General features: G+C 40.2%; 2 protein-coding genes and 1 pseudogene across 8 annotated transcripts in view; 2 read left to right on the top strand and 1 right to left on the bottom strand.

Moving 5' to 3' along the window:
- The window catches only part of mapk11 (mitogen-activated protein kinase 11), a 20,061-nt gene extending 6,672 nt beyond the window's left edge, over window positions 1-13,389 (top strand). The window contains exons 2-12 of one of the 2 annotated variants that reach the window (XM_066705523.1): window positions 2,544-2,673; window positions 2,974-3,032; window positions 3,125-3,236; window positions 6,416-6,445; window positions 6,749-6,796; window positions 8,374-8,515; window positions 10,111-10,182; window positions 10,371-10,450; window positions 10,671-10,749; window positions 11,807-11,980; window positions 12,314-13,389. In XM_066705523.1, the coding sequence (XP_066561620.1) occupies window positions 2,544-2,673; window positions 2,974-3,032; window positions 3,125-3,236; window positions 6,416-6,445; window positions 6,749-6,796; window positions 8,374-8,515; window positions 10,111-10,182; window positions 10,371-10,450; window positions 10,671-10,749; window positions 11,807-11,980; window positions 12,314-12,387 (1,000 nt within the window). In that variant the 3' untranslated portion in view covers window positions 12,388-13,389. The remainder of the gene's footprint in view (window positions 1-2,543; window positions 2,674-2,973; window positions 3,033-3,124; window positions 3,237-6,415; window positions 6,446-6,748; window positions 6,797-8,373; window positions 8,516-10,110; window positions 10,183-10,370; window positions 10,451-10,670; window positions 10,750-11,806; window positions 11,981-12,313) is intronic. The other variant, XM_066705524.1, reaches the window with a different exon arrangement.
- The window catches only part of LOC136749050 (putative nuclease HARBI1), a 470,787-nt pseudogene extending 456,155 nt beyond the window's left edge, over window positions 1-14,632 (bottom strand).
- Window positions 14,633-27,919: 13,287 nt separating this feature from the next.
- mapk12b (mitogen-activated protein kinase 12b) lies at window positions 27,920-38,115 on the top strand. Of its 6 annotated transcripts, none has more exons than XM_066705516.1 (13): window positions 27,920-28,222; window positions 33,661-33,790; window positions 34,124-34,182; window positions 34,307-34,418; window positions 34,511-34,540; window positions 34,663-34,710; window positions 34,796-34,910; window positions 35,175-35,246; window positions 35,381-35,460; window positions 35,700-35,778; window positions 36,286-36,327; window positions 36,925-37,133; window positions 37,265-38,115. In XM_066705516.1, the coding sequence occupies exons 1-13, from the start codon at window positions 28,104-28,106 to the stop codon at window positions 37,304-37,306; spliced, it is 1,137 nt and encodes a 378-aa protein (XP_066561613.1). In that variant the 5' UTR covers window positions 27,920-28,103; the 3' UTR covers window positions 37,307-38,115. The 6 variants fall into 6 exon arrangements, with proteins under 6 accessions (XP_066561613.1, XP_066561614.1, XP_066561615.1 ...); XM_066705517.1 differs by having other exon boundaries at window positions 27,921-28,222; window positions 36,925-37,098; XM_066705521.1 differs by lacking the exon at window positions 27,920-28,222 and adding an exon at window positions 28,446-28,550.
- Window positions 38,116-72,089: the final 33,974 nt, after the last annotated feature.

A 72,089-nucleotide genomic window follows, 5' to 3' on the forward strand; every position in this document is an offset into this window, starting at 1 on the left:
TAGGAAAAAGAGGCTTCAATTTGCACAAGCTCACCAAAATTGGACAGTTGAAGACTGGAAAAATGTTGCCTGGTCTGATGAGTCTCGATTTCTGTTGAGACATTCAGATGGTAGAGTCAGAATTTGGCGTAAACAGAATGAGAACATGGATCCATCATGCCTTGTTACCACTGTGCAGGCTGGTGGTGGTGGTGTAATGGTGTGGGGGATGTTTTCTTGGCACACTTTAGGCCCCTTAGTGCCAATTGGGCATCGTTTAAATGCCACAGCCTACCTGAGCATTGTTTCTGACCATGTCCATCCCTTTATGACCACCATGTACCCATCCTCTGATGGCTACTTCCAGCAGGATAATGCACCATGTCACAAAGGTCGAATCATTTCAAATTGGTTTCTTGAACATGACAATGAGTTCACTGTACTAAACTGGCCCCCACAGTCACCAGATCTCAACCCAATAGAGCATCTTTGGGATGTGGTGGAACGGGAGCTTCGTGCCCTGGATGTGCATCCCACAAATCTCCATCAACTGCAAGATGCTATCCTATCAATATGGGCCAACATTTCTAAAGAATGCTTTCAGCACCTTGTTGAATCAATGCCACGTAGAATTAAGGCAGTTCTGAAGGCGAAAGGGGGTCAAACACAGTATTAGTATGGTGTTCCTAATAATCCTTTAGGTGAGTGTATATCAGTTATCAGCATGCTCGGTGAAAGGCTAGGAGGAGCTTTATCTTGTGTTTACACACATTCAGTCTCAAACCACCCAATACAGGATAATATCAAACTGTACAATATAGTATAATAATTGCAATGTGATTTAAATCAATAGAGTACCCTTCACTGCTGAGTGACAGTGATGTATGGATGGAAGGGTGTGCGTGTGTGTGAGGTGGTGGTTGGATGTAGAGGTCTGCGCTGTACTGTTTTTTTCATCCTGCTTCCGCCCGCTGCCGCCCGCTCTGTGCTATGATTTTCTTCCCGACCCGACCGATCCCGCTAAATTTAGATCTTGTTTTCCAATAATCTCACATTTAAATTTGAAATGTAGGCTATAAAATAATTGTATTTGTTATTTTTATTTGTCTTATCAAGATACAGCATTCTTTTAACATATTTTACTGTCAACACAATAGAAAAATGTCAGAGAAAAATAAATGAAATACGACATCTGTCACTCAAAATTATAAGCCAAAACATACGAACAAACGAAAACAGTTGGCTTATTAGCTATAGTGCAAAATCAAATTATTATTTTTTTACCGAACAATTTAAAACATCCATGCAATAACGCAATTTCGCTGACTAACGACGGTTTCAGTACCGAACGTCTCTCCTCCAAAATCCGACCACAAAGGCTGAATGCTCTCTCTGAAGGTGCACTCGTGGCCGGGATGCAAAGAACATATCTTGCCAGGTTGCTCAGGGCAAGGAACTGGAACTGGAACTGTGTGAATAGCCCGCTCCCGACATCCTTTGACAACAGCATATAAGCAATATCTACAACTGTCTAGCTAGCATTATAATACATTTATATGCACCCACCGCTGCCATATTTTCCCAATTGACTTGTCTCCGCCTTTAACGCAGAGTTCTGGGACTTCAGCGCTAAAACACTTCCGCATAAATGTACTCTTTTGTACACTCCGCCAAAGGGAGCATTGAAGGGCACAAAAAGCTCGATTGTAGTAATCCGCCCCACAAGGGAAGGGAACGAGGGAGGAAGTATGCGATTTGGACACACTTGTTCCCTAGTTCCCTTCCCTTGCGAGGCGGAAGTACTACGATGGTTATCTTAAGTGCTGTCCCAAACCCTTAGGGAACGAGTGAAGGAGCCTAATCGAGCCGTTGATGCCCTTCCATGCTCCCTTCAGCGTAGTGTACAAAAGAGCGCACTTATGCGGAAGTGTTTAGCACTGAAGTCCCAGAACTCTTTGCGTTAACGGCGGAGACAAGTCAACTGGGAAAATATAGCAGCGGCGGGTGCATATAAACGTAATGTTAACTAGACAGTTGTAGAAATTGTTGAATTATGTATCAAGGAAATAATACATAGATTGATCAAATAAAATGGTTATATAATCATGATTTAAATATACGATTAGAAAGTTAAACCAAAAATTGTTTTGGAAACTATCATTTAATTAATTACTGAAGTAGTATCCTATAAAACTAGGAGGTGCTATTAACGAACAGTGTATTTCAAATTATTATTATTATTATTATTATTATTATTATTATTATTATTACAATTTTAATTAAATACAAGAACATACTTCGTATGTACTTTTTCAGACAAAGGCAAACGCTGACGCTGAAGTGTGTCCCATTGAGCGTTTTTAGCTTCACCCTACACCCTCCTCACTCAAGTGCACACTCTGTGACGTCAGCACAACGTCACGCAAAGTGTACACTTGTCGAAGGGTGTAGGGAGCAAGTGTGCGATTTGGGACGCAGCCAGGGTTGTCTCCAGGTGGCAGTATTCCTCCTGACACTTTCTATCCCACATTATTTTTTTTACCCTCTCTTTCTCCCTCTCTCAGCTCAGCATATGATGTGCGTCTGCGTCAGAAGGTGGCAGTGAAGAAGCTGTCCCGGCCATTCCAGTCTCTGATTCATAGCCGTCGCTCCTATAGAGAACTCCGCCTGCTCAAACACATAAAGCACGAAAACGTGGGTCTGATGTACCACACACACACACACACACACACACACTGTAAACATTCCATACCTGTTCTGCACATACACAGACAAAGAAAAAATGTTTACACAGTCTATACACATACTGAAAACACAGTTTCAGTACCTGTATGTATCCTGTAGACATACTGTTTATGCACAATATGTGCACTAAACACACACTGCTCACCCAATTTACAGACTGTATTCACACACTATACACCCATGCATTTTACTCACACTGTTAATAAACTCTCTCTCTCTCTCTCTCTCTCTCTCTCTCTCTCTCTCTAGGTGATTGGTTTATTGGATGTGTTCTCTCCAGCCACGTCTCTGGAGGATTTCAATGAAGTGTGAGTATCTAAGAACACTGCCATGAACTGCGTCTCAGTGTGTGTGTGCAGTGTCAGTGCACACCGTAGTGACCTGACTCTCTCTCTCTCAGTTACCTGGTGACTAACTTGATGGGCGCTGATCTGAACAACATTGTGAAGTTCCAGCGTTTGACTGACGAACATGTACAGTTCCTCATCTACCAGCTGCTCCGTGGCCTCAAGGTTTCGCACTGCATTGTACTGCACCACACTGCACTATATTGTACTTTACTGCACCACACACCGCACACACTACATTGTACTGTAAGATGCCGCACTGACAGTGCCCTGTCCTGTACTGCATTATACTGTTCTACACTGCACTGCCCTATATTGCATTATACAGTTCTGCACAGCATTATGCTGTACTGTACTGCATGCACTGCACTGTACTGACCACACTGCATTGCATTGTATTGTACTGCACCACACTGTACTGTTCCTCAATGCACTGATCTGAACTGCATTAAATTGTTCTACATTGCATTAGGGCTGTTACAATAGTTATAACATAAATTATCATGACCAAATCAATACATTAACCTGCCTGCTATTAAATACTGTATTATTACAGGCAATAATTAAATGCAACAAAGCACAATTTAAGTTTATACGTTCTAAATGTATAAATGTTTAAAGTTAAATGTCAATCACATTTTACAAGATTCACTAACACAATAAATTAACTAGAATAATAACAACAACAACAAAAACAAAATCAATCATAGTAATAAACAATCATAGTGAATACAACAACCCTAACAATGTAGGTAAATAATATCTGGCACTAGATTAATGGCGCTAGAAAACTTGTATTTAATTTTTAAAATAAAATGTAAAGAAATAGACTTTGCTTTTAGATGCAATTAAACACATACAAGTTTACTGAATTATTTCAAATACTAGTTTACATTTCACTATAATGATTAATATGCCAGTTATATTAAATTGTGCTAGTCATGTTTTGGTTGATCCTCCATTATTGTTAGTAAATTATTAGCTTGCATAGCTTGCATTCCACCTTTTATGAATCTTCTGTACATTTAACAACAAAATCCCAAAGACGATTTGAGATAAATTTTCCTTTTTAAAGTTGACATATACACTACCGTTCAAATGTTTGGAGTCACTTAGCAATGTCTTTGTTTTCCATGAAAATATACATGAAATGAGTTTGAATAGAAAATATAGCAAAATGAATAGGAAATATGTCATTGACAAAATTAGAAATAATGATTTTTAATTGAAATAATAATTGTGTCCTTCAAACTTTGCTTTTGTCAAAGAATCCTCCATTTGCAGCAATTACAGCCTTGCAGACCTTTGGCATTCTAGTTGAGGTTATCTGAAGAGATTTCACCCCATGCTTCCTGAAGCACCTCCCACAAGTTGGATTGGCTTGATGGGCACTTCTTATGTACCATACGGTCAAGCTGCTCCCTCAACAGCTCAATAGGATTGAGATCCGGTGACTGTGCTGGCCACTCCATTATAGACAGAATACCAGCTGACTGCTTCTTCCCTAAATAGTTCTACATAGTTTGGAGCTGTGCTTTGGGTCTTTGTCCTGTTGTAGGAGGAAATTGGCTGCAATCAAGGGCCATCCACAGGGTATGGCATGGCGTTGCAAAATGGAGTGATAACATTCCTTCTTCAAGATCCCTTTTACGCTGTACAAATCTCCCACTTTACCACCACCAAAGCACCCCCAGACCATCACATTGCCTCCACCATGCTTGACAGATGGCATCAAGCACTCCTCCAGCATCTTTTAATTTGGTCTGAGTCAAAGTGTTCTTCTTTGTGATCCGAACACCTCAGACTTAGATTCGTCTGTCCATAACACTTTTCTCCAATCAGTGTCTGTGTTCTTTTGCCCATCTTAATCTTTTCTTTATATTGGCCAGGCTGAGATATAGCTTTTTCTTTGTAACTCCGCCTAGAAGGCCAGCATCCCGGAGTCGCCTCTTCACTGTTGACGTTGAGACTGGTGTTTTTTGCGTGTACTATTTAATGAAGCTGCCAGTTGAGGACCTGTGAGGCGTCTGTTTCTTAAACTAGACACTAATGTATTTGTCCTCTTGCTCAGTTGTGCACCGGGGCCTCCCTCTCCTCTTTCTATTCTGGTTAGAGCCAGTAGTACACCGCGTTGTACGAGATCTTCAGTTTCTTGGCAATTTCTCACATGGAATAGCCTTAATTTCTCAGAACAAGAATAGACTGCGTAGTTTCAGAAGGAAGTTCTTTGTTTCTGGCCATTTTGAGCCTGTAATCGAACCCACAATTGCTGATGCTCCAGATGCTCAACTAGTCTAAAGACAGTTTTCAGCTGTGCTAACATAATTGCAAAAGGGTTTTCTAATGATCAATTAGCCTTTTAAAATGGTACACTTGTATTAGCAAACACAATGTGCCATTGGAACACAGGACTGATGGCTGCTGATAATGGGCCTAGATATTCCATTACAAATCAGCTGTTTACTGCTACAATAGTCATTTACAACATTAACAATGTCTACACTGTATTTCTGATCAATTTGATGTTATTTTAATGGACAAAAAAAAAGATTTTCTTTTGAAAACAAGGACATTTCTTAGTGACCCCAAATTTTTGAACGGTAGTGTACGTGTACAACACTTCTAAAAAGTATTCACCCCCCTTGGACATCTGCATTTCATTGTTTTACAACATGAAATCAGAATGGATTTAATCTGATCAACATAGAAAATGTTCATAATGTCAAAGTGCAAAATGAATTACAAATACAAAACAGAAAATAATTTAATGCATAAGTAATCACCCCTTCAGTCAACAATTAATAGAAGGCACCATTGGCAGCAATTACAGCTGTCTATGTGGATAAGTCTCTACCAGCTTTGCACATCTGGACACAGCAATTTTTGCCCATTCTTCTTTGCACAATTGCTCAAGCTCCATCAAGTTGGATGGGGACCTTTGGTGAACAGCAATTTTCAACTCTTTCCACATATTCTCAGTTGGATTGAGGTCTGGGCTTTGACTGGGTCACTTCAGGACATTTACTTTTTTTTAGTTTTTAAGCCACTCCATTGTGGCTTTGGCTGTATGTTTGGGGTCATTGTCCTGCTGGAATTCTGATTTTCCCATATGACTGACATCCCATGGTTTAACCAAACAAAAATAAAAAATAAAACACAGTGAACATCACGTGATGGACCTTCAGAGGTTTTAAAAAACCTTCCAAAAAGTCTGAGAAAATAACAAACCTTTGAACCTTTACCATCCGCTCTACAATGCACTGCAGTATATTGTACTGCACTGTTTAACATTGCACTGTACTGCATTGTACTGTCCCTCACTGATCTAACTCTCCCCTTCTTAGTATATCCACTCAGCTGGACTGATCCACAGGGTAAGATATTTTATTTCAAGATAACATTTTACTTAAGTCTGTTAATGGAGCAGTGCAACTATATGAGGGTGTACTCTGAATGCCTCTGCCTTACTGTTTCTCTGTATTCTTTATTATGTGTATCTCTGTGTATGTATGTTGTGTTCTGCAATTAAGATTACTGTTCCAGGGCAGAACCATTTGATTAATTCCAGCTGTAGCCACTACTGACACTAGAAATTGCAGTTCTCTGTACAACCTAGAGAGAATCACACTGTTTTTCTGATGAAGTCTCCTGTATCTTAACCCTGTCTGTCCCCACAGGACCTGAAGCCCAGCAACGTGGCTGTAAATGAAGACTGTGAGCTGAGGGTAGGTCAGAGAGATCGATACCCAGAGTCATCTTGACTGACAGAAAACTGCATGTTCCCTTTAGTAAAGATGTTCCTACAGAAGTTGTTGACATTGTGGTCCAGGTACAAAAAATGTCCGTCACTGCTGTCACAGTGAGAAAAAAATAAAAATAAAAAACTAAATTCTTTTGTGACATTTTTCAGATAAAATTGTATTTTATTAATTTGTAAGCTAGTGATCACTTTGAATGCAGTGAATATGGATATTTATCCATTGACCCTGGCAGTCAAAAACAAGACGATAATACTTATGTACTAAGGTTCATACATTATGGGTATATGGGGATATATAAATTTTGCAGGGTGCAAGCAGGAGGGAAAACACATGAGTGGCAACCTGACTCTGTTGAGTACAAAAAATGTGAATAAAACCCAAACAGACATATATAGGACCCAATAAATTGTACAACCTGAAGTAAAATCTTACTGCCCCACACAAACTGTATTAAAATATGAATAGTACTTATTTAATTACATATGAATTAAACATAAAATAGCATGGTTATTAGTACACAAGCAAACATTATGTATTATAAGTGTTAAGTACTATTATTCCTGCAAAAAGATCCAGTATGACACAGATTCTGAAAATGATACAGAATATTTGCCATAATTCCACATCCCTACACAAAGGTATATACTTGCGGTGAACAATTATATTTATATAAAGTAAATCGCTATACAGAACGAACTCCTAAGCTATGTATGATCAGATCTGATCATCCTCAAAAGACAAATACTGAATTTGTTTATTATTTTTAAATGGATATAAAGTAAAGTCAACGATTTTAGAATGACAGGCATAAGACTTTATATACAAACCAATTACATTAATTATCTTTGACGTATATTTAAGAATTGAAAAAGGTGCAGCTCCCCACTGTGACTCTTTTGTTAAAAATGCATGCAGCCAAACAAAGGTTCAGGGTTAATGAGTTGTAACACAAGTAACTAAGGCAATGATAATCAATTGTTTTTTAAAGCATTTATGGGTAAAAAATAATAATAGGTTAATGTACAGAGCTCCAAATAATGTTACAACATATAATAAGTGTCTAGTATATCTACATTGACAACAGCATTTTTCAGTTTGTTGTTTCAGTATTACGGTCATCTAAGTTATTAATGCACTTGTTCATAGTGCTGCCACCTACTGTATTTTTCAGGAAACAGTTGTTGTACTACAGAAGATTTAACACTTGGTACAGATATTTATTTATAAAAAAAAAGGATGACACCAGGAATTGTTTTATTTTACACTGTTATTCTAGTTGTGAACAAGAGTAATATAACTGTACTCTGTATTTGTACTGGTTGGTATGTTTATTTAATTCAAACTACTCAATTTTACCTGTCCTTTACGATACTGATATAAATACACTGTCTCATTGACCCATTAACACACTGATTCATAAACCGTGACCAGCACTGAATGACTGACGTTATGAAATCTCTCCTTCTCACCTCTTTCCCTATTCTGCTTACCTTTCTCTCTATACTTGACACTGAGAGGGTCTTTGTTCCCTCTGTGTTCAGCTGTATGGCTGTCTTTCTGTCCCTCAGATCCTGGATTTTGGGCTGGCCAGACAGACTGATGATGAGATGACCGGTTATGTGGCGACTCGCTGGTACAGAGCGCCAGAGATCATGCTCAACTGGATGCACTACACACAGACAGGTAACACTCCCACATAATCATGTAATACATCTCCAGAAACTGGAAGGTAATGCACATGTGTAACTACCTTGCAGCAGCCTGTAATTATCAGTTTTGATTTAAGATAGTTGCAGGACTGAATTGTCATGGGACAACAGGGCATAACATATTTTGCCATTCAGTATATATTATTATTATCTTGTTATTACTTGGATTCTTAATTATTTTTCTCCTTATTAATGTTATTATTATTATTATTATTATTATTATTATTATTATTATTATCGTTTCTGACCGTTTTGAAAACGCATCTTCTACAGTTCTACTATTCCTTACCAAACTGTGAAAAATGCTATGCACAACGTCCCAAATGATATGCTATTACTTTTGGTATAGGTCTGTGGTCTACCTTCAGACCTCCATGCCGCTTCCTGTAAAAGTGAAAGTAGTTTATAAATCTCTACCGGTTGAAAATACAGTCATGGTACTTAGTTAACACCTATAGGAAACATGGTGCTTTATCTGACCATGCCCTTTTTCTTGACCTTTGACCTTCCTGGAGCCAGATACTGTTCTTTTACTCTGATTCAAGGTGCTCTCAAATATTGAACATCTCTTATATTGTGCTAAATAATGTAGATAGGCTAATGATTGCTATAGAACTCAGATAGGAACTCATATGTAGTCTGTTCAAAAATGTCCTCCATTGTGACCTTTGACCTCTCCTTCAGGTCAAGCTGAGAACTGTCTCATAACTCCTTACAGAGTGCAATAAGGCTCATACTTGCTATGGAACACATATAGGAAGCCATGTATGATCTATCTGAAAATGCCCTATACAATAACCTTTGACCTTATTGTTAGGTCAAATGAAATACCCTGTTATAACCATTATACCCTATTATTACAACCATGTGTATAGGTGGTCCCCCAAATTTTAAAGGTTCAAAAGTATTTGGACAAACTAACATCATCATGAATTAAATTGTGAGTTTCAATACTTGGTTGCAAATCCTTTGCAGTCAATGACTGCCTGAAGTCTGGAACCCATAAACATCACCAGATGCTGGGTTTCTTCCCTGGTGATGTCCTGCCTGGCCTGTACTGCAGCTGTCTTTAGTTCCTGCTTGCTCTTGGGGCGTTTTGCCTGCAGTTTTGCCTTAGAAATCAAAACAAGTATTGAAACTCACAATTTAATTCATGATGATGTTAGTTTGTCCAAATACTTTTGAGCCCCTGAAATAGGAGGGACCATATATAAAAATGGGTGTAATTCCTACACTGTTCACCCAATTTGGATGTAACTACCCTTAAATTAAAGATGAAAGCCTACACTCAAAGCTCATTTTGATTGTTTCCTTTCAAATCCATTGTGGTGGTGTACAGAGCCAAAATGATGACAATTGTGTCACTGTCCAAATATTTATGAACCTAACTGTTTATATATGTGTCTATATATATATATATATATATATATATATATATATATATATATACCAAACATTTAAAGACAGTTTAATCTTTTATTTTATAGGTAAATCTTAATAAATACTGAGCCTATGAAGAATAATAGTATAGTGCAGTATGGAGGGTGAGTAAGTCTCTGTGTTTTGCAGTGGATATCTGGTCGGTGGGATGCATCATGGGAGAGCTCATCAAAGGGAAGGTCCTGTTTCCTGGCAATGACTGTATCCTTCACTGGGGGATAGTCTTCCCTGTCTGTGCTGTGTGTCTCTGTACAGCTGTGTGCGTTTGTGCATCAAGTACCTGTGCTATGTGTCTGAATTTGAGTGCTCTATGCAGTGTGTCTGTGTGTTAACCAAGCTCTGTGTTGTGTATGAGTGCTCTGTGCTGTGTGTCCTTCACTTCCCCTCAGACATCGACCAGCTGAAGAGAATCATGGAGGTGGTGGGAACGCCCAGCCAAGAGCTGCTGAAGAAAATCTCCTCTGAACATGTGAGGGAGGGTGAGGGTTGAAAAGGATGGGGGAAGGGAGGAGTGATAGAGTAAGCTCAGGGTTTGAGTGAAGATCAAGGGGCAGTGAGACAGAATGACTTGTGAGGCCTGTGTCGTTTGTTTGTATTTTCCATCATACAACTCCCTCATAGTGATACTGCAATGATTGGAGTATGTTCATGAGCTAGCATAATAAACGAATGTCTTCTGTGCCCTGCAGGCACAAAAATACATCCAGTCTCTGCCCTACATGCCCCAGCAGGACCTGGAGAAGATATTTCGTGGAGCCAACCCGCTGGGTGAGAGAGGGAGGGGGGAGTGAGGTGAAGATAAATATGAGGAAAGGATGGGGTGGGAAAGAGGAAAGAATAAAACATATGAGAGAGATAGAGCTGAAAATGTTTTCAGTACTCATTTACATTGTATTATGTGGACGCTTCAAGCTTGATAGGGATTGGAGTGAGGCAAAAAGTTTAAATAGGCAGAGGACTAACAAGTGAAATCAAACTGGAGGAACTAATTTCAGTAATTTAATAATTCAATAAAAACAGTATTTTTAGCCCAAAATGAAAATATTTACTTACACAATATAAATATTAATTGTTAGCAATATTCAAATTGGTATCCTAAGTAATACTGCTGCTTCTATCCACAACCCTAAAACAGGGCTGCAGTTTATATTGCTAGCCTGAGGAACCTCACCACAACTACGTCACACCTATGTGTCCATATGAAATGTATGTATATATTGTATATTATTTTATTAAGTAAACAGAGCTAAAGCCAAAACCTCTTTATGAGCTATGGAAACATCTATTATCAAAAGTAACAGGAAACAATAAAAGCCCATTAAGAAAATATCCAAAGAACAGTGTAGCCCTTCATGCTCCTGCTGTATTACCCCCAGACTGTGTGTTTACTCCCCAGGCACTGAATGACTGGGCAACACGGAAACTGTAAATCGGATGTGTTTGAGAATTAAATGCTGGTAGCCAAGAGAATAAGCTTTCAAACAATGTGTGCATTGTAGGAATACAGTGTAACTTCTATGCACAGGAGCTGCCAAATAATGCTTAAGAGGGTGTAGTAACAAAGTATATATCACTCTCCTCTGTCCAGCACACTGCCTTAATTCATCCACCTTCAGAGTCCTGTTCCTTTAGGTCCATAGCTTATTAATATATGGTAATGTATTATGTACTCGGTAATTGGAAACATGAGATGCAAATGTATTCCGGACTGACATTAAACATGTCATGTTTTTCATCACACAGTGCCAGCAAATGTTTGTACTTGTGTGTGTCCTACTCCCTCTTTCTTTTCCTCTCTCTCCTTCTAACCTTTTACCCCTTCCAGCGGTGGACCTGTTGAAGCGGATGCTGCTCCTAGACTGTGACAGTCGTGTGACAGCAGCAGAGGCCCTGGCTCACCCCTACTTCTCACAGTACCATGATCCTGAGGATGAGCCTGAGGCCCCACCCTATGACCAGACCCCTGAGAGCAAGGACCGCACACTAGAGGAGTGGAAGGGTGAGGGAGAAAAGGAGAAGATGAGGGGATGATTGGGGTAGAAGGATTATGAAAATGGGGGATAAGTAACCTGACTTGTAACCTATCTCGTGTTTTCCACAGACATTGCTGTCTTTCACCCCCCCCCCCGATTAGTGCTTGTTAAAAGCAGCTCTTTGTGTGTCACAATGTATACACTTCAGTCCAACATTGTACACACTGCAGCCTAGCATTCAGCTTCTCTAAGTTTTTACATCATCTTCTCTCTTTCTTTCTTCTTCTGTGTCTCCCCCCTTTCTCTCCTCTGTCTGGCATTCTCTTTTACTTCTTCTCTTTTTCTCTCTCTCTGTCCAGAGTTGGTGTTTGAGGAGATGAACAGCTTCAAGCCTCCCAGCAGTAAGAAAGAGAGTCTGCAGGTGGAACAGTGAGACCCCCCCCCCATGTGTCCATTAGTCAATCTTTCCCCAAGGGGCCACCCGCTGTCTGTCTGTCTGTTGGGGTAACAAAGAAAAGACTTCCAGAGACTTCCTCTCTGTCAATCTGTCTGTGTATCTGTCCACCTACCATGAGGCATGACCCCCTAGTCTGTCTGTCCATCTGCCTCTCCTGCTCCTAGTGCCTTGCTTGCTTACCTCGATCAGGCTGTCAATCCATCTGTCAATCTCAATGGCTGAATAGTGACAGTCAACAATGATCGTGGTGAACTGTGGTTGACACTATCTATGTCTCTGCCTACATATACACTATATACTGAAACATGGACTCTGTTAAGGGCCACTGTCTCAGTCTGGATATCTGCAAGTGTCTCCACAGTTCAAAGATCCAGTTGGGGGGTTAGATGAGGGGAGGGTCTGGGATTCAAACCCTTGCTCTTATGCTGCCCTTGTGCAGCAGCACCTCACTGAAGACTCAGGTGCATATTCTATGCTTTTCTTCACCGGTGTTCCTGGTTCCTCCTCAGAAGGGACACAGTAATCAACTCTCCTCCCCTGACAGCAGCACATTCTGGTAACCCAGGGGATCCCCCCCCACAGTCTGACAGTGACCCCAACAGTGAGACTCACACTGACATATGCGTGTGCGCGCACACACATACACACACACACAATCTCACTGACAGATGCACATACTGACACACACTAATGTGCCTGCTTCTCCCCACTCACCAGTAGCCAGTGCTACAGAAGACAAGACACTTGTTTCTTTGTTACTTTGACTGGATGAACTATTTTGGCACTGACACTGGACCCCACTGTCACTCTATCCTCCTCTCTCTCCCTCTTACTCTCCTGCTCTGTGTGTTTACACTTGTGTTTTTGCATGTGTTCAATAAGCAGTGCTGGTTCCTGTAGGTGACTCCCTGTTTTACAGCCCAGGGACCCTGTGTGCATGGCCCAGAATCACATTGATAAATAAACCTTGAGACAGTCCTGCCTGTTTTTTGTTTCCATCTGTCTGATCAGGAGCATTGCTAGGAGGTGTGTGTGGGGGGTGTTTAAATCCAGTCCTGAGGGGTGTACTGTGAAGGGAGTTTAACCTACTCAGATTTAACTCGGGGTTATCAAGGAAAGTCAGGGTTGACAAACTCTGATTGCCTAAACTGGTGTTAAATGGTACTACGACGGTGGTTAATATGTCGGTTAGTTGACTCGGTGTTAACTTAACTGGAGTTTGTGCGTGTTCGTGTGAAAGGGGTGCGTCTGGCAGTGCAGGCTGTGCGCCGTATTGTCCCTGGAATAATGCACGCTGATAATGTCAGGATATGAGGGGTTTAAAGAAAGGTTAGCGGCTAAATGTAACATCGTGGCGGCCAACAAAGCCTGGGAGGCTTGTTGCCAGTGCATTACTGACAGAGTAAATTCATAAGAACAGTATTCTTGTCATATGTTCTCTATTTTGTCTTACGGATTCTTATTTTATTTGTAATATGATTGTGATTGTGATACTCATGTGTTCACCACAAACAGAAAAAAGGCAGAGATAGTGAAAACTGGAGGAGGGCATGATTCACGCATATTTCAGGAATCCACTCTTGGTCGTGGCTTACCACCTAATGTGTCTATAATTGTCTTGAATATAAGTAGAAGTTTTAAGGACAAAATAATGTAGGCTAGCCTACATGTCAGATAAAATATGATATGATCAAATACCTGAACACTGATGCTGTGAAATGACTTCCTATTCAAATAATCCCCCTCATGTTCTCCCGGGGGTGCTCTAATGGGGATATGCGTACAGTCAATCGCACCAATCACTCTCGGGATTCCTATGAAAAAAGGTGTTCTGTATATAGGCCCAGCCTATGCATATTAAAAATAGATAAGATAATAGATAAATAAAAGTATTTTTATATTGCAAATTACCTATGATTGCATAAAAAGCCTCTTTGATCTTTAGAACGCTTAAATGGCCAGGGAACACAACAAATGCATCCAGCAGTTTAGTGAGAGCAAGTGCCACCTTGCGAACTGCATGGCACACACTATTCCTGCTCAGATGTGCAGCATCACTGATGGAATACATTAAGTGTCCGCTGGCAAAATATCGCAAAGCAAGGCACACTGTCTGTTCAACAGTGAGGGCATCACTCCGGCAAGTGGCATTGGAGACTTCTGGCCCTAGAAGCCGGCAAAGATACTGAATTCTCTCAGATGAGAATCGATATCTTTCATAGCATAATCAGGGTGAGCTAGAGGAGTTGCATGGTCTCTGGACCCTCGCCCTGCGGAGTGAGTCCCTCACAACCTGTGCCCAATATCGATTGGGTCCCGACAAGATTGTGGGCGGAGGGGCGGTGCTTACATAGGGTAACACCGAGTTAACCACGAAGATAACCTGCTCGGAGCAGTGTAGAGATGCCGTGTATATTGCCATGACCGCATACCTCGACTAAAACTTATCCACCTTTCGTAGTATGGGTTAACTGGGAAGTTACACCCGACCTCACAAAGTTACTCCTGAAGTTACCTGGATAAGCCAGTTACCTCGCTTCGTAGTACACCCCTCTGGAGGTCTGCAATGCAGCAAGTTTTAAACTTCAGCTGCATTTACATCAGCTGCAGACCTAAGAAAGGGTGAATAATGAGCTCAATTAAATAATTAACCTTAATTATTTAAGCACAGGGGGAATATATACCAAAAGCATTTGGGCCCTTATTTTATGACTGGATTTGCACTCAGGTGTGTGCATGTGTGTTTACTCCAGCTCCCATAGAAATGCTGTGCATAGACAAACAAGGTTAAGGGACCTGGAAAACTTCAGTGTTGCTCAGAGGAGAGCATGAGAGGATTTGTTTCAGGGAGTCAAAATAATGAGAGGTTTCACCCTGGTCAGCCCATGGGACAGGATTTAGATTCAGCAATACAAGCAGGACCAGAGTTCACATGTGAAGATTATAGAAAGAGCCATTTAGGTCTGAGAACAGAAGGCTCCTCATTATACAGAGTGTTGGGTAGAGCTAAGGTAAACCTTATGTGTGAGAACTGGAAGAAGTAAAACAAGAGAAATACCTAGGAGGTTATACTGTATGGACTCCTCACTTTCTCTATCCAAACAATTTGGGGAAGCAAACAAAATGCTAGGGTATATTGTCAAAAGTGTAGAATTTAAAACAAGTTAAGTAATGTTAAGACTGTATAATGCACTAGTTAGACCTCATCTGGAATACAGTACAGTACAGGTGGACATTTCTGGGCACCACACTTCAAGAAAGATATTGTTGCTCTAGAGGCAGTTCAGAGGAGAGCAACCAGACTTATTCCAGGTTTGAAGGGAATGTCCTACTCATAGAGACTGAGGGAACTGAACCCTTTTCACCCTGGAACAGAGAAGACTAGTTAATCATGAAGAGCATTGACCACATCAAACCAGAGGAGCTTTTCCAGAGCAGCAGGGACACACAGGCCTGGGGACACAAATGGAAATTGGCCTTCAAGGCATTCAAGACAAGACATTTCTTTATACAGAGAGTGGTTACAATCTAGAACAAACTCCCCAGTGATGTGGTTGAAGCTGAAAACTTCAAACATTCGAAAATAGACTGGATAGGATCCTTGGATAACTTAGTTATTAATGGACACCAAACGAGCACGATGGGTCGAATGGCCTCCTCTTGTTTGTAAACTTTCTTAAGCTGGGTCACTCTCCCCTCCTTCATTTCTGCGCTGTCCTTATATGCCTTCTCCCCTGTTGTTCCTCCGTCCTTGTCTTGCCTCCTCTGTGAGCCGCCGGCACAACCTGTGTGCTCTGGCTCGGGCTTGGGCTTGACTCCATCTGTGTTCAATCTGCAGCTCTCAGCCTCCCTGCGCTTTTAAACTCCTCTCTAGCGCAGGGAACATAGGTGGGGACGATTGGTGAAACCATGTGGAATGTGTGTGGTGATGGCTCAAATGAAAATACATAAACATGTGCAAACCATAATAGAGTATTTAATCTAAAAGTGAAAAATGCAAAACCACATGGTGTAAATAAATCAAAATTCAAGATGCAAAATTAAGATTTCAAGTAAAAATAATAAAGCAAATAAAAAATCAAATACATGGTGAATAACGTAATTAGTGATTATAGCCAATTACAGCCAAGGGCACAGCCCTCTTTAGGGCAGTCCACAGATTTTCTATAGGATTGATGTCCGGGCTCTGACTGGGCCTTTCCAAGACATTGATCTTCCTTTTTTTTTGTCATTCCTTGGTTGATTTGGCTGTATGCTTTGGATCGTTGTCATGTTGAAAGGTAACATTCTTCTTTAACTTCAGCTTTCTGGCAGAGGGAAGCTGAGTTGGTAACAAAATATCTTGATATTTGGAGCTATTAATTTTCCCCTCTATCCTGACCAGAGCCCCTGTCCCTGCTGAAGAAAAGCAGCCCCATAGCACCATAGCATGGGATTACAGCCCCATCAATTGGGACTACAGCAGCAGAAATATAAATGGTTGACATGGTAAATTATTGCTTTCTAACTCAGTTTGTCAAATTACAAATAATATTTTCAAATGACCAATATAGAGTCAGAAGAGCATTAGTTAGAGAACCAATGGCAAACTGCAATCACAATATGGTTAGCTTTCAGGCATACTTGCAAAAAACAAACAAGGACGAAGTCTAAAACAATGGTCTACAATTTCAGAAAAGCAAACCTGTGACAGCACTGTGGTACACTGGATACAGATTCAGTTGAAAATTGATGGTTATATTTCAAGAATATACTACTAGAGGCTCAGGAGAAATTTGCACCAAAACTTGGCAAATTGAAGACCAAAAAACCCTGGCCAAAATTGTTTAATAGAAGTATGTAAAAAAATATCAAGAGAAAGAAAATATTGTATAGCACATACAAAAAGATATAGAACAGCTAAAACTAATGCACAAAGCTTTTTTCAATACTATAACAGCAAGAGGTCAATAGGAAGTGAAACAGCTAAAAGCTAAAAATTGAATTATCTTAGACCCCATTCACATTTGAGATTTAGGCCAGCCCAGGGCTGGGTGAAAACTAGTCCAGCTTTTTGACCCGGCCTAAATCTTTTGAGGCAGCCTAAAGGCGATCTAAATGTGAATATGAACGCGCTGGGCCCTGGGCTGGGTGGAAAGCGTCAGTGCGTCAATCTTTATAGATATAAAAAAGTATAGGCTAAGTAATAACTTATAATGTAAACAGTTCAAACTACCCGTCAATGAAAATAAAAGTGTATGTAGCTGGTAAACTTGCTATTGTTTTTTCTTTTTCTAAGTATGATTGAAGTCTGAAAATTAACAGTATACAATTTTCAGGTATAAAATGCATTGTGAAATTGTGAACGGGACCAGGTAACTTTATTCACTTATCCGAATGTTCCATTAAAACGATATACATTTAACCGAAGCAGGTTTCCATTCAAATCAATTCATTTTAAAACGAGACGAGATGTTTACTGTCCAATCCAAAATGCGATTATATTGAGCAGTACAATTACAAATGCCAGGTTTGTAGGTAACAACTGGGACGATGCAGAAATTAAAGCACTGTTTACAATGTGGATGGAAGATAAAGTTAAAAACAAACCGAAGGAAGTGTACAAGCGCTGCTGTCTGAAAATATAACTAGAAGCGATCACAGAAGGCTTCATTCGATGGATATCAATCACTCGCCCGACCAAGTTAAAAGGAAAATAAAAATGCAAAGATCAGACAACAAACGCAGTGGAGTCCAGCGAAAAGATTGCACGTTTTTCTGAGGAACTCAGAAGAAATACTGAGTAGCAGCTTGGATTGCATGGGACATTTTATATATATATATATATATATACACAGATCAGCCATAACATTATGACCACATGCCTAATATTGTGAGGTCCCCCTATTGCCACCAAAACAGCCCTGACCCGTCGAGGTACGGACTCCACTACACCTCTGAAGGTGTGCTGTGGTATCTGGTACCAAGACCTTAGCAGCAGATCCTTTAAGTCCTGTATGTTGCGAGGTGGGGCCTCCATGGATCGGACTTGTTTGTCCAGCACATTCCACAGATGCTCGATTGGATTGAGATCTGGGGAATTTGGAGGCCAAGTCAACATCTTGAACTCGTGATTCATCAGACCAGGCCACCTTCTTCCATTGCTCCATGGTCCAGTTCTGATGCTCGCATGCCCATTGTAGGCGTTTTCGGCAGTGGACAGGGGTCAGCATGGGCAACCCTGACTGATCTGCAGTTACGCAGCCCCATATGCAACAAACTGCGATGCACTGTGTGTTCTGACACCTTTCTATCAGAACCAGCATTAACTTTTTTTGGCAATTTGAGCTACAGTAGCTTGTCTGTTGGATCAGACCAACACAGGCCAGCCTTTGCTCCCCACGTGCATCAATGAGCCTTGACTGCCCATGACCCTGTTGCCGGTTTACCGCTTTTCCTTCCTTGGACCACTTTTGATAGGTATTGACAACTGCAGACCGGGAACACCCCACAAGAGCTGCAGTTTTGGAGATGCTCTGACACAATCGTCTAGCCATCACAATTTGGCCCTTTTCAAAGTCACTCAGATCCTTACGCTTGCCCATTTTTCCTGCTTCTCACACATCAACTTTGAGGACAAAATGTTCACTTGCTGCCTAATATATCCCACCCACTGACAGGTGCCATGATAACGAGATTATCAGTGTTATTCACTTCACCTGTCAGTGGTCATAATGTTATGGCTGATCGGTATATATATATATATATATATATATATATATATATATATATATATATACCTAGTGTCATGGGTAACTGGTTTCTTTGAGCAGATTTTTTAAATTCCCGGCATGCATTTCGTTTAGGCCTCCTTTTCCCCCGCATATGTGAACGAACTTAGGCCTCCTAAAACTGCGAATGTGAATGGGGTTTCTAAAAAAAGTAGGGCTAAATTTGAGGCGGCTCAGGGCCGGCCTAACAAGTGTGAACGGGGTCCTGAAAATTAACAAGATGTGGCAAATGTTCTAAATGAGTATTTCACAAAATAGTTTTTTTACAAAACAAAAACATAACATTCCAGTTAAACAATCAGTCCAGTCAAACCCTAAGAGAGATCAGGATAAATGAGGAGGAGGTGCTAAAGGGACTAGCAAAATTAAAAACAAACAAATCACCTGGGCCAGATGGTATATATCCAACAGTACTTAAAGAAATTAGGGAAATTATTTACAGGCCGCTAACTAAAATATTCCAAATGACACTTACAAAAGGGGATGTGCCAACTGACTGGAAAACTGCAAATGTCATACCTATCCACAAGAAAGGGGACAAAACTGAGCCAGGAAATTACAGACCAATCAGTCTCACCTGCATTACCTGTAACATTTTTGAAAAAAATATTTGACAGAAAATAGAAGAACATTTCAATGAAAACCATATTCTTGGTGATAGTCAATATGGGTTTACATGAGGCAGACCATGTCTTACTAATTTATTAGAATTATTTGAACATGCAACTGTGACTGTAATTTGTGTGAAAGCATATTATATGATATACTTAGATTTTCAGAAAGCTTTTGATAAGGTTCCACACCAAAGACTGATCCTCAAATTGGAAGCTGTAGGTATTCAGGGTAATGTAATTAGATGGATTATGAACTGGTTGATGTATAGGAAACAGAGGGTGTCGATAAGAGTAGTTGCTTCTAACTAGAGTGAGGTTCAGTATTAGGGCCTTTGCTTTTTCTAATCTATATTAATGATGTGGACTGTGGGATAGTTAGCAAACTTCGTCAGATTTGCAGATGATACTAAAATATGTGGCTCAGCAGATACAATTGCGGAAGCTCAGGGTATTCAAAGGGATTTAGATAATATTCAGTTGAGGGCTGACACCTGGCAGATGAAATTCAATGTGGACAATTGCAAGGTATTACATGCAGTTAATAAAAATGTCCACTATAATTACAATATGGGAGGAATAGAAGTAGAAGAAGTAATGCATGAGAAAGACCTAGGAGTCTATGTGGACTCCTCACTTTCGCCATCCAAACAATGTGGGGAAGCAATAAAAAAGCAAACAAAATTCTAGGGCATATTGTCAAAAGTGTAGAATTTAAAACAAGGGAAATAAAGTTAAGACTGTACAATGCACTAGTTAGATCTGGAATACTATGTACAATTATGGGTACCACACAAGAAATCACCACCATGCTTGACAGTAGGTACTATGTTCTTTGCACCAAACATATATTTTGGAATTAAGTCCAAAAAGCTCTACCTTGGTCTCATCAGACCATAGTCATTTTCCCATATGGTTTGGGGAGATTGAATACGTCTTCTTGCAAAATGTAGATGTTGTTTCTTGTGAGAAATGGCTTCAGTTTTGTCACCGGTTAGACTTGTGGAGAATACACACAATGGTTGTAATATGCAAGGAGTGGCCAGTTTCTCCCAGAAATTCCTGCAGCTAATTTAAGGTTGCTGTTGGCGACTTGGTAGCCTCCCTGATGAGCTTTCTCCTTGCCATGTCATCAATTTTGCAGGGACATCCTGATATTTGTAATGTCCTGGTGGTGCCATATTACCTCCACTTCTTAATGATGGTATTCACTGTGTTCCATGATATATGTAATGCCTTCTAACTTCTTTTATATCCCTCTCCTGATCTGTACCTTTCAACAATAATATCCTGTAGATGGACCATGGCTATCTTTGTGGACCATGGCTATCTCTGCAGTATGCAACCATAAATCTTTAAAGGAAATCCTACAGGAACAGCTGATTTTATTTAGGGCTAATCAGAATCCTTTAAATTGATGTCAGGTGAAGGCGAATTACCTTTGTACATGATTTGGAATGTGATTAGTTAAAACTGAACACAGTTACAACCCCCATTATAAAGGGTGTATACACTTATGCAACCAAGGTATTGCCAGTTTTTTATTTTCATAATTTTTCCAAGAAATTATCCATTTGTTTTTCACTTAAATATTGTTGGTTACAAGATCTTATTAAATGTGAAAAACGTCTGTCATTATTTGTCTTCATTTAAGCCTTTACATCAACAAAAGCTGCATTTTCAATAAGAGTGTTTAGACTTTTGATATCCACTGTACCTCAGTGATATACATTTGAAACCTGATAACCTGTTTCCTTCACACATGTTGTGAAGTTTTATACAAACGCTTAGTTTTGAATGCATCACTCATAAGGTCCAATGGGAGCACCCAAACACATGCCTAACTGCAGTAATATTCCCATGCTCCTTAGAGCAACAACCCAACATTATCTTTCAATTGGCAGAGACACCCACAAAAGAACACAATGAACAGAGAACATCACTTTAGACATCAGGATGAAGCATTGCTCAGTACAACCAGCCTGTAACTGAGTGGGGATAAGTTAAATAAAACAGACATAACAAAGGATGGAACAGTGCTCAATACATCCAATACATAGAGTGCAGGGAGAAGTCAACCTGCTCTGACAGTCTGACAAGAAACACACATGCAACTGCTGGAGCTATGCTCTACAGCCATATAATAAAAAGAGCAGGGAACACATCCCAGACAATAGCAAATTAATGTCCACGTTGGAGCCATGCTCAACATCCAACCAACAGAAATGCAGGGGACTTTAACCTCTTCAACTCCAGATGAAAAAATGAAAACCCTTCCCAGGTACCAGATCTAGAAAATAATTATAATAATGCTTTCAAATGCTGAAAATAAAGTTATATGAAACTTGTTTTAATACATTGACCTATACAACTTTAAAATATCATACATATGAATAATAATCATTATACATATATTTGATACTGTCAAAAATGTTCCCAGCTTCATTATTTGAAAGCGCTCAAGCACTCCTCCGTGAGACTAGAAAAGGCGTCTCCTCAGATGACGTCAGAGCGAAGAGCGTGCTGGAAGGTAAGTTCACTTTCACGACTTATTATTAAAATATTTAAATGTACTGTTGTTTAAATGTACTGAAAATTAGAATATGTAATTGTATGAAGTACCAGGTTGTATGACACACTGTGTTTGTTTTCAAAATAACATTTTTAAAATATCAATGATAGGCTTTTTATTTTCTTTATCAAGGAATGTCTTAAGTGAATATAAATGACAATATATAGCCAGTTTGGTAATTAATTATGTAGCTAATGTATTTCAATTTGTAACTAATTTGTCAGAAGTGAAAAACAGAAGTGTTCACATTTTCTTTGCATTTTATTTTTCTTCAGTGAGTCGGTTTCATTAAGTACAGGCGTGTGTGAAGATGCCACAGAATCTAGTTGTTTGTATGTTTGTATTTGTAAGAGGACACTGAATTAGCCACAAATGTAATTTATTGGCTACAGGACAGAAGGGAACATTCACATAACGATTTTAAAAGTGGTCAATTCTGACAATTAAAATTACTTATAAGAATGAATATGGCTTATTGAATGCCTCATACAATTATTTTTTGTTTATCTGTTTATCTAGAATTGAGCCAGACGTGTCCAGAGGATTCAGGAACTCGATCACTGAGAAGCAAGATCAGTATCAGTAAGCAGTAAGCTTCCCATACCTCATCAGGGAGAGCGAAAAACGAAGCACTTACCAAGTGTGACTGTAGTTCTGTTCTTCTGCAATATATTTCTACAAGATCAAGAACGGGCTCTGAAAACACTAAAAACGATGACGTCGATTGGCCCAATGAGCACTCATGATCAGTCGGGCTGACGTTGGCCCAACGCTGCTGTGCTATCCGGGTACATATCCATATCAGTAAAGAGATAAAAACAAGTTTGTTGTGTTTGAACATAGTAAACAATGCATATGCAATTTAAATAGCTTTTTAGATTACAATATTGTAGGGACCTCAGGTCTGGGGTTGGTAGTGAAATAAAGGGAAAAATAAACAAAAAAAATTCAAACAAAAATGAGACCTTATTAAACTCACAAGGAGGTACATCCACTTTCCCTTGAATGCAGTTACTCAATAACCAGCTCTCAGGTAGTCTCTCGCTCATTCCCGTCCTAAAATCCCCCAAACGGCGCGTCAGCTCTCCGGATATACCACCCGGAGACGGGGGGAGCCACACAACCACAATTAACCCCCGGAAAACCCTCCCTAGCTCAACACAACAACACCCCACATGTAATACACATACACACTCAAACACCCCTGCAGACACCCGCCAGGATTGCTACAATATTATACTTTACAATAAATAACAAACATTTGTAATAATAAAAACAATACACTAAAGTGCAAATAAACATAATAAAAAAACGCTGAAACAAATAAAAATAATACGCAATACACTGGAACTCATGAAAATAATAAACAATACGCAAACGTAAATGAAAATAATGATATAATGGTGAAATGCTATGATAATAAACAATGGAGTAATTATCAACTAAAACTCAATCACTACCATAACCTGTGCCATCACCAGCTTGCTCTGTGCCATTTATTGGAATGTTCAATACAATAAACTTCGAAGGATGTGCTACAAATGCACTACAAATGCGCTACAGGGCTTTGTGCAACATTGTGGTAGAACTCACTGCTGCAGACACTGCTTCATTGCCTTGTATTCAGCACTGCTTTCTGAAAGTATCTAGTCACAGCACTGTATAGCTTTTACTAAAAACTACATAAACTACAACTAAACAAGTAAAACTAATAAGAAACCTATCAATAATAATATAAACCTCTGTTTATATACTTGTAAAAGGTGAATGGATTGCCACAATAGACACAAGACTTCTAGATGCGCACAGGTAGGCTACATTGGCTTTCCCTGGCTTTCAAAACAAATTGAACAGTATAAGCACTGCATTTGGGAATGAAACCTGAAATGCTGGGCCTCTAATAGAATAGAATAAGAATCTTGACGTATGCAGATACGGCATGGTACTGTGTGAGGGTTTTCATTTGACATACGTGTGTACGTCATGGTGTTGAAGTGGTTAAACCTGCTCAGACTGTGTAGCAGAGGCTATGACAGGCCCTGTCAGGGATGGAGCAGTGCTCAGCACATCCAGCCTATAACAAAATCATAAAAGTATGTGGCGTAGCCCAGCTCACTACAACACAAACCTCAGTGCCCTGAAAAAGCACCCAGCAATTTGCTTGTTTGTTTGCCACCAGGAGCGGCCTGAGATGAGGACTAGCCTTGTATGCACCGCCACCTGCTCAAACATGCAGTTGTCCAAGTAGTTCAGGACCCTCATGCCCTGGAGCCACAATGGTGTCCATGCACTTGGAAAAAGTGTGGGGAGCAAGGGACAGACTGAAAGGAGGACCCAGAACTTGAACATTTTCTGAAAAATGTTCTAAATTAATTACAAATACAAAACAGAAAATAATTGAAAGTAATCACCCCTTTGCTATGTCACACATGATTGAGTTGTGGTGAAACCAATTGTGTTTAGAAGTCACGTAATTAGTTCAATGGAGTCCACCTCCACATGATTTCAGGTTAAATACACCTGTCTCTGGGAGGTCCCACAGTTGGTTAGTACAATTTCTAACAAAAACAACATAATGAAGACAATGAAAAAGTCTTGGAAAACAAACAAGATGTTCTAAATGAGTACTTCACAGGGTTTTCCAAAGAAAAAAACAGATAACATGCCACAGGTTAACAATCAGTCAAGTCAAACCCTAAGAGAGATCAGGATAAATGAGGAGGAGGTACTAAAGGGACTAGCAGAATTAAAAACAAACAAATCACCTGGGCCAGATGGTATATTTCCAACAGTACTAACTCAAATATTGCAAATGAGACTTAGAGCAGGGGATGTGCCAACTGTCTAGACGACAGCAAATGTCATACCAATCCACAAGAAAGGGGACAAAACTGAGCCAGGAAATTACAGACCAATCAGTCTCACCTGCATCACTTGTAAAATGTTGGAAAAAATTATTAGATGGAAAAGAGAGGAGCATCTTAATGAAAAGCATATTCTTGGAGATAGTCAACATGGGTTTAGACGAGACAGATCATGTCTTACTAATCTATTTGAATTTTTTGAAAATGGAACTGCAGCTGTAGATCATGTGAAACGTTGGCCCGACGTCATAGTGCCTACGTTGACCCGATGAGCAAAACGACGATTGCCCGACGTCGGTCTAACGTCGGTCGGTACATATCCGTGTTTTGACCTGCAAATGCTCATCCCCAATGGTATCCTTTGCTCTTATCCTGTATCCAGTGTTGCTCGTCCTCGTCCTGTAGCCCACAGTGTTTTCAGAGCCCGGTCTTGCTGTTGTAGACATATATTGTAGAAGAGCAGAGCTACAGTCACACTGTGTCAATGCTTCATTTTCTCTCTCCCTGTGAGGTACGGATGCAGGAAGCTTGACAGAGTATTTCAATTTTTTTTATTATACAACACAAAGTTATTTAAAAAGCTGACGTCTTTTACATGCTCAACAGAACCAAGCCCAATTAAATAACGCATTTAATATTAAATAAGTAAATGTACAGTAGCCACTTACAGATTCCCAGATCAAAACACAACAGAAAGACATGTAAGATCGTATATTCAAATCACTCAGCAAAGAGTAGATGAAACATTTAAAAGAATAAACGACAAACGTCTGATCTTGCTTCTCAGTGACTGAGTTACTGAATCCTCTGGACACGTCTTGCTAGATAAACAGATAAACAAAACTAAAAACTTAACTACAACGCATTCAATAAGCCGTATTGATTCGTATAACTGTATTTTTAATTGTCAGTATTATTGACAACTTTTAAAATAGTTGTGTGAATGTTCCCTTCTGTCCTGTAGCCATTAAGTTATGTTTGTGGCTAATTCAGTGTCCTCTTACAAATACAAACAACTCGTTTCTGTGGCATCTTCACACACAACACCTGTACTTAATGAAACCGGCTCACTGAAGAAAAATACAATGCGAAGAAAATGAACACTTCTGTTTTTCACTTCTGACAAATCAGTTACAAATTCAAATACATTCGCTACAAATTCATTACCCAACTGGCTGTATATTGTCATTTACACTTTAAGCCATTCCGCGATACAGAAAATTGGAAGCCTATCATTGATATTTTTAAAAATGTTATTTTGAAAACAACCACAGTTAATGTGTCATACATACAACCCAGTACTTCAGACAATTACATAATCTACGTTTCAGTACATTTAAACAACAGTATTTAAAAATATTTTAATAGTCGTGAAGTGAACTTACTTTAAAGCGGCTCTTCGGTGTGACGTCATCTGAGGAGACGCCTGTGGGCTCAAGGAAGAGCGCTCGAGCGCTTTCAGTACTGAAGCTGCACATTCTGACAGCATCAAATATATTTACTGATTATTATTCATACTTGTGATATTTTAAAGTTATATAGGTCAGTGCATTAAAACAAGTTGCACTGATATCGTATCTGGCGGCATTTCGTCGGACATGATTCATTTCGCTGACTGTAACTGCAGTCCGACCATGTCAACCATAAGCCGACGTCGGCTATACGTCACCCCCCCAACCATACTGCTGTCCGACCATGCCAACCATATGCCAACGTCGGCTATAAATCACCCCACCCCGACCACGACTGCTGTCCAACCATGCCAACCATATACCGACGTCGGCCCAACGTCCTGTGCTATCTGTGCAAGTGCTACTTTTGGTGTAAGTCTGATACCGCACATCATCCTGAGAACACCATCGCTACCATGAAGCATGGTGGTGGCAGCATCATGCTATGCTTCTCTGCATCAGGGCCTGGAAACCTTGTAAAGATAGAGGGCAAAATGGATGCAGCAAAGTACAGAGAAATCCTGGAAGAAAACCTGTTGAAGTCAGGGACTGAGACTTGGGAGAAGATTAATCTTCCAGCAGGACAATGACCCCAAACATACAGCCAAAGCCACACTGGAGTGTCTTGAAAACAAAACAAACGTAAATGTCTTGGAGTGGCCCAATCAAAGCCCGGATCTCAATCCAATTGAGAATATGTGGAAAGAGTTGAAAATTACTGTTCGCCAAAGTTTAGAATAAAGTCTGCATCGCAACACTTCATTTCAGCCAGCGGTAATTAAAAATGAGTCATTATTGAAAATCATTGTATTCAAATAAGTATGCTATAGCCTGTATTTAATTTGTGAGACAGATTTATGAATGAAACGTTTTATTATTATTATTATTATTATTATTATTATTATTATTATTATTATTATTATTATTATTATTTTATTCCATAGCTATTTATTTTCCCAAACTCAGATGTATACCAGATGTTTTTCTTTGAACAAATCTTATTTTTTAAATCTGGAAAATTACACTGCAAATATTTAAATATTTTATGGAAAAGGCGTTGTTCTACAGTTGGCACCCAATATACCAGCTAATCAAAATGAGAACAATAAATGTGTCCAACACTTTCAGTGCTGTAATACTAATATGGAATGAGTCACACAAATTACTTACAGCTCGTGCACTCATTAAGATACAATTCTGAGACGTGGGAGTGTATGTGTAATACAGGTGTGTTTGTTAGATCAGCCCTGTGCAACCTCGTGTATTCCCACAAGAGAGTTGAGAATAATAACAGCACAGGAAGAGCGAGAGAGGAGTAGATTCGCTGCATTCATACAGCGACTGAAAGAGAGAGAGAGAGGGGCTGAACAGAAGGGGCAGCTCGCACACAGAGACTGAGAGACAGAGGCAGGGTTGCCTCGGATATGTTGTCCCGGACGAGACCCGGCTTCTACCGGCAGGACGTGAACAAGACGGTGTGGGAGGTGCCGGACCGGTACCGGGACCTTAAGCCAGTGGGAACCGGGGCGTACGGCGCCGTGTGGTGAGACTTGTTTCGGTTACCGAACTGTTGACATTAACAGCTCTTATTGTTACTATTCTGGAGAGATGTAGCGCCGTAGGATCTAAACAAACAAACAAACAATTCACAACCAGAACACAAGTACCAGGGCAGATTGTATTTTTAGTGTTTACTTCCTGCTTTCTCTGTCTCGCGCGCACGGGCGCGTGCCGATGTTTTGGACGACATGTTTTCTTTGGAATGAGCTAAAGAGCAACACAAAACAGCAACGCACGGCTCCGCTGGCGTAGTCTGAGAAAGGAAAGCAGCGCGCGGGGCGGTGTCTTTGGTTTTGATTTGTCTAAACTTGGTATGTGTGTGCGTGTTCTTGCAGCAAGGCAGTCTGTTTGTTTTGCTCGATGAAAATCAGACTTGTAAGTCTCTTCCGGGGTGGACAAATTGATAACCCATGGACTGTGCTGATCTGAGGTTGTTTTCCAACTTTTTCCAATTCTCCTTACCCTATCTCTATGTCTCTCTGGTTGCGTTTGCGATCAGGAGTCTGCAAGACGAATTTTTAATTTTCACTGTTGGATAATATAAAATGGTTCACATGAGTATAGCAGTAGGTGGAGAGAATTGTTTATGGGTGTCTACGACAGTAATTTTTTAGTTAAACACTCTTGTGTTATTTTTAGGACGGGTTTGTGTAACGGTGCTCATTGTATACATGAGCATGGAATGCTGGCGTAACTTCTCTAAAAGCATTAGTGTCTTGTGGCGTAGAGTTTTCATCCTCTACTGGGTGGATCCGGCAGCTGTGTTGAGGAGCGCCTGTGTCTGACGGTCCCGAGGTGGGGGGAGTCCGACATACACACGTTACATCTGCTCCACTGATCTGTATTCGCTCCAGTGCAGCAGCTGTTGGATCCTGCAGTGGATGTATGACCTCTGTTGTCAGATCCTGCTGCAGTACAACAGTTTATTTGCACTGACCCACATCACATGATGCAATGTCTGTTTTAGACTCTCAAAAATCTGATTGTCAAGAAAGTACACTTGCTTTTGGCACAGACTTGAATAATGCCCACATAGCACTGAAAGGGTGGGTCCATATTTTCACAACCAACTTTAATACAGAGGTTTGATTTCAAAACAAACGGCTGATCCTGCAGTTAGTATCTCAGAACTAGACAACATAATTTTATTACCATTTGCAATGAACCAATCACTTCCAGATAGTCCCCAGAGTAAAAACAAATAATTAACCTGTTTTAAATAATATTTCCACTAAGATGTTAATACTAGCCAAATATAATGTATTAAAATATAGTGTATTTTCAATTTTATATTACCATCGCTATTATTAGTAGTAGTAATAGTGGTAGTAGTTGTTGTTGTTAGATTATGTCTGTGCCCTGGGTGATGCACATTCAACAAGAATGTCATTACACAACAGCTTCACCCTGCTCACTGTAATACTACACCACCCTCCAACATCAGTGAGCTGTATTCCTGCATTACTGGCTGCATCCTGTTCTGCCTTGCATTCAACTCTACAATGTATTGCACAATGTTTCTCTCATTCTCTCAAAGCACAGTACAATATACAACTTTAGCACTGAATTTCCCCCCACCCGTTTCTTTTTGGACAATAGTGTCAGTCAAGTAAACCAAACCCAAACAGGTTATGCAGTTGAGTGAAATACACAGCAGTTAATATAACAAAAAAGGTGTGTGATTAATGTAGCTGACAAGTGTTTCTGTATATATGTGTGTGTGTGTGTGTGTGTGTGTGTCAATGCAGATGAATGTAATAAGAACATAAGAAAGTTTACAAATGAGAGGAGGCCATTCAACCCATGGTGCTCATTTGGTGTCCGTTAGTAACTAAGTGATGCAAGGATCCTATCTAGTCTATTTTAAATGTTCCCACATTTTCAGGTTTAACCACATCGTTGGGGAGTTTGTTCCAGATTGTAATGAATCTCGGTGTGAAGAAGTGTCTCTTGTTTTCCGTCTTGAATGCCTTAAAGCCACATTTCCATTTGTTTCCCTGGGTCTGTGTGTCTCTGCACATCTGGAAAAGCTCCTCTGGTTTAATGTGGTCGAAGACTTTCATGATTTTGAAGACTTGAATCAAGTCCCCACGTAGTCTCCTCCGTTCCAAGGTGAAAAGGTTCTGTTCCCTCAGTCTCTCTGAGTAGGACATTCCCTTCAAGCCTGGAATAAGTCTTGTTGCTCTCCTCTGAACTGCCTCTAGTAAGCTGATCTCAACCCTTTCTTTATTGAAGTGTGGAGCCCAGAACTGTACACAATATTCCAGATGAGGTCTAACGAGTGCATTGTACAGTCTTAACAGTCTTTTTTGCCTTTTTAATTGCTTCCCCACATTGTTTGGATGGAGAAAGTGAGGAGTCCATGTAGACTTCTAGGTCTTTCTCATGCTTTACTTCTTCTAGTTCTATTCCTCCCATAGTGTAATTATAGTGGACATTTTCATTACTTGCATGTAATTCCTTGCACTTGTCCACATTGAATTTCATCTGCCAGGTATCAGCTCACACATGAATATTATCTAAGTCCCTTTGAATAACCTGTGCTGCCGAGATTATATCTGCTGAGCCGCCTATTTTTGTATCATCTGCAAATTTGACAAGTTTTCTAACTATCCCAGAGTCCAGATCATTAATATAGATTACAAAAAGCAAAGGCCCTAATATTGATCCCTGTGGAACTACACTAACAACCTTACTCCAGTTAGAAGCAACTCTACTCGACACCTTCTGTTTCCTATACATCTACAAGTTCATAATCCATCTACTTACATTACCCTGAAAATGTACAGCTTCCAATTTGAGGATCGGTCTTTGGTGTGGAACCTTATCAAAAGCTTTCTGAAAATCTAAGTATATCATATCATATGCTTTCATGTGCTCTACAGCTGCAGTTGCATGTTCAAAGAACTCTTCGAATAGAATAGATTAGTAAAACATGGTTTGCCTCGTCTAAACCCATGTTGACTATCACCAAGAATATGGTTTTCATTAAGATGCTCCTCTATTTTTTGTCTAATAATTTTTTCCAACAATTTACAAGTAATGCAGCTGAGACTGATTGGTGTGTAATTTCTTGACTCAGTTCTGTTCCCTTTCTTGTGGATTGATATGACATTTGCAGTTTTCCAGTCAGTTGGCACATCCCCTGTTCTAAGTGTCATTTGGAATATTTGAGTTAGTGGCCTAAAAATAATTTCCCTAATTTCTTTAAGTACTGTTGGAATATACCATCTGGTCCAGGTGATCTGTTTGTTTTTAATTCAGCTAGTCCCTTTAGTACCTCCTCCTCATTTATCCTGATCTCTCTCAGAGTTTGACTGGACTGATTGTTAACAGGCATGTTATTCATTTTTATTTTGTAAAAACCTCTGTGAAGTACTAATTTAGAACATTTGCCACATCTTGTTCAGATACTTCAATTTTTGCTCTTAGCTGTTTCACTTTATTGACCTCTTGCTGTTATAGTATTGAAAAAAAACCCTCTTTGCATTAGTTTTAGCTCCAAAAGCTACACTACCGTTCAAAGGTTTGGGGTCACTTAGAAATTTCCTTGTTTTCGAAAGAAAAAAATTGTTTTGGTCCATTAAAATAACATCAAATTGATCTGAAATACAGCGTAGACATTGTTTATGTTGTAAATGACTATTGTAGCTGGAAACGGCTGATTTGTAATGGAATATCTACACAGGCATACAGAGGCCCATTATCGGCAACCATCAGTCCTGTGTTCCAATGGCATGTTGTTTGCTAATCCAATTTTATCATTTTAAAAGGCTAATTGATCATTAGAAAACCCTTTTGCAATTATGTTAGCACAGCTGAAAACTTGTGCTGATTAAAGAAGAAACTGGCCTTCTTAAGACTAGTTGAGTATCTGGAGCATCAGCAATCGTAGGTTTGATTACAGCCTCAAAATGGCCAGAAACAAATAGCTTTCTTCTGAAACTCGTCAGTCTATTCTTGTACTGAGAAATTAAGGCTATTCCATGCGAGAAATTGCCAAGAAACTGAAGATCTCGTACAACGTTGTGTACTACTGGCTCTAACCAGAATAGAAAGAGGAGTGGGAGGCCCCGGTGCACAACTGAGCAAGAGGACAAATACATTAGTGTCTAGTTTGAGAAACAGATGCCTCACAGGTCCTCAACTAGTAGCTTCATTAAATAGTACCTGCAAAACATCAGTCTGAACATCAGGAGTGAAGAGGCAACTCCGGGATGCTGGCCTTCTAGGCAGAGTTGCAAAGAAAAAAGCCATATCTCAGGTTGGCCAATAAAAAGAAAATATTAAGATGGGCAAAAGAACACAGACACTGGACAGAGGAAGATTGGATAAAAGTGTTAGCGACAGACAAATCTAATTTGGAAGTGTTCGGATCACAAAGAAGAACATTCGTGAGATGCAGACCAAATGAAAAGATACTGGAGGAGTGCTTGATGCCATTTGTCAAGCATGGTGGAGGCAATGTGATGGTCTGGGAGGCAATGTGATGGTCTGGGGGTGCTTTGGTGGTGGTAAAGTGGGAGATTTGTACAGGGTAAAAGGGATCTTGAAGAAGGAAGGCTATCACTCCATTTTGCAATGCCATGCCATTCCCTGTGGACTTCGCTTGATTGGAGCCAATTTCCCCCTACAACAGGACAATGACCCAAAGCAGAGCTCCAAACTATGTAAGAACTATTTAGGGAAGAAGCAGTCAGCTGGTATTCCGTCTATAATGGAGTGGCCAGCACAGTCGGATCTCAACCCTATTGAGCTGTTGTGGGATCAGCTTGAAGAAATGCCCATCAAGCCAATCCAACTTGTGGGAGGTGCTTCAGGAAGCATAGGCTGAAATTTCTTCAACAAATTGACAAATGTTTTCATGGAAAACAAGGAAATTTGTAAGTGACCCCAAACTTTTGAATGGTAGTGTATGTTTCTTTCTATTTCCCTGTTTGCTTTCCTGATCCCTTTCTTAACCCTTTCCTGATCAATTTTCTTATATCTTAAAGATATTTTTTTTAAGTTTTGTTTCATCTCTATCTTTTCTGTTTGCACTATACAACATTTTCTTTCTCTTGATATTTTTTACATACTTCTATTAAACCATTTTGGCCAATGTTTTTTGGTCCTCAATTTGCTAAGTTTTGGTACAAATTTCTCCTGGGCCTCTAGTAGTATATTCTTAAAATATAACCATCCATTTTTGACTGAATCTGTATCCAGTGTGCCCCAGTCTAACTCTTCTAAGTGCTGCCTAACCCTAACCCTAACCCTAACCTTCAAGGTTTGTTTTTCTAAAATTGTAAACCATTGTTTTAGACTTGGTCCTTGTAAATGTATAATTGTAACTGACCACAGCGTGTGTGTGTTTGGTCAGTGCACCTGAACACAATGTGTATGTTAGTAGAGCTGACTTGTGTTGTCTCTGTGTTGCAGCTCTGCTCTGGACAAATGCACAAGGACACGTGTTGCTATTAAAAAGCTTTATCGGCCATTCCAGTCGGAGCTGTTCGCCAAGAGGGCCTACAGAGAGTTGAGGCTGCTCAAACATATGAAGCACGACAATGTGAGAACAGCATGCAGCACCACACACACAATGTATATACTGTATACATACTGTCTATTATTTAGTGTAAACACCAAATTGAAACACGTTGTAGTGTTCACACACACACACTATACTGTACACACACACTGTGAACTATATACACATTTACTCACTGTACACTGCACTTTCACTGTATACACAAACAACAAAGTTTACACTGTAACCAGACTGTACACACTAACTGTACTATGCATACACACACACACACACACTATTTCCACTATATGAAAACAGACACACTGCACATTCTTAGCACACAGTTATTGACTCTCTCTCTCTCTCTCTCTCTAGGTGATTGGTCTGCTGAATGTCTTCACTCCTGATGTTTCTCTGGACAGATTCCAGGATTTGTGAGTATCTGAAAGAGGGAGGTGTAAGGTGGTTGGGCAGTGTCCAGGTGTGAATTCCAGGGAGGCAATAAAGATAATACAAACGTCTTTCTGTTTCCCTCCCTCTACTCTCTCCCTCCTTCAGTTACCTTGTGATGCCGTTTATGGGGACAGATCTGGGGAAGCTGATGAAGATGGAGCGGCTGTCTGAGGACAGGGTGCAGTTTCTGGTCTACCAGATACTCAAGGGACTTAAGGTCAGATTGACATGCTGACAAGGTTGCACACTGACATACTGACACACTGATTCACACACACTTTGTAATTAAATATTTTTCTCTCTCTGTAGTATATCCACTCTGCAGGGATCATCCACCGGGTGAGTGAGAGACTGTATATCAGAACGTCCTGTCTGTCTGTGGGTCACTGTGTGTATTGCAGCCAGTTGGCCAGTGTGAATGCTCTGTGTACTCAGTGTGACTGTCTCACTGTTTCCCGCAGGACCTCAAACCTGGAAATCTGGCTGTCAACCAGGACTGTGAGCTCAAGGTGGGATAATGAGACCAACGTCCCTGTCTCTTTCCCTCCCTAGTAGAAATGTTCTCATTCCTCTCTCTGGCCACTCTCTCTTCAGATCCTGGACTTCGGTCTGGCCCGGCAGGCGGATAGTGAAATGACTGGCTATGTGGTGACCCGCTGGTACCGGGCACCAGAGGTCATCCTCAACTGGATGCACTACACACAGACAGGTAACACACACACATAGACATGTAATACTCACACGGAGAGGTAACGCAGAAAAGGTAACGCAATCACACACACACACACATACATACATGCTACATGCTACACACAGACATGTGCCCAGTAATTAGACCAGTAACACAATTGCATGGATAGGTAATACACAGTACACATTGACAGGTCAGAGATGCACAGATTGACAGATTAAGATGGAAAGACACATAGTACTGATCACTAATACTCTCTTCCCCACTCTCCTCTCATTTCAGTGGATATCTGGTCAGTCGGGTGTATAATGGCAGAGATGATCTCAGGGAAACCTCTGTTCAAGGGCAACGACCGTATCCTCCCCTCTCTGACTTGCATTAACCTCCAGCTGTTCTGATTTAACTACACTGTGTGTAATTGGGATGGGTATGTGTCTGTTGTTGTCTGTGTGTGTTTGCATTATTTGGCCCTTGACCTGGTGTGGCAGATCTGGACCAGCTGACGGAGATTATGAAGATTACAGGAACGCCTACCCAGGAATTCATTTCTAAATTGCAAAGCCAGGATGTAAGGCACTCATTGTTTTTATGTTTTAATTGTTTTTATGACACTGCGAAACTGAAGACACACTGTAACACTGAACATACACTTTATATAAAACTACACACACATACATCACTTGCTGTATCACTTAAAATTGTAGAGCCAGGACACTCACTGTAATACACAAACAGTAACACTGTGTCACACTGTATATACAAACTATATAAATGCTGTATACACTAACTCTTCTCTCCTTCTCCCAGGCCAAAAACTACATTAGCAGTCTACCCAAAGTTCAGAAGAAGGACCTGCAAGTGCTGTTCAGCTCTGCTAATCCCCAGGGTGAGTGGCTGTCTGTCCATGTGTCTTTCCATATATCACATGCTGCCCTTGCAGAGAGAGACTTTTAAATGATGACGCTTTGCCCCTGCTGTTCTTCCTTCCCCGACTCTATCTGTAAGAACTCTGTGTTTGAATGCCTGGTAAATGTACTGTTGTGCTGTCAATTCCGTTCATTATTAAGTATCTGAATTTGAATTAATATAGTGTCCATTCAGTTAATCCGTCAGTCAATGTGTCTGTATGAATCCCCCCCAACCCTGCTGCCTCCCTCATCTCCCTCTCCTTCCTCAATGTTCCTCTCTGTTCTCCCCTCTTCTCTGACATATTCTTCTCTTCCCTCTGTCCTCTTTATCTTCTTGTCCCCCTCTGACTCTCTCTCTCTCCTGTCCCCCCACTCCTTTTACCCTCACTCTTCTACTCTTCCTCTGCCTCCTCTCATTTAAAAACATGTTCCTTTCTTCCCCCCATTTTCCATTTCCAATCTCTCTTCCTCCTCCCCCACTGAAGAGACGCAGAAAATCCAGAGAGAGATGTACCTCCAATCAAAAGGTTTTTATTACAAGAAGCTGCAAAGGAAGAGGTTCAAGAGGCAATCTTAAGAACAGTCTTAGAGAAGTTACAAACTACAGGCACTTTTATGCAGACCAGACAGGAGAGAAAGATAACAGGACCTACATGTCCGTCCCATGATGAGTGCAAGTTCGGTTTCTGCCTGACAACTTGTTAGAAAAACCCATATATGGTTAAACCGGGGAAAATTAAAGCATACTTAATGTTTAATATAAGGGGGGTTTGTACGATGTATCAAGCCCAAATTGCTGGAGAAAACTGGTTCTTATCAAACTCTGTTCGTCTGGGTATCAGGGTTGCACTATGGCACAGTACCGTAGCACAGCAAGGCTGCATCACAGCAGTGACCTTGTTTACACAGACACACATGGTAAGAAATGCAGTTCATCACCAACTATATTTCTTCTCCATTCTTCTCCTTTCTCCCTACTTACTCTATATTGGCTCCTTCTCCCACTCTTCCTCTATCTGCCTCCTCTTTCTATGTCTCCCTTTTCCTCCCCCTTCTCTCTCCCATACACTCACCTACTCTCTCCCTTTCCCGACACTCTCTCCCCCTCTCTCTGCTTCCTTCAGTGGTGTCAGTACTGGAGCAGATGCTGTTGCTGGACCCGCAGTGCCGTGTCAGTGCAGCAGCAGCACTCTCTCTACCCTTCTTCAGTGACTTCAGGGAGCCAGAGGAGGAGACGGAGGCCCAGCTCTATGACCACTCACTGGACAACACACAGCTCTCCGTGGAGCAATGGAAACGTAAGGGAGAGCTGTGGAGAGGGGAAGATCTAGAGGTATGGGTGGAAGCGGGGAGATGTGGAGGAAGGTGGGAGCGGGCAGACCAGGAGGAAGATGGGGGTGGGGGGAGTGAAGATATCTGGAGGAAACTATATATTTATCTCTCTCTCCCGCTTTCTTTCTGTAGGTCACACCTTCACAGAGATCCTGTCGTTTCAGCCCACAGTAGTGGAGTCTCGGGAGACCTCTCTCTGAGGGGAGGGTGCTGTGTATACCACTACACCTGACTTTCTGACAAAGTACATTCCCCTGCATCTGTCTGTCTGCCCTTGTGGCGAACTGGTATTTTCTATGTGTGTGTCTGTGCTGTTGTCCATTTGTCTCTGTATGTGAGTGTGTGCAGCAGCCTGTGTGTCTACATGTCTGTTTCAGGTATATGGATACACACCCTCAAACAATATGTCTGTGTGTATGTCTGTTTTTGGCCAGATACTTCTGTACAATTCTCAAAAGTCCCAGTGTAGAGCTGAAGGTCAGTAGCCTCTCTGACATGCATCTGTCTATTCTGATGTGTCAGACTGTCTGTCTTTAGATCAGTCAGATGTTTTAAAACGCCTTCCCAACATTCACTCCCAACACTGCCCTGCCCCCAGCTCTGTTAGTCTTGACACCCTCTGGCAGAAGACAATCGCCCAGTGTCTGGGTGACTTAAACTGCAGTGTCTCTGTCTGGCTGTACATCTATGTGTCTGTGCACCTTATCAATACTGTCCGGGTCAGTGTGCCATTGGTGTTTCAACCCCTTTGGGGCAGGAGTAGAAAATAACAGTTGTCCATCAATCTGGGAGGAGTGTTATGGACCAAAATGGAGTCCATGGTATGAGGCTGCTGGCTCTGGGCTGGCCCTGTCCCTACTAGATTGACAGCAGAGACAGAGTGGGTCTCTGTGGGAGCTTGGGGGTGGGGTGGTGTTCGTTCTGCTCACTGTGAGCCTGGCTAACTAACATCTCCCATTTTATAAAGAATTATCTTTTGTAAAGGGTTTGGCATCTGTGTGTTCTATTCAAATGGGGGACATGGGGTGTTGCAGATTAGGGGCTTTAGTGATGGCTAGCTTTCACTTCAATAAAGTCATCCCCCAAAGTTCCGTTGTAACTGGTTCTGAGACCGGCGACGTTAGTCGAAACAGATTTTCCTATAAACACAATGTTCAAATGAAGAGGGTGTTTCTAGACAATACATTTTGACCAAGAAACTAAAAATAAAATACTAAAAACAAGTGAGCACACAAATTTTCAAAATATCTCCAAAACTTTATTAAAATGTCTTCATTTAATAATTTCCATGCAACTCATGCAGATATTTTACAAAGTACAGATGCCCTGAAAACCTTATTTTGATAGTTTCGTGTGAGTGGTGATATTCTGGGGGGAACCACACCTATAATCCTGCCCCCGTATGTTAATCCCATCCAAACTCAACCCTTACATTGCATTTAATTTTGGCACTCTTCACGCGGAGCCATCGTGCTAAAAAAAAATTGACGTGCTGCAATGCAATGTGTGTATTGCATTTAATTCAGCCACTACCATCGCGCTACTTTAAACAATGTAAAGCATTCGTATTACAAATTGTGGCATTAAAATACTACAATGTTATAAAGCAATTCAGCAGGGATAAAACACAAATATAAGCTTGTATTGTTTAACGTCCATATTGCATTTCATTATGGCATGACAAATTCGCAACATCTTGTAGAGCAATACACCAATACATTTTCGATTTCAGTATACACCTATCAGCCATAACATTATGACCACCTGCCTAATATTGTGTAGGTCCCCCTTTTGCCACCAAAACAGCCCTGACCCATTGAGGCATGGACTCTACTAGACCTCTGAAGGTGTGCTGTGGTATCTGGCACCAAGACGTTAGTAGCAGATCCTTTAAGTCCTGTAAATTGCGAGGTGGGGCCTCCATGGATCTGACTTGTTTGTCCAGCACATCCCACAGATGCACGATTGGATTGAGATCTGGGGAATTTGGAGGCCAAGTCAACATCTTGAACTCGTGATTCATCAGACTAGGCCACCTTCTTCCATTGCTCCATGGTCCAGTTCTGATACTCACGTGCCCATTGTAGGCACTTTCGGCAATGGACAGGGGTCAGCATGGACACCCTGACTGGTCTGCGGCTACGCGATTATAACGAGATTATCAGTGTTATTCTCTTCACCTGTCAGTTTATGTATTGTTTTGTATTTTGGCATTAGAAAGATTCCATACCTCCCCATCTCTCTCTCTCACTTTCTGTTCCCTACCTGCATCTTTTTTATTTTAAGGTCATTAGGCAAAACCCAATGTTAAACCATTGTGCAATATGTCTTTCCTTTGTTAAACGTTAATATACCAGCAAGCGAATAGATAAAATTAAAGCATCAAGTACAACAAAACATAGATTGAGTGACTGCCCACAACAAATATTCACCTGGTGTACTGCACATTACATTTACATGCTGGTTCATATAGGTGCAAGGTGAATGCACTCCATGTAAACAAGCAGACAAGAGTGTAGAATTAGAATTAGAGTTGAGAAACAACTGGCGTGGGTAACTAGGATTTAATAAAATACTTTTTTGGAATTGTAGGACATAGAATATTGCTCAATCTAAATCAAATTGGTGAAGAATATGTCAATTGGTGATGAATTGTCCCTGGTGAGGAAAAGCTTGTGGTGAAAAGTGCCCGATGAAAAGACGGAATTCCTATTATTATTATTATTATTATTATTATTATTATTATTATTATTATTATTATTATTGTTATTATTATCATTATGTATTTCTTAGCAGACACCCTTGTCCAGGGCAACTTATAGAATATAAGAGCAATACAAAGTTCAATAATACAGTGCAATTCAAGCTATTAAAGCTGCCATTGGCACCTGCACACGTCACTTAGAACAGGTCCCTTCTTGAAGAAGCTCAAAAAGCACAAGTAGAGAATTGCCTTTTAGACGTCTTCAAAAAATTGATATGTTAAAAGAATTTTAGATTTAGTCTTACTCTTTTGACTAAAATGCTTATCAGTTTTAGTCACATTTGAGTCTTTCCATCTTTCATTTTTACTTAATATTTGTTGATGAAAACTCCTGGTATTTTGTCTAGTTTTAGTCACATTTTAATCCATGTATTTTATTTTTACTTCATTATCACCATTATGCATTATGTCTGATGCCAGATATTTACATCAATTAGTGGATGGATGCAAAACAAAGATATTGATTGACTTAATTTGAAATTTATTAAAATTCATGGTCATATATTATTGTAATTCTTTTTTTTTAAGTCTGAAGTTTGAAGTCTCTGTTGACTGCTAGGGTGCCTCGGCAACACAACTCCAGACAGGAGTCACAGAGGACCCTTGGGGCCATCCTGGGCTGCCCAGGATCGAGGACCGCAGTCACGCTCTACTGGGAACTGTCTGCAATCAGCATATACAAAGCAGGGCTACAGAGGTAAACTCTTACGCCCTCCGCTTACAATAACAAGGCTGGCTGCTCTACTAGTGCATCTAGGAGTGAGGCCGTATATGTACTTGCATAATATATGGAGCAGGCAATCAAGCAACTTGTGCACCCTCCACGCATTAACGTGGCAGTGGAGCCCTGTTCCTGCAGCTAATGCAGGACAACAGCAGGCTGTACCATGACAATCAAACCATAAACATTGCGGTGTGCAGGAAAACAGTTAATGTACTCTTCGCATAACATGGGACTTGCTCCACTAGCCCAGCTAGGAGTGAGACCACACCAGCTCTACAATGTCATATAAATGAACTACCACGGGGCACAGGAACCAACTCATGCGCTACCTGTGGAACTCAGGAGCAGTGGACGCATGCTGATTGGACAACATTAGCTCTACTGTCCTGACAATTAACTATGTACACAGCGAGAGCCCGCTCAAGTGCTTACTGCTGAGGATAGCAGCAGTGGTCTCTTGCTTTATGGCACACAGCCAGAGCAGGCCACAGACCTATCCAAGGAACTATATACACAACAACTATATATATATGTAGCGTGGTACAAGCCAGATGCATGCACCACCGCAACACAATGTGATAATGAACAAACTATATACAGGGAGGCCTTTAAGGCAAAGTACCTGGAGGCCGCATGAGAGATCCTGGGTTTCACATCGACAGGCTGTCAGCAAGTCCAGGAGCAGCTTGCATGGGTGCTCGACTGGAAGGCATAGTCTGGTGGAAGGGAAAAATGTTTCGAATAGCTCCATCAGGATGCGCTTAACAGGGGCAGAGTGAGAGAGGAAATCAGGAGCCAGAGCCATGGGCTACTGGGGCTCGACTCCAGCCAACACCTGATTCCCAATGGAAGGGACCGGGCCCATCACATCCAACCTGTTGAACTGGTCAAATGTAAGCGGCAAAGCTCAAGCTGCAGCCGCACAGATGTCTGCCAAGGGGGCGCCTTGAAAAAGGGCCCATGATGTGGCAATGCCACAAGCCAAGTGGGCCACCAGGTGTTCAGGCACTGGGGTCCCGGTGGACTTGTAGGCCATGGTAACAGTGTCCGCATTCCATAAGATACAGACAGTTGGTCCGAGTACCTAATGTCCTTAGTTTGTTCCAAATAGCAACTGAGGGCCCATACAGGGCAGAGCAGGTGAAGCTCTCGCCGACTGAATAGTGGCTACTACTGCGTCTGCCAGACGCCAGACAATCAAAGCTGGAGGAGACCCAGATTGGGGTGCCAAAGCATGCCCTGCACCTGGGACAACAAGTCCACTGTCACTGGGAGATGCCAAGGCTCTTCCTTGAGGAGGGCAATCAGGTCTGCAAACCAGAATCTGCAAGGCCACCATGGGGCTATCGGAAGAACTGTCATTTGTTCTCTCCTGACTTTCTCCAGGACCACCGGGAGAAGCGGGAACAATGGGGATGCGTAAAGGAGACACTGCGGTCACGTATGGGCTAGCACGTTGATCCCTAGGGTTCCTGAGCAGACTTGGACAGAGAGCCATAGTGGGCAGTGGGTGGACTCTGCCAAGGCAAAGAGATCCACTTCAACTCTGCCGAACTGGCTCCACAGTTGTTGTATCACAAGCAGGTGGAGGCACCGTTCCGAAACCGGTGGGGCCTTCCCAAGAGAGGAGGTCAGCCGGCCGTGTTGGATAGGCCAGGGAGGTGAACTGCTTTGATGGAGCGGAGCCGTGGCTGCGCCCACAGAAGCAGATGGTGTGTTAGACAGTACAGTCTGCACAACCGGAGACCTTCTTGCCTGTTGATATATAAGCAACCACTGCTGTGTTGTCCATCCAAACTAGCACGTCTGTCCTCCAGGAGCACTGCTTGTAACTCCAGGACTTTGATATGGAGCGCCCATGCGGGCTCCGTCCACCTGCCTTAGACACCACGTCTGTCGCAGATTGCTCTCCAACCTTGTTTGGAGGCGTCTGTCTCTCATCATCACCACTCGGTGGCAGACTGGTCCCAGTGGCACACGAGGGTCAAATTGTAAGGGCTTCGCCATCAATGGAGCACCTTCCAACACTCCGGAATGAATGTGACTCGGTGTGCTAGATCTCAGTGAGGATGCATCTGTACAGACACAAACCACCACTGCAGCGTCTCAATATGTCTTCATTTAATAAATAGATCTTTGATTGACAAGTGTCTAGTTTGCCTGCACAATATGTTTGAGTCGAAAGCCTGATTTCATGGATTTCATGGAGATTTTGAACTAAGTTTTATGACTCCGGTATTTAATTTTAAAAAATATGGGGAGGACCCCCAGATCCTGTGCCACTGAATATCAGATATTTACCATTAAGAGTACAAATGTACAACTGGTCAAAGAGGAGGGATGTGGGAATGGACCTTATTTTTGAGAGTTATGGCCTGGGGAAAGAAGCTGTGCAGGTGGCAGTTAGTCTTAGTATATTACTAATTACTTCAACAACAACAACAAATCTAGCCAAATAATACTATAGGTTATGAGTATATTATAATGTGATATCACGAGAACCCTTATTGTTTACAGCAGTAGTATAAGACTACTACATGTCAGTAATGTTTCTGCACTGATCTAAAATGATTTGGCTGCTCTAACTTATTTTTACAAGCAGGTGTCACTACTGTACACTGTTTTGGGTGAGAACTCGAGTAATGTGCGATACAATTGGCTGGAAAGCATCAGTGCTTCACAAAACCTCATTTCGCCATCACTGGCATACTGCACATGGACTATCTCCGTCCTCTGAGTTCTGACTTAGACGGTGCTCTGCAGCAGTGCATAATCTGACATCTGCCTTATCATCTGAGAGTCCCAGGGATTTCAGAGGCTGCATTTACGACATGCATACTATGCTGAGTCTGTGCAGAATCTCTACAACAAAACCTGTCCAAGTTAGCAATCGGTGTGAACTCAGCCAGAAAAGACGTCGCCAGGTCATGCATCCACAGGCTTAAAAGTCTGTGCAGCCATGCTCAGTTGAGTTTTTGGGAACAAGCACTGTTCTGAGGGCAGCACTGCCCCGGGGACAGAACAGGATGATGCGTCTGATTGGTTATTTGCCTTTTGAAGGTGGGACATACATCACACATTTGATTGTTTGTTTGTGGGATAAGGTGGGATTTAGCACTAAATTGGTATTATTTTAAAGTAAAAAAATGTGCAAATGTTATCCTAACAGCCTGTATTCTGGACTGCAGCCAGAGGTCTTCCATGGGCAGATTAAACCCTGTGAAAATTGAAATAACATACAAGAAAATATGTGGTAATACAGCCATCCCAGCTGGCACAGTTAGTTGGAATAACGTTGCATTGACGTCAGAATCCGATGTCAGATTTTGGTCATATGATGGTTGTATATGAAAGTTGGATTGACGTTAGAATAATGTCGTTGTTACAATGTCAAAATCTGACGTCATTCCAACTTTCATATTCAACCAGTATATGACCAAAATCTGACGTCAGATTCTGACTTCTGTATAACATTATTATATCAATCATATCAATGTACACCACTTGCAGTATATAATTGAAATAACGCAAGGCTTTTGTAGAAAAGTATCGTGCTCGTTTGGGTCAAGGATCCTATCCAGTCTATTTTTAAATGTTCCCAAATTTTCAGCATCTACCACATTGCTGGGGAGTTTGTTCCATGTTGCGACTACTCTCTGTGTGAAGAAGTGTCTGCTATTTTCCATCTTGAATGCCTTGAAGACCAATTTCCATTTGTGTCCCCTGGTGCGTGTGTCTCTGCTGATCTGGAAAAGCTCCTCTGGTTTGATGTGGTCGATGCCCTTCATGATTTTGAAGACTTGGATCAAGTCCCCACATAGTCTCCTCTGTTCCAGGGTGAAAAGTTTCAGTTCCCTCAGTCTCTCCGAGTAGGACATTCCCTTATTCCCTTCAGACCTGGAATAAGTCTGGTTGCTCTCCTCTGAACTGCCTCTAGAGCAGCAATATACTTCTTGAAGTGTGGTGCCCAGAACTGTACACAGTATTCTAGATGAGGTCTAACTAGTGCATTGTACAGTCTGAACATTACTTCCCTTGTTTTAAATTCTACACTTTTGACAATATACCCTAGCATTCTGTTTGCCTTTTTTATTGCTTCCCCACACTGTTTGGATGGAGAAAGTGAGGAGTCCACATAGACTCCTAGGTCTTTCTCATGCGATACTTCATCTAGTTCTATTCATCTAGTTCTTTCATCTGCCAGGTGTCGGCCCACAACTGAATGTTATCTAATGCCCGTTTCCATTGGCGGACGCGTCCGGCACCGGACGCTTAAACAGGTGTTTCCACTGGCTAAGCGTCTGGACGCATCCGGACGTGTCCGTATTTTGTGGACGGTTAACAATCTGGTGCTAGACGTGTCCGTAAGCGTCCGTCCCGCCCACTGAGGACATGATTCGCTTTCAGAAGAGAGGTGTGCGCTTGACTTGTAGACAGACAGAGAAGAGATCAGATACATTGTGTCGGAAGACATAATCTCAATTGCCATGTGCGATCACAAAGAAATTACAGTTTTATTAGCAGCATGGAGTGAAATCCACGTACAGAAACAATGACTGCTTACAGTTAATATCCGAGTGTATTAAACACTTGGATTTCACAGGACCGGTGCAGTGCCGTAACTAGTTAAAATAAACTGAAGAATAATAATCGGATTGGTAGCAGCCGATGTTAATATTTTATGAACAGCTGGCCGGTGTCAGGCTGTCGTTTTTGGAATTGTGTGCAGGACAATCCGTAGAGACCATCAGTAGGAAGGCGACGTTAAGTTAACGTGTGCCCATTTACATGTTAAATTAATGAATAAATAAATACAGCAGATCTAGGTTTCCCTCTAAAACATTAAGGACTGGTTTAATAAATGCATCCATAAACGCCATGACTGAGACATGCACACTTTAGTTAAATTATACCCTGCTATATTGTAGCTGGATGAACAATCGTGAAACGTGTGTATTTTGTTTCAACTGTAACCTGCCCTGGTTAAGGACGTCTGATAAGTAAATTATAAATAATACGGCAAAAAGTATTGTCTGCAGTTACAAATCTGCAGAAAGAGTAATAAATTAAGGGAGTCACGCTGCGCTGTTTAAAATACATATATACTAGTACAAATGATGACGTTAATAATAACAAAACATATTTGCTATTTAGTATTATTGTTGCACATGGAAACATATTCTTATGGGGACGTGCTTGTCTGAATATAATGTTGTCTATACACGTTTAGCTCTTCCTGATATCTCTTAACAGAAATGTGTATTTATTATGCTGTTTACAATCATGTAAATCACAAAGAATAAAATATACACACAAGTCCTCTCCACGTCAGGCTGTGTCGCTCGTAGTGTTTCCTGTCTCTGTTTTTAAAACGAAACACAAACCAAACCCACAGTCGCTGCTCCTCCCATCAGAGGGACAGACTTCACAGCGGCCTGGTTTTGCAGAAAAAGCTCTGGGATGCATCTGAGGATGGACGCATCTGGCTCGGTATGGCACGGCACGGACGCTTAAGCCAGTGGAACCGAGGCATAGGTCCCTTTGAATAGCCTGTGCTGCTGAGATTGTATCTGCTGAGCCACCTATTTTAGTATCATCGGCAAATTTGACAAGTTTGCTAACTATCCCAGAGTCCAGATCATTAATATAGATTAGAAAAAGCAAAGGCCCTAGTACTGATCCCTGTGGAACTCCACTAGCAACCTCACTCCAGAAGTGACTCCTCTAATCGACACCCTCTGTTTCCTATACATCAACCAGTTCATAATCCATCTACTTACATTACCCTGAATGCCTACAGCTTCCAATTTGAGGATCAGTCTTTGGTGTGGAACCTTATCAAAAGCTTTCTGAAAATCTAAGTATATCATATCATACTGTATGCTTTCACCTGATCTACAGCTGCAGTTGCATGTTCAAAAAATTCTAATAAATTAGTAAGACATGATCTAAACCCATGTTGACTATCTCCAAGAATATGGTTTTCATTAAGATGCTCCTCTATTTTCTGTCTAATCATTTTTTCCAACATTTTACAGGTGATGCAGGTGAGACTGATTGGTCTGTAATTTCCTGGCTCAGTTTTGTCCCCTTTCTTGTGGATTGGTATGACATTTGCTGGCACATCCCCTGTTCTAAGTGTCATTTGCAATATTTGACTTAGCGGCCTATAAATATTTTCCCTCATCTCTTTAAGTACTGTTGGAAATATACCATCTGGCCCAGGTGATTTGTTTGTTTTTAATTCAGCTAGTCCCTTTAGTACCTCCTCCTCATTTATCCTGATCTCTCTTAGGATTTGCCTGGACTGATTGTTAACCTGTGGCATGTTATCTGTCTTTTCTTTTGTAAAAACCTCTGTGATTTAGAACATTTGCTACATCTTGTTCGTTTTCCATTTTTGGCCTTTATCTGTTTCACTTCCTCCCTTATTGTCCTCTTGCTGTTGTAGTATTGAAAAAAGCTCTTTGCATTAGTTTTAGCTCCAAGAGCTATGTTTCTTTCTATTTCCCTCTTTGCTTTCCTGATCCCTTTCTTAAGATCTCTTTGCAGCTCAACATATTCTATGTATTTTGTTTAATCTCCGTCCCTTTTGTATGTACAACATTTTCTTCCTCTTGATATCTTTTTGCATACCTCTATTAAACCATTTTGGTCACTGTTTTGGTTCCCTGATGAATTGAGTTAGAAAGCAGTCATTCACCATCTCAACCATTTCGATTTCTGCTTCTGTAGTCCCAACCAGGCTTTCCCAGTCTAAGTTTGGGAAATTGAAATCCCCCATTATAACAGCAACATCCTTGCTACATGCAGTCCTGATTACACTGTACAATGCAACATCTTGCTGAATATCTGAGTTGGGTGGTCTGTAACACACTCCTACCACTAATCCTCCACATCTCTTGTCCAAAAGTTTCACCCACAAAGATTCTGTTTCGTTACTGGGATCTAATTTTAGTTCTTCTGCCTCAATGTCATTTCTCACATATAATGCTACCCCACCTCCTCTTCGATTTTGCCTGTCTCTCCTAAACTGTGTGTATCCTTCTAACTTGTATTCATCCCCATTGTTTTCTTTAAGCCATGTTTCCATCACTCCTACAACATCATAGTCACATGCCAGCACTGTGGCATGTCCAACATCTTGTTCCTTATACTCCTGGCATTGAGGTACAAACATTTCAGGACTTTCCTACTAGCGGGTTCCCTTTGTTTTCTTTCCTTAGAGGAACATCTCCCATTGTCAGAGCTCCCTGCCCCCCTTGTCCCTAGTTTAAATGATTCTCAATTTCTCTGCCCATACGCTCTCCCAATGCCTTAGCCCCCCTTCTGTTTAGATGTAGACCGTCCGGTTTGTACAGGTCCCATCTATCCCAGAAGAAAGACCAATGCTCCATAAACATAAACCCCTCTTCCCTACACCAAGATTTCAACCACGTGTTAAACTTTCTAATCTCTGCCTGTCTCCCTGGCCTGGCGCGTGGTACCGGAAGTATTTCGGAGAAAACTACTGTGGAGGTTCTGCTCTTTAGTTTTGTTCCTAACTCTTTAAATTTGTCTTGCAGAACCTCTGTCCTACCTTTTCCTATGTCATTTTCCAATGTGGACCATGACCAGTGGATCCCCCCGGCTTTGGCTAGTAGCCTGTCTACTAGTTTAGGGAGATCTGCAACCTGAGCACCAGGCAGGCAAGATACCATGCGGGTCTCCTTATCACTAGAGCGCACTGTGTGATCTACACCTCTAAGAATTGAGTCTCCTACTATAACTATTTCCCGCTTCTTGGGGGATAGTGAACACCATGGTACTCTGGTGCTCAGCTGCCCTCTACCCTCTGAGCTGTCACTGTCCAGCTCGGTGTCCAGCAGTTGGAACCTGTTGGACAATTCTAGGGGTTGTGCACGCCCTGTTCTGCGGTTACGACCTACTGTCACCCAGCAGTTCTCTACGCTGTCTTGTTCTGAGGTCTCAATTCTCCTAGGTTTTGGTGTGCACACCATCTCTCTCATGGGCTGATTGACCAATTCTTCTATATCCCTAATACAGCGCAGATCAACAAGCTGAGCCTCAAGATCACGAACCTTGATCTCTAGGATTTCAACCTGTCGACAACGTTCACAAATGAAACCTTCATGGATGAGTTTATCCAGGAAGGCAATCATTCTGCATACCTGACACTGTAGTGGCCACATGCTTCTAAAAACAGTGCAGCTTTCTCAACAGCTGCTTTAAGTAGCTTTTGTCTACCTACCCCCAATTCACACCTAACTGGCCACACCTGGCTCCTCCTGCAACAGAATTCCTGCTGGTCCTAGACAAAATCTCCCTTCTACAAACCTGTTTACTTTCACCAACTCAACAGCTGAACTGAATTCACTTCAATTTAGGCAAACTACAGACAATGCTAACTTCAATTTAGGCAAACTTAAAACAAAATGAGCAATGCTAAGACTGGTCTGAAACTAGTCAAACAACAAGATGGCTGCCTCTCACCTGTACGTTCCTGTATCTCTCTGTGGCAACTTGTAAATACTTCTGTGGTTCTCAACCCTGATCCTGGAGGACCCCCTACCCATTCTGTTTCTTATTCCAATTGAGCTCTCGATTACTTAATTGAAATAATAATATGAACTAATAATATCTGAGCCTTCCAATAATTTTAAACAGGGGGTTTCGAGTTAAGCATGTTATACAAAACTTGAATTGGAACATTTTATAAGATATAGGCCTACCATTTAAAAAGTCACATTTATGTAAATTATTACTCCAACGAAAGTGTTCAATTAAATAACCTGACATCTCAGAATTTTGACTCTGAAGAAACAATATACCCAACATCATTTTCATGATTACTGTCATGTCCTGATACTTTCTCCACATCTCTCTGTCTGCTTGTTCATGAACATCACTTCTGTTTCTGAGGACTACATCTGTGTCTTCTTGTTCCTCATTGCTGCTACTGAATTCAGCAAGTGCTCTGACTTCAGCATGACATTTTCGTCCTCATTTCATATATGCCATTTTTCAGTTTCAGATTGGGGGACGCTGCAAATATAAGATTGTTTGTTTTTTTTGTCACTGGAAAATCTGGTCATGTTAATTTTTGATTGCATCCCGAATATGATCAGCAATAAACACATTTTAAACAACTACACCAGCTGACCTATTCAAGATTCAATATTCTTGTTGCAAATTAATTAATATAACACAACAGAACCTACAAGACCTGGAGCCAGCTGCATTAAAGCCATAATTCAAGTATGTAACACAAACAGGCAGTACAATCTAAAATTAACAACTTCTAACATTATTAAATTTCACCCGTGTGAAATCTACATTGCTTCAATATTTACTACTTATGTTGCCTGTCTTATTAGTTATTTTTTGTGATACTTCCCCCGCTAACCACACACTTTCCATGTTAATTACAAATACAATACAACATAAATGTCAAGGATAAAATTCATGTCACAAATTTTAATATTCCATTTTTTTATTTTTTATTTTTGTATGTAATTTATCAAATGGCTACGTTCACTTGAAACCACCGAGTTTTGATTGGCTAAATTGGCAGTTTATTACTGGAACATTATCCAATCAAAAACTTGAAAAGTCAGCCGTTTTGGGTTAAAGTATTAGCAATTGGTAAATAATCGTAACACTTAGGATGTAAAACTGAAATAATGTTGAAGAGCCATTATTCATGTTTAATATAAACTGTATAATATTTTATATTGATATTAGAAATAATGACGTGTGCAGACTTGGCAAATTGGATTTATTAGTAAAAGGCCAACGAAGCAGTTGTTAAGGATACACCCTTTCTTAATTCCTCTCACCGTTTCTGTTTTTCTATGATAAGAGAAACGGCCCACAAATGTATCGCCCATGGGTTTGTCCGAATGTATCGGCCATAGGTTTGTTCGTTTGTGGATTTCCTGTTTCTCCTCTCAAAGCTAAAGATGTTACCTCATTGTTAAGAAAACCACAAGATCGTACAGTTTGTATGCTGTAAGAGGACCAGACATCTGCTTCCATGATGACCTCCTCCCTCGGGAAGGGCAGCCTACAGGCTTTGCCGAGCTTGCATCTTTTGGACAAAGGGTCACAACATTCTATGTCAATTTTACATAAAAAGCTACACTTGTGTTTGTAAAAGTCTCACTGAGGGAAAGGGCCTGATGTGACACTTCCAAGCTAGCTTGATTAAAGTTATATTTGTGTTATCTCAACAACTTTTCCAGTTATTTCCAAGAAGGGTTCAACAATGTCAAAATTGTTTTTATTCCCCATACCTGTGGCTGATTGAACTGGCTTACATCTGTGCTGTCCGACAGCAATGCCCAATGAGTGTGAAGGTGTCTTAACACAACTCTTATGGAAATGTCCTATAGGATCCTATAGTAGTACTATAGGACATTCTATAGGACTTAACAGGTTTTAAAGAACTCCTATAGGATTATTTTAAAAAGTATCCTCTATAGTACTAAAATATGGTGCCCTGTAGTATTTCAATAGAACAAGAACAAAGATCTACCTTGAGAATATTAATGACTTTTAGGAATATATATTTATAAAAGTATTTTTACAGTATGTTTTAGGAACACATTAATTGCCCACACAACCCATTACAAAAAAATATTTCAGTTTTACTAGTGTGTGTGTATGTATGTATATACACTCACCTAAAGGATTATTAGGAACACCATACTAATACTGTGTTTGACCCCCTTTCGCCTTCAGAACTGCCTTAATTCTACATGGCATTGATTCAACAAGGTGCTGAAAGCATTCTTTAGAAATGTTGGCCCATATTGATAGGATAGCATCTTGCAGTTGATGGAGATTTGTGGGATGCACATCCAGGGCACGAAGCTCCCGTTCCACCACATCCCAAAGATGCTCTATTGGGTTGAGATCTGGTGACTGTGGGGGCCAGTTTAGTACAGTGAACTCATTGTCATGTTCAAGAAACCAATTTGAAATGATTCGACCTTTGTGACATGGTGCATTATCCTGCTGGAAGTAGCCATCAGAGGATGGGTACATGGTGGTCATAAAGGGATGGACATGGTCAGAAACAATGCTCAGGTAGGCCGTGGCATTTAAACGATGCCCAATAACTAATATTCAAAAGAAAACAATAATCTGGGTTTCCACTTAAACTATATATATATATATATATATATATATATATATATATATTACACACACACACACCCCTGAAGATCTAAATTTTATATTTCAAAACTAAATGTAATATTTCTAGATAAATTTCACATTCCTAGAGTTTTAAAGCTGACTCTGTTTCCTCAAACAGTATAGATTCTTTCTCTCATTTCAAATATAGATAGCTTATCTCTAAGGCTCTGTATTCTGTTGTTTCACTACATCTTGTTGTTTAACAAAACTTGCTGTGTTGGCATCCTTGACCAAGAGGTTATTCATTCATAAAGTCTATGTAGTAAGTAATTTAAATGTCTCTTGTAATTAGTTACAATTTGCTTAGTAAGCTTGTTTACACCAATCAAGAAGGAAAGAACTGTCTTCTCTTGAACACAACCCATAAAATACCAAATGTAGAATTGTTGAGACTGTCTGAGGAAACTTCTCAGGTCAGGCTCCCCTGCAGCTGCTGGAATAAAGAATCAACCTTCTACTACACACCGAGTCTCTTGCTATTTTCTGCAACTCTTCCATTGGCGACGAGGATGGGATCCTGTCATTGGACTCTCTGGGAATCCCAGTCAGTGGACAAACTAAGAAGGGTGAGTTTGTTTTATACCACCGTATAGGTTAGAGTTTGTTGCTGGGGATTTCAAGTTAGTTCGAGCAGGAAAAATATATATTTTTAATAAGAGGAGTGTGAGACTATTGTGTGTTTTAGAAGGCATTGATTGTACCTAGGTATATATCACAATGTACGGTGAACAAGAAAAGGGGAATAAACCACAGTCCCTGTTCATCACGTACTGTGATACACATTTAATAGGGAATAAAACACAGTCCCTTATCACTACGTACTCTGAACAACAAAAGGGGAATAAACCACAGTGCCTGTTCATCACGTACTGTGATATACATTTAATAGGGAATAAAACACAGTCCCTTATCACTACGTACTCTGAACAACAAAAGGGGAATAACCACAGTCCCTGTTCATCACGTACTGTGATAGACATTTAATAGGGAATAAACCACAGTCCCTGATCACACATGATAATAACAAAAAGAAAAACAAATATTAAATAATAATAATAATAATAATAATAATAATAATAATAATAATAAACAGTACCTAGTTTAGTTTGTCATATTAATGTCTTCCAAATTTATGGACGGCGGGTCCGTCTTGAATCATTTGAGAACAAAGTTTGCTAATGTAGAATGCAGAATGATAAAGGGTGGCTGGGATCCAGAATGGATCTCCAGTGCACAAAGTAATTGGTGGGGAAAGGAAAGTAAAAATAAAACAGATAAAGTGGTTGTAATTGTGATTAAATGTTATGAGAGAATGGAAAAGGAAATGCAGGAAGAAAGGGAAATGTTGGAAAAGAGAGAAAAAAGTAAATGAATTGCAGAAAGAAATAGCATGTTTGAGAAAAGAGAAAATAAATATGATTGGAAAGAAATGTGCTGCTGTCTTTGGTGCGAGTCTTAGTGACAATGATGATGTCAATTGGGATGATTTAGATCGGAAGGCATGGGAGTATGAGAGAGAGTGTTATGGGGAACAGGCAATGCATTGCCTCCTTCATACAAGCCTCTCTATCTTAGCCTTAGTAAGTTTAGTGATCGACCTGTTAAATGGCTCCAATAAAACAGAAAAAGGGGAGGCAGATAGCAGACAGTAAGGAGAAGACTAGCATACATCGTCCATTTACTCCAGGAGAATTACATACTCTCCTAAAAGATTTACCAAAATTGAAACCAGCCCACAGTAATGTGGACTTTTGGGAACAGTTAGAGGAAATTAAGGAAATACATGTAATGCACTTAAAAGATGTACATGTCATAGTGAAAGCTAAGTGCCCAAATAACATATGGGAAGGTATTAATGTGGCGTTTAGAAATGGTTCATGGGCTGAGGGAGTGTCCGAAGAGGATGTTGATGATAAATACAAGGAGTTTAGGGCAGCCATAAAGGATACCCTGGGCTTGGGCAATGGAAATTGGGGGGTTATAATGGAAGTGAAACAGGGCTCAGGTGAAACTCCTCATGAGTATACTGAAAGGAAATTCAAAGCATTCAAAGAATATTCAGGGCACCCAGATCCTAAGTACAGTGATGCAATTTTTTTGAAAAATGCTAAAAGAAAGTTTCGGTAAACCCCACACTGACATACTGAATATGTGTGTGTCAGTGGGAGACACATATGAGGCTGTTTTGCAGTGGGCAACCGAGGTCAGCACAAAACATAATAAGGGAATGATGGCAGCAGTTGCAGTAGCTGTGGCAGACTTATAGTCCTAGTCACCATGGTCCTTAATTTTTGAGAATCAAAACTTAAGTTGAATTTAATTTAGGAACAACACTTACAGTTCGGAGAAAGCCCAGTTTACAAAGATTACAGCTTAGTTGGTCTGTTTTTCAATTTCTCTTTATTGTTTATTTATGTTTTTTAACATTATCAACATAAAATAAAATAATCTAAACTCTGTAAGAGACCATTTCCACTGTCAAATGTCCTAATGATAAACTTGACACTAGTTCATAAAAGTTATCAAAAGTATTTTTTCTATACAAACACAAAATTATTACAGGTTTTATATTATTATACAATTATATTATATATCGCATTGTATTTTAGTGCTTGAAAACCCTGTAAGCCAGGACTTCAGCAAATAATAAATAAAAAGTGAATTTTTCTTCAATTAACCCCTGTTGGCCCTCTTTGTACACTTTAGAAATATAAGTTGTGATTAGAGGCCACTTACAGGTCCGGAGGTACAAGTGAAAGATGCCTGTTCCCAACTTTTCTTCAATCTTTCTCTGGCACTTGATTTTAAAAACACTGCATTTGTGGTAAAAATTGTTATCACTAATACAGGGATGGTGTCTGGTTTGTTTATGTCACTAAGTGTCAAGGGTGCCAATGATAAATTAGGAATTTGAAAGTTAATATAGGGGCTAAATGGCACATTTTTAAAACAATATTGTATATGTGTGTATATATATATGTATATATGTATGTATGTATATATATATATATATATATACAGTGAGGGAAAAAAGTATTTGATCCCCTGCTGATTTTGTACGTTTGCCCACTGACAAAGAAATGATCAGTCTATAATTTTAATGGTAGGTGTATTTTAACAGTGAGAAACAGAATACAACAAAAAAATCCAGAAAAACGCATTTCAAAAAAGTTTTACATTGATTTGCATGATAATGAGGGAAATAAGTATTTGATCCCCTATCAATCAGCAAGATTTCTGGCTCCCAAGTGTCTTTTATACAGGTAACAAGCTCAGATTAGGAGCACTCTCTTTAAGAGAGTGCTCCTAATCTCAGCTCGTTACCTGTATAAAAGACACCTGTCCACAGAAGCAATCAATCAATCAGATTCCAAACTCTCCACCATGGCTAAAACCAAAGAGCTGTCCAAGGATGTCAGGGACAAGATTGTAGACTTACACAAGGCTGGAATGGGCTACAAGACCATTGCCAATCAGCTTGGTGAGAAGGTGACAACAGTTGGTGCGATTATTCGCAAATGGAAGAAACACAAAATAACTGTCAGTCTCCCTCGGTCTGGGGCTCCATGCAAGATCTCACCTCGTGGAGTTTCAATGATCATGAGAACGGTGAGGAATCAGCCCAGAACTACACAGGAGGATCTTGTTAATGATCTCAAGGCAGCTGGGCCCATAGTCACCAAGAAAACAATTGGTAACACACTACGCCGTGAAGGACTGAAATCCTGCAGCACCCGCAAGGCCCCCCGCTCAAGAAAGCACATGTACAGGCCCGTCTGAAGTTTGCCAATGAACATCTGAATGATTCAGAGGAGAACTGGGTGAAAGTGTTATGGTCAGATGAGACCAAAATCGAGCTCTTTGGCATCAACTCAACTCAGCTGTTTGGAGGAGGAGGAATGACCCCAAGAACACCATCCCCACCGTCAAACATGGAGGTGGAAACATTATGCTTTGGGGGTGTTTTTCTGCTAAGGGGACAGGACAACTGCACCACATCAAAGGGACGATGGACGGGGCCATGTACGTCCAAATCTTGGGTGAGAACCTCCTTCCCCTCAGCCAGGGCATTGAAAATGGGTCGTGGATGGGTATTCCAGCATGACAATGACCCAAAACACACAGCCAAGGCAACAAAGGAGTGGCTCAAGAAGAAGCACATTAAGGTCCTGGAGTGGCCTAGCCAGTCTCCAGACCTTAATCCCATAGAAAATCTGTGGAGGGAGCTGAAGGTTCGAGTTGCCAAACGTCAGCCTCGAAACCTTAATGACTTGGAGAGGATCTGCAATGAGGAGTGGGACAAAATCCCTCCTCAGATGTGTGCAAACCTGGTGGCCAACTACAAGAAACGTCTGACCTCTGTGATTGCCAACAAGGGTTTTGCCACCAAGTACTAAGTCGAAGGGGTCAAATACTTATTTCCCTCATTAACATGCAAATCAATTTATAACTTTTTTGAAATGCGTTTTCTGGATTTTTTTGTTGTTATTTTGTCTCTCACTGTTAAAATACACCTACCATTAAAATTATAGACCGATCATTTCTTTGTCAGTGGGCAAACATACAAAATCAGCAGGGGATCAAATACTTTTTTCCCTCACTGTATGTGCGGCGAGGTATTCAAATAATCAGGGGATAGGAATGTCTTTTTCTTTGCCTGGTCAGGCAAACAATTATGTTGTAACTACACCTTATTGAATATTGAGCTCTCTTATGGAAATTGCAGTGGCCACCTACAATTTCCTGGAGCTTTACTGTGTATCTCAAATTACATTTCATCCTGCCCCAGGTCATAAACGTCAATCCCCAGATACATAATACATACATTGTTTTTGCTTCTATGGGAATACAAAAGTCAGCAAAATGTTATTTTTACAAATTCAGTTATTCACATATATTTCTGTTGCATTTTAATTTATAAACATTGTACATTCCATACATCTCAAGAGAAGGGCAATGGACTTATTCTTACTTCATGACTCTTATTCTATTCATTTGAATAATTTGACATCTCCACCAAAAGTACATTATAAATTAACTATCAATACAAGAATATATGCTACTGCGGATGTCATTTGAGCTGTTTCACAATGTATTGCAGATTCCTATAATCTGGACAACCTTTAATTTCAGTATTTTAACTTATTTCTCCATTAAGTAAAGCATCACTTCAGTGTTGTGGACCTCAACATTGGTCTGTTCAAGATGCCGTGAGGCTGTCTTTAAAGCCGCACCCTCGGCCTACTGTGTCTCAACGAGAACACCAGTGTTTTCTCCATATGCACCTCTGCCACTGCAGGTCAGACATCGGTTCCTTCAGGACACGATTCATAATGTGCATATCTGCCATGTGGAATAGATCGGTCATCTGAAGACACAATGTGTGGTTCACACAACAGCAGAAATCCTCATTATAAAAGGCATCTCTATCACATGGACAGTAGCTGACATTCACACAATCTATAAAGTTTCCAGTAAAGGGACAATTCAAAATAATAATCTTGATCCCAATTTATCACAGATTATTTCAGTACAGCACTCAGCTGTCATCAGCAGCATCATATCTCCTGTGTTACTGAATCACCTTTACATCCTAGTTTAATACTCTGTTTTTGTGTGGAGCTGTCAAATTTTCAAAACAATGTGCTTATCTCTTTCCTTTTATCTGACTTAAATATCTGAGACTATTTTAATAATTATTACAGCAGCTCTTTCAACAACATAGTTAATAGTTGTTAGGTAAATGATGGCAGTTATTAATCTTTGTTTCTCAATTCATTCTTTACAAATAAACCATCATTTGAAATTATTTCCATAGTTTCATTAGGAACAACTCCTATTATTCCTATTTTCATTATTATTATTTATTTCTCTAATATTTCCTTCCAACATTGCCAGTGTCTTGATTTGTATTTTACCCATTAATGGACATTCATTGTCTCAATATATACATTTACTTTGAATAAACCTTCATCTTTAAAAATAGATTGTATAATTCCCAAAAGTTTGAACCGAATTGGCACTGCTCTAAAGCCTATTCTATCGCCCAATAGACTTATTATGCAATAAAACCTTTTTTAACTAGAGCAAATATGTATTATTCGTTCATTACAAAGCATTGGCTTTGTTATCACATACAATTTTTAGAACTAGTTTTTCACTTAATTCCCATATACAACAATACAATACAACATAGTAGCATTATTCATTGTGTATCCACTTACATCACATTGAAACATCACATATCATTCCTCACTTCAGTCATACAGCCGAACAGCAAAATTCTTTCAATCCAGTAGTCACTCTATTAAACTATGGAAAGGATAGTTCATGAAATGCCCATAGTCCCACCAGACTCTGTATCCTTCAATTGTGCTTAGATTTAAAAGATTTAAAAGATTTAAAAGTGGTTGGAGTTGTATGACTATTCATGTTTCTTTTCAATCCATTTCCATATTGTTTCTTCAGGCCTTTCTCCAACTTTTCCTGAAAGATAAAATTGTTATTTTCAGCACCTGAAATCAATCAGAAATGAATTGTTAATAATCTGTCCACCTATTCCTGGACATCGCCACCCTCCTGTTGTCAATTGGAATCAGCAGAGTTAGTTAGTTTATCACTTTCACAATATTATGGTAAGCATCGTATGCTTCACCATCCCCCTCCCTCCTGTCTGTCCACACACACTGGCATCAGTGGCCATAAGGACGGATTATGGGCCGCAGCACTAAGAGCAGAGGCCAATGTGAGAGGGGTGAATATGCACTTTGCTGTGTCATGGCATGTGAGTAGGGAACCTGTGGACTAAATGTGAGGGAAATTCATTGTTGTTGGTTCCTGTGAAGACAGATAATAGTAGTTATTTTTCTATTCATCTGTATCAACATCAGTATTATTAGCATTAGTAATGTAACTATTCTCGATTTCCCAGGACATTACTGTCTGTTGACAATGTTGCTTGATTTGTAGTAGTACATTTGTATTTAGTTACAAGGCAGCTCTCTTATCTCTCTCAGTGGGGAGCTGACCTCACAGACACTTTCACTAACCCCCCCTTTTTTTTTGGGGGGGGGGGGGGGGTGAATCCCTTCCTGATTGAAAGGTATTTCTGTTTGTGAAGCACTATTTCCTTACAGTTTCATGACTTTAGATTTTAAAGTATATCTCATTCAATTATTTATTTATTTTACATTAAGTTATACCTTACGTAACTTCCTTATTTTCCCACATATTCCATTCAATCACCATCAAAACTCTTGTGCTGAAAGTGGCAGCACATTTCTTTCACACATACCAAAACTCCCTTTTTATAGCTTCCCAGGCCTTATTAACTCTTAAACCCCTTGTCAACTTCCTCAAACCTTCATCAACATCGCTCAGACCCTCTTAAAACATCACTCTGTATCCTAACAGCTGTTCTTTCTCCTTTTCCTAATTTCTTACTAGACAATTCAAGTTATATTTATTGACATGTATTATTACTATTTATACACATATTTCGCTCCATTATTTGAGTTAATAAATTAAGATATTTTCCTAATAAAATATATTTTAGAAAATATGCCTTTTAATTAATTTAAATAATGATCCCCAGATACCTCAGGAAAACAATTTTTCAAAAAATGTGTTCAGTCAATGATTTCCCCAATGAAGAGCCTGCGCGTCTCATATCTGTCTTTATTGTGTCACTTCCTCCTATTGAAGTCCAATCTACACCGGTACAGGTTCAGAAGAACTGTTCCCAAAGCCAGATTGAACTGATCAATAGTTCATTTCTTACCTACACCTTGTATTTAGGGAACTTATATCTGGGGATTTCAAAAACTCTTTATTGTGGAACTCACAGCTACCAAATGACCACACCCTTAATTTCCTGGAATATCTGGTTATCTATGTATTCATATCTTCACCAAATTTCACTGTTTCCTCAGATTCCCATTTCAAAAATTAGCTCTAATTCAATTTTCAACATTTTATTTTTTATTTCTGGTTTGTAAAACTCATTCTAATAGTATTTTTATGATTTATTTTCTCCTTCAAATTATGCAATACTAATTTTAGCTCACTTATTCAATGCTCATAATTTTATATTTCTATAGTATCCTCAAAATTCTTACCCTTTGACTACTTCACTCATCTTAAATCCAAGGTCTAATTTTAACTTTTATTTCAGGTATTTTATGCTATGCCCCAATAACCAAATATTTTCTAAAATAAGACTATAATATGTCACTATACTGTTTACATTCTCCTGCTATGGATTTTACATCAGGCTGTCACTCAGGGCTGCACCAGAGTGCTGTTCCTTGTGGATTCCAGCCTTTAGTTTTCCTTTAATTTGACTTTACAGAATTTGTCCATAATATGATTTTTTAACAAACAAATTCTTGTCCTTCTGAGTCTTAGAGGACACCATGACTATTTATTTACTTTATTATTATTATTATTAATCTATGTATTTAGTGTATATTTTGTATTACTTTAACATTATTCTTATAATAGAATGCATTATTCATTTCTTATTTCTGATGCTTTATGCACTGTATACAGTTAAATGTCTAAATCCTCATTAATCTGTTGTTAAAACATCAATAACTGCATAATTGTAAATATGATTCTGAAATTATTGGTTACTTCCCTTCTCAGTCTTCTCAGACTATGCACAATAATAAAAATACAAAGCATACAAAACAGACATTTACCTTACATAACCTTCAGACTATATATATACACTCACCTAAAGGATTATTAGGAACACCTGTTCAATTTCTCATTAATGCAATTATCTAACCAACCAATCACATGGCAGTTGCTTCAATGCATTTAGGGGTGTGGTCCGGGTCAAGACAATCTCCTGAACTCCAAACTGAATGTCTGAATGGGAAAGAAAGGTGATTTAAGCAATTTTGAGCATGGCATGGTTGTTGGTGCCAGACAGGCCAGTCTGAGTATTTCACAATCTGCTCAGTTACTGGGATTTTCACGCACAACCATTTCTAGGGTTTACAAAGAATGGTGTGAAAAGGGAAAAACATCCATTATGCGGCTGTCCTGTGGGCGAAAATGCCTTGTTGATGCTAGAGGTCAGAGGAGAATGGGCCGACTGATTCAAGCTGATAGAAGAGCAACTTTGACTGAAATAACCACTCGTTACATCCGAGGTATGCAGCAAAGCATTTGTGAAGCCACAACACGTACAACCTTGAGGCGGATGGGCTACAACAGCAGAAGACCCCACCGGGTACCACTCATCTCCACTACAAATAGGAAAAAGAGGCTACAATTTGCACAAGCTCACCAAAATTGGACCGTTGAAGACTGGAAAAATGTTGCCTGGTCTGATGAGTCTCGATTTCTGTTGAGACATTCAGATGGTAGAGTCAGAATTTGGTGTAAACAGAATGAGAACATGGATCCATCATGCCTCGTTACCACTGTGCAGGCTGGTGGTGGTGGTGTAATGGTGTGGGGGATGTTTTCTTGGCACACTTTAGGCCCCTTAGTGCCAACTGGGCATCGTTTAAATGCCACGGCCTACCTGAGCATTGTTTCTGACCATGTCCATCCCTTTATGACCACCATGTACCCATCCTCTGATGGCTACTTCCAGCAGGATAATGCACCATGTCACAAAGGTCGAATCATTTCAAATTGGTTTCTTGAACATGACAATGAGTTCACTGTACTAAACTGGCCCCCACACTCACCAGATCTCAACCCAATAGAGCATCTTTGGGATGTGGTGGAATGGGAGCTTCGTGCCCTGGATGTGCATCCCACAAATCTCCATCAACTGCAAGATGCTATCCTATCAATATGGGCCAACATTTCTAAAGAATGCTTTCAGCACCTTGTTGAATCAATGCCACGTAGAATTAAGGCAGTTCTGAAGGTGAAAGGGGGTCAAACACAGTATTAGTATGGTGTTCCTAATAATCCTTTAGGTGAGTGTACATAAACACACAAAGCACATACAGATTGAAATCCAAAGATAATTCAGATATTAGATTATTGGCGTGTTTTGTTGACCCTGCAGTGTCTCAAACAGCCCTTAGCATTTATTTATTTATTTATTATATTGTTATTATTAAAAATCAGATGTAAAATAATCTTTGAATTACACTACTTTGGTGTTTTCTTGATCTATTATGATCAATTTCTTCTCTAAATTCTTATTATTCAGACAAAGAATTATAGAAACGTTGTCAGTTTTTTTATCTTGTCTTTACCATTTTAAGTTTAACATTTTAAACTTGTAGGAATTCACATACAGACACGTATTTTAAATGCCATTATGCCAATCCTATCTTGCCAACGATGGGGCTATATCGCTGGACTTTATGCACCTCAGGTTCCATCTAGCTTTGACTGCCACTAACTGTCTCAGCGTACAAGGATTTACTTGCTTAACTTGGAGCTCAGTAGGCCTTGTCGTATCTTTAGGTTCCTTTGGTATCTCTTCCCGCAGATCTGTCTTACTTGGAGTTCACCCTACTGTGAACCTCCGCTGTACAGTCAACCTTTCTATTTGTTTTAGCTCTACCTCTCCACAGGTTCTCTTTAAATTACAATCTGAGAGCCTCACACAATCCCGAGATCTAATCTAAATATACAGGGTGGTAATTTTTAAAGGTACTCACCCTTGCTTTGGTCCTGGGAGTGGAGGCAAGTTCAGATCCTCGTTCGTGACGCCAAGTTGTAGAACCGTCTCGGAAATAAGCGGAGAAGTCGTCAAGATAAAGCAAATAGAACTTTAATCAAGCCGGCTCGGAAGCTCCAAGTCAGGAATAATTCCTTCAGTGAGAACTTAATGTTTACAAACATGAGTACAACTTTATAGGAAAATGATGTAACATCTTATGGCTGTTCATCCAATCAGAAGATACAGGTCCGGGTCCGTTTTACGATCTGTTCTCCCGTGAAGAGGTGATGGATCCAAAGCAGATGTCCGTCTTTGATGTGCACTAGGAAGATGCGATCCCACGGTCGTCATTTACCTAGTGTCAATCGCTCTTTAACAGAAACAATTCCTGCCTATCTGGAGAAACGATTAAGTCATAAACAAATTCACAGCAGACATCTGTAGGCTATTTCAGCACTGTGTAATCTTTCATTACTGACAGGAGTTTCTAACAAATCGACCTTGTTGACCCTTTACTTGTCCTGCTAAATCTAATCTGCTCAGTCTGTATACAAAACTACTTCTAATGCTAGTATTAATATAAAACATTATATAATAATCACAAAACACTTTCTTCAACTTCCTATACAGAGTCTTCATTCCCTGCTATTTGGCAATAGAGCAAAGCGGAAAGAAGCCAAAAAGTTATGTTTGTCAGTTACAAGCAAATCCCCTTAGGGGTTAGGAAGATTTGACGCTGCGTTTTCAGCTCCTTCATCCCAACCCTTCCCCGTGGGGTGTATATGTGTGTACGGCGAGTGTAAGGGAGTCCCTGCTGTCGGGGAGAGCGATAAGTGTGTGCCCCTAAATGTGAATGTACAGAATGTCCTGAAGGCGTCTCATAGAGCAGAGTGACCTTTGTAATAGTATCTTTCCAATGCATCCTTTGGTTTTCCTTGAGTCATGAGGTTTATTGCCTTTGATACTAAATCCATTTGTCCTCAGTCACATGGAGCCTCCAGAACCAAGGGGATAGAATAAGATTTGTGTCAATGGGTGTGTGGGTTTTGCTCCTCCCGAGTGAGGGACGGTGTCGTTTAGTAGAAATTTAGAGAAAGTCTGCCAACGAGGGTTTTTTAATTGCAGCTGTAACCATAGTAGATACATTATGAGGTTTACATAGTTGTTGAGATGCTCTTTGAATAGTGCATTTAAGACATAAAAAAGAAACATACAGACATAGCAGAATAGTAACTACTGATATCAATGCTTGTAACACAATCATACCCAGATTACCAAAGGTATCAGCAAGCCATCCCCAGAGGGTTTTTCCTCCGGAGGACTGGTGTATCTTTGTAGTTGCTTTCCTAATGTGCTCTATAAGATTATCAATGTGTTCGGAGTGATCTGGTATGTAAGTACAGCATTCCTGCCCTATAATGGCACATGTCCCTCCTTGTGCTGCTAGCAGGAAATCTAGAGCTAGCCTGTTCTGGAGGGCAACAGTTCGCATAGCCACTATTTCAGTTGTTAAATTGCTGAGAACTTCAGTTGTAGAAATACTTAATGTTTCTAATATACCAGCTACTAATCTGATTTCCTTTATTGCTCTTCCGACTCCATACATAGGAAATAGTATGGAAGCAAATCTGTCTCCTTCCCCTATCTCACGTTTAGGGTGAGTAAATTGTTCTATATCTGGAAGGTATTTATCTCCAGTGTGGCGCAAAGCTGGCACCACAAATCCTAAATAACAAGAACCTGTGAACTTACAAGGAAGTTCCCAATATGCCCGCATGCCACATATCCGATAAGCCCCATTCCATGGGGCGTAAAATCGACAAGTCTGATACCTAAAGTCAAGACCATTGATAGCCACAGTGTGATTAAAAGTACTATTACCTATAAATTGGGATTGCATGGTTTGGTTATAGTATGAAACGCACACAGATCCTATGTTACTGTGAGCCAAGTCAATATATGGCATTTTAAAATCTCTTCTATTCGGATCCATCTTCAGTCTAAAGTACCATTCTCCTGTGATGCCTAAGGCATAATCATATGCATACCGTACATTAGAGGCAACTCTAAGTTGTGAATAATCAGAAAATACTGGAATTGGAATGGGGATCATTGGAACCCCTTTCTTAGTGTCGTGTGGAATGTGGGAACAAACCCAACATTTTGTTTTATTAAGGGCATTTGCATAGGTACGTGTCATTTGGATAAATTTGTTATCTGTCCATGATTCAACTAAGGACAGGCAAATCAGCCCAAATACTGTAGTGTACACAGTCGTCTTCATGCTGGATTATCTCTTAGTACCTGTAGGGGGACAAAACCTTTACCAGTGAGGAGAATGTCTCTCAAAATTCAGGAAATCTGCAACTGTTGCTTTCCTAGGAATGAGAAAAGATAAAGGTTTAGTACACAGTTCTCCTGGTTCTCCTTTAATTTGTGACCAATGTTTCCATCTAGTACCCCCCTCCTGTCCGTCAATACAGACAGAAGTGTCTGTAGAAAGAAGGACATTATGCGGTCCTGTCAATTTGGGCCTGAGCCAGCAGGGAGTTGCATAGCTCTCCCTGTCATTAACTCATATGGAGAAAACTGAGAACTCCGATTAGGTGACGCTCTAAGTTTATACAGTACAGCGGGGAGTGCTACTGTCCATCCCTTGCCTGTATTTAACAGGGCTTTTGCCAAACTTTCCTTCAGTGTCCGGTTAGTGCGCTCCACTAAGCCTGAACTCTGAGGGTGATAAGGTATATGAAATCGTTGTTTTACCCCTAGCAGTAAACATGCTTCCTTCATTACCTTACCGGTGAAATGAGTCCCTTGATCTGAGTCCATTTGATGGGGCACACCCCATCGAGGAAAACCTCAGTCGCTAGGACATGTGCTGCAGTGGTGGCAGAGCAGTCCCTGCAGGGGAAAGCCTCAACCCATTTTGTGAAATGTTTGTACCGCGTCACAGAATAATTACCATATTGATGGGTTCCGAAGGAATGTGCAGGGGTGGTGGGGGTCTTCAACTGTTTTTCAAACCCCTCAAAAGATTTGTCTTTAAGCCAGACTGATTCTTTAGTAAAATAGCTATTTTTCTCTATACGTGTGAAGCTCCAAAAGAGCGCTATGTATACCCTTCAGATTCTTTACAAAACAGATTTTTTTCCCTACACTAGTGAAGCTCCAAAAGAGTTGTATTTAAGTCCTCCCGATTTATTTAGTAGAATAGCTCTTTTTCCCTATGCGAGTGAAGCTCCAAAAGAGCTCTATTAAAGCCCTCCCGATTCTTTAGTAACATAGATACTTCATAGATCCACGAGGCTGTCTCTTCAACAGGGCCAAAGCTGTTACCTCTTTCAAATGGACAAGGGTTATGTCAGTCTGGAGCTTTTTGAGCTAGTGGGGGTGGCGAGGAGAAGTCTACGTCTTTAGTAACCTCGGATCGGTGAAGAATTAGTATATTTGGGGGCGGAGTTGACAGGGCACTGATGACAGGTAGGGTCTGTTTTCAATTTAAGAAGCAGCTCTGTTTACATTTGAGGCGATGGGCCCCCCTAGCCCCGGATAATGGAATGTGGCAAGAGATAGCGATCTGTTATTAATAATTATTTTAAATAAATATGTAATATAATACATTCATGCATTAAGATTAAGTAAATACACTCAATACAATCTCAGCACATCCTATGTGTGTGTGTGTGTGTGTGTCTGTGTGTATGTATGTATATTTATATAATTTACACATTAGAATAGCTTGACAATATCAAGTTTGAACAGCCTTCTGTACATTTAAGTAGTGTCATTCTTACAGAGGGGTGTCTGTCTGTGTGCGTGTGTGTGTGTGTGTGTGTGTGTGTTTACATATATACCGAGTGCAGGCTGGAACGCTTATCTCAAGGACTCAGATTCTGATGAGAATGAGCCGTTCTCTAGTCGCTTGTATTTAAAAAAAAAAAAAAGTTTAACTTAACACAATAATGTGATAAAGAATCCTAACCGAAACGATGTTGGAAACCTGTAACTATAAGGCTATCAAAATATAAGCGTTATTCTTAACCATTAGGCTGTATGAAGATATAAAAACATGATAACGATTTAATTAATGAATGATGGTTACGACAAAACACTTAGGAATCTGCAGGTACATACAGCCGCAATGTGTTAAAAGATAACACGTGTGGTAGTGGTGGGGGGTGGTTGTACCATCAATCACGCGTAGAGAGAGCGAGACCACTTAATAAGTCCCCTTGTCTAAAGAGGTATTTTGGTTCTAAAATGTAATAAAATATAATAAGAGATGTATACAAACCTAGAAAAGACAATTTTATTTATTTCATTTTAAACGTGTGTATTTAATGTTGATGTCATAATGTTTAGGGTCAACTGCTTATATAACTATATTCTTTACATAGTTTTAAACACGTAGGGATATATATTATATATCAAAATAAATGGAAAGACCTACAGAAAACTTTATTAAACATATGTCAACAACAAGAGTTGTACATGATCTACAACATACGATAGATACGTGTAATTTACAGAACATTTAAAGATATTAAGGTTAAATAAATCTAATAAGCCTGATATTTTCATGAACAAACTTAGATTACTTATCCTCGAGCGCCACCCTACGGATTGTCAAATACATTTTCAAGCGCGTGAACGGAAAGGTTGCGGGAATTGCGGTGGTCATCAGCGCATTCACGCGCACAGCGCGGTGTTTAAGTGCGGATTCGCGGCGGAGATTCAGTCCATTTGGTGAACACGCTGCCTGCACGGTCCAGATCACACAAAGAGACATCACCATGTCCGGCCACGACCATGCCACTTCTCAAACTTTGATGGTAAGTATAATTCAATTACTCAAGAAATATAATTGCAAAGTGTTTAGATATCCGTACACTCGTTCAGAAAGATTAAAATATGCTACATTTACATACGTATTTAAGAAATCTAATATTTGAAATGTTTTAAATATATTTGAATTGTATTTAAACGTTTAAATTCTGTTTATAGGAACCGTTGATTTTCAAATGTCTCAAGAGCCTTTTACACTAGGTATTATTATTTATTGATATATTTTTTAATATTTATAAATATTATGCACATCGCGATGTTTCTAACAAGCACCCGTGTATCTGCAGGATTACCGAGCGCCCCATACAATGTGCTCGATTTCTACACGAACGAATCAATGAATACGGGTAAGACTCATTTAATAATGTATCGACCGTATTAATTATACACGTTATGAATGTATGTACATTTTTATTTTCATATAATCATATTTACTTTCAGATTTGTTCCCGACATTAGATGACGAACGACCCAGCACGTCAAACACTGAGCTGCGTAGGTTATACTTTTCATTTTATGTAATGTAAATATATCTCGCCAGGATGTGTGATGTTAAATTATGGATCTATACGGGCGGATTTTTATATTATTTTGTGTTTTTATCAGAGGATCTATCCAGACCGGCCTGTGTCAAATATTTACGGAAAAGAACGCGTTCCGAGGGTGAGTGAGACCTTTCTTTCATTACTCCGAGAGATGGAGCCATGCTCATATTGTACACAGTGTGCACAATGGCTCTATTGTCTGGCGCTGTCAGGGCGTGCTGTGCTGAGGGCCTACGCTGAGCCATCTGAGCAGAATGATGCGCACGCAGGCCGGCCCCGAGGCATGCTGGGATCTTGTTTAAAGGGCTGTAGTAGTCTATGTTTTAAAGTGAAAGTAACCTGGCTGCAGCGCCCAGACTAACCTAGGGTATTAACTTATGTTTATACATGTCTCCGTTTTAAGACACCGAAAGTGATGATGATGAGCTTGAATCAGGAACGCCGGATCTAAGAAGACGTCTGCATTTAAACGGTCTGTTTGCATCGTTTATACGCTTTTACAACTGAGTATTTAAAACTATTATTTATGAAACTATAATATTGTCCGGGTTCTTGTCATTTTACAATGTACTTACTTAGACCGTTATTATTAATGTTTTCGTAGCACACGCTTTATTGAGACAATTATTAACGTTGTCTATTATTGTAATACAACATTCTAGATGTAGTTATTCTTTTAAACATTTTTATATATTTTTATTATGAATGGCCTATAATAATCTGAACACTATTGTATTAATAAGTGTAAGAATAGTTCATTTAAAAGCTATAGGTCTACATAAATCGAATTATGATAATAATGTATTGTTTGTTTAAGGATGTTATTTATGTTATTATTATTGTTATGTATTTTATTGTTATTTAATTTATTATTTATTAATTGTATTATTATTATTATTTATTTTTTTATTGTGTGTGTGTGTGTGTGTGTTACCGTCTGTGATTAAACGTATCCGTTCTCATGTGTTTCAGGTTCATCGGGATCTATTTCAGACAGTTAATTACTGTGGCTGATTACACAGCAAGGTAGCCCCAGTTATTCACCAACAACACCATGAGAAACCGCCCGGGTGTCTCCGCAAGTTAGGAGCCAGGACTCCCCGATGCATATCCAAACACCGCCTGGACTACCTGCATCACCAGCCAGCGTCGTATCGAGTGAAGAAGAAGATCTAACTACAACCTTGCGGGAGACTATCAATCTACAGGTTGATTTGGCATCTACGGACCTGCGTGAGTTGCTACATATACTGTTGAATAACCAAAGACAGGTAATTGAGGGTCAAACAATCTTAATTAATGCCTTAGCAAGCTATATAAACAGGATCTGGGATCTGAAAGTAATAAAAGGACCAATGAAGCAGACATTCACGAGCAGGAGTCCAAAAGACCTAGAGAGAATGATCCTGATACGAACGACCCTGAGGCCTTAGCAAATGTACCGATTAACCACCGAGCTATTAGAATGGTGGGTGAAATAAACAACCGACCGGCACCTGCTATAGACTTGAATCCCTCTGTAAATTCTGACTTGTTACAAATGGTTGATTCCTTAGAACACCTACCCCTTCCGAACGCAAACAATTTAACAAAACAACCCCAACTTATTACTAGTCCTGCTCCAACAGAAAACGTTCCTGAGTATGCCTCTAACCACGTTGTAAATAACAATTGTGTTGACACTTTTGAAGGTCTTCAGCATGCTTTAAACAATGTACAACAAAAGGGTTGTGGCGGAGGTCAGAACAGTGAAGCTGCAGGTGTTGACAATGGGTTTAGTCGCGAGCTTAGCGATGTTCAAAATATCAACAAAGAGGCTGAAGATGTTCGGGGGAGTAAATACTGGTGGTGGTGGGGATTGCCATAATATCGATGCTGATAATAATGATGGGGGTGTAGAGCACGTAGACAGACCAAACTTCCGTAATTTTGAAATTGTTCACAGATTTAGCTTTGCAGAATTATTCAACAGCGACAATTATGCCGAGATATTTGTTACAATGCATGATATTATACAAAATATGCTTGACCGAATTACCAAACGTGTTAGACCCCAGGATGTGGTGCAGTTGGAGCTGAGAGCGGATTCATTATTTAGCAGTGTTTTTACCATAATGAGAGGTGATGAGTTAGATGTTGAGGCTTTTCTATCTAAAATTGAAAACCTGCTTCAGAGTCAAGCCTCCATCTTGGCCGATGAAAGTCTGGTCTTGGTCATTAATGTTGTTCGTAACCCTGAGGGTGGTGTTCGTAGGAGATTGTCAAGTTGTCTCAAGACTGAAATAATTCATAAGAAACTCGGGCAAATAGTGAATGAGGGTAATACAAATAACAAAACATGCTTTGCGTATAGTATAGTACGCCTGCTCAAACCTAATATAGCTGCAGAGCAGGTTTTGCATGATGCTTTGCAAATGCATTAGGCAGCGAGTCTATCGGAACAGGAGATGGTGACTTTTTCAGATATCCACAAATTTGAGGAGGTGGCGGGTGTTAAGATCATAGTCTGGTACCGTTGTGAGATAAATTATGTATTTGACACATTTCAAACTCACTCAGAGTTTAACCCCCACACATTGTTTCTTCTCCTTCATGAAAATCATTACTACGGTATTAGAAATTTGAAGGCTTTTTTGGGTTGTTCGTATGTCTGTGATTTTTGCTACAAGGGTTTTAATGATAGGAAGAACCATCAATGCGCCAGGTACTGTAATGTGTGTTACCATCCACAATGTCGAAAGGGTGAAGCTCCCACAGTGCAGTGTAAGGATTGTTTAAGGATCTGTCGGTCTGCTTTCTGTTTTTCCGAACACAAAATACCTAGAGGGGGTACGGGTCAAAGCACCAGCCCTTGCGATAAAACAAAATTCTGTCTCCAGTGTTACAGACAGTACACCTATAAAGAGGATAAACCCCACAAGTGTGCCGCTCTGAAGTGTCATCTCTGTAACGCCGACTTAACACCCGAGACCGAACACCAATGTTTCATACAGTCTGTTAAACCAGCACCCCTACATAACAAGTATGTCTTTTATGACTTTGAGTGTGGGCAGGAAGGAGGCGTTCATATAGTGAATTATATTCACTGTATAGACATGTTGGATCGCGAGTGGGCTGCAGCCGGTGAGTCATGTGTTGAGGGTTTCTTTCAAAAATATCGCTGTCCAAAGTATCGAGATTACACATTCATAGCTCATAATGCTAGGGGGTATGACTCTTATATCTTGATGAAATATTTGGTGGAAAGCGGTGTAACCCCCGACATCATCACGCAGGGCTGTAAAATAATGTGTTTCACAGACCATTATTTCAACCAGCATTACATAGACTCGCTCAACTTCTTACCCATGAAACTGAGCGCTTTACCTAAAGCGTTGGGGTTTGAAACGGGAGAAAAGGGCTGGTTCTGCCACTTTTTTAACACGGTCGAAACACAGAATTATAGAGGCGCCTACCCAGCACCCAGTTATTATGGGGTTGAATCCATGATGACTCGGGAAAGGCAGGACTTCTTCAACTGGTATGACACGGTTAAGGATGGCATTTTTGATTTCAGAAAGGACATGGCCGCCTATTGTAGAAATGAGGTGTTGATCCTTAAAGAATCATGTGTTAGGTTCAGACATGAAGTCATTAAGACAGCGGGTCTTGACCCTTTACAGTGTACGACAATAGCTTCTCTCTGTATGAAAATGTTTCGAGCCAATTTCTTGCAGAAAAACACCATCGCCATTACAACTCCGGACAATTACAGGTGCCGAAAAAGGGTTTTTCTATGGCCTCCATCCAATGGTTGGAATACATGTCTGACAATCATAACATCTTGATCAGACACGCTTTGAATTATGGCGAGGTTAGAATGGGTCCCTACTTTCTGGATGGTTTTTCGGAGGAAAATGGGGTTCGTACGGCTTATGAGTTTGCCGGTTGTATTTACCACAGTTGTCCTCGATGCTTTGACGCAAACACTTTTAATCCTGTCACTCGTCAAATCTGTGGAGATATGCACTTTGATTTCTTACAAAGAATCGAGACTCTAAAAAACACCTATGGTTTAACTGTGAAAGTGATGTGGGAACACGAGTGGACGGCTATGAAAAAGCAGGACGGTAGTGTACGAACGTTCATGAAAACCTTTGATTTTCCTGAACGTCTCGAACCGAGAGACGCTTTGTTCGGAGGGCGCACTAACGCAATCTGTTTACATTACGAGGTGAAGGCTGAGGAGAGAA

This window comes from Amia ocellicauda, chromosome 5 (assembly GCF_036373705.1).
Source record: "Amia ocellicauda isolate fAmiCal2 chromosome 5, fAmiCal2.hap1, whole genome shotgun sequence".
Classification (NCBI taxonomy): Eukaryota; Metazoa; Chordata; class Actinopteri; order Amiiformes; family Amiidae; genus Amia; species Amia ocellicauda.

What these genes read in the sequence shown, in the direction of transcription:
- mapk12b (XM_066705516.1), top strand. Translation starts at nt 28,104, where the DNA reads ATGTTGTCCCGGACGAGACCCGGCTTCTACCGGCAGGACGTGAACAAG. An exon ending in GATGTACCTCCAATCAAAAG is followed by an intron (nt 36,328 to 36,924) that starts GTTTTTATTACA and finishes TGCTTCCTTCAG; the next exon opens with TGGTGTCAGTACTGGAGCAG. An exon ending in GGAGAGGGGAAGATCTAGAG is followed by an intron (nt 37,134 to 37,264) that starts GTATGGGTGGAA and finishes TTCTTTCTGTAG; the next exon opens with GTCACACCTTCACAGAGATC.